At 44.1% G+C, this 71,253-nt stretch overlaps 4 protein-coding genes across 5 annotated transcripts; all 4 read left to right on the top strand.

Moving 5' to 3' along the window:
* Positions 1 to 5,415: 5,415 nt before the first annotated feature.
* LOC8053937 (gastrula zinc finger protein XlCGF49.1) lies at positions 5,416 to 16,633 on the top strand. Its single transcript, XM_042293618.1, has 2 exons — positions 5,416 to 5,515; positions 15,342 to 16,633. Exons 1-2 carry the CDS (start codon positions 5,416 to 5,418, stop codon positions 15,887 to 15,889), a joined length of 648 nt encoding a protein of 215 aa, XP_042149552.1. The 3' UTR covers positions 15,890 to 16,633.
* Positions 16,634 to 21,297: 4,664 nt separating this feature from the next.
* On the top strand, positions 21,298 to 22,646 carry LOC8053938 (zinc finger protein 391; the record flags this gene model as incomplete). Its single annotated transcript, XM_002433434.3, has 2 exons — positions 21,298 to 21,565; positions 22,086 to 22,646. Coding segments are annotated over 2 exons (663 nt in total), but the record flags the coding sequence as incomplete, so codon positions are not given.
* A 3,567-nt stretch (positions 22,647 to 26,213) lies between these two features.
* On the top strand, positions 26,214 to 35,499 carry LOC115323149 (zinc finger protein 184). The gene is made up of 3 exons (XM_040216299.3): positions 26,214 to 26,852; positions 32,648 to 32,745; positions 34,489 to 35,499. The coding sequence occupies exons 1-3, from the start codon at positions 26,797 to 26,799 to the stop codon at positions 34,944 to 34,946; spliced, it is 612 nt and encodes a 203-aa protein (XP_040072233.1). The 5' UTR covers positions 26,214 to 26,796; the 3' UTR covers positions 34,947 to 35,499.
* Positions 35,500 to 35,608: 109 nt separating this feature from the next.
* LOC115323148 (zinc finger protein 260) lies at positions 35,609 to 45,722 on the top strand. Of its 2 annotated transcripts, none has more exons than XM_042293754.1 (3): positions 35,609 to 37,670; positions 39,827 to 39,988; positions 44,769 to 45,722. In XM_042293754.1, exons 1-3 carry the CDS (start codon positions 37,634 to 37,636, stop codon positions 45,224 to 45,226), a joined length of 657 nt encoding a protein of 218 aa, XP_042149688.1. In that variant the 5' UTR covers positions 35,609 to 37,633; the 3' UTR covers positions 45,227 to 45,722. The 2 variants fall into 2 exon arrangements, with proteins under 2 accessions (XP_042149688.1, XP_042149689.1); XM_042293755.1 differs by having other exon boundaries at positions 39,830 to 39,988; positions 44,766 to 45,722.
* Positions 45,723 to 71,253: the final 25,531 nt, after the last annotated feature.

Genomic DNA, 71,253 nt, shown 5'->3' on the forward strand with positions numbered 1-71,253 from the left:
GAAGATACGCGAATTTAGACTTTTTATGTCTTTGGAGGAGCCCTCTCGCCCCGCAGGAAGCGAATCTCTCGATTTCGACTAGAAAGAGAAAGGGATGATGAGAAAGGGATGGGCTGGACAGGTTTGAGACTGAAGATTTGATATGTAGGGACTCACGGATTTCCCTGCCGAATCGAGATGTGTGCCCGCCGAGAATTTTGGTTTTCGAGAACTCGGAAGGGAGGGAGGCTGAGAGATATTCACAAACAGATTTGACTTGGGACCGGAGTGCTCCCGATGGGCGTTTCTTTAGGGGAACAAAGTTCTTTTTTAGTGCCTCATCTACTTTCTCTTTGAATTTTTCTCTGTTCATTATGACGAATCGGCCCACCTTGTCCGCCTCCAAGAGCACCAGATCCGATCGGCGGAGCTCCTCCACGACGCAATTCATTTCCGAGCGCACAGGTGCACTCGCGGCACCGTGATGGCAAACCACACCAGCCGCCGCCCCTCCCCTTCTCTAGCCATCATTCAAAAACCGTTATGTCCGGAATTGTCCAGTCTCTCTTTTCCTCCTCGTGCAAAAAGTCCTGCGATCATAAGATCAGAGGGAGCCTGTCGCTGCAGGCCACCAGGCTCAGGAGGGCGGGCTACCCGGTGGACCTTTTAGATAACGTCAGCAAGAAACTCATCCTGCAGTCGAGGAGCCGCCAAAGGAGGCTGCCTCCGGGACCCGGTCTGCCCGCCCTGCGTGCATCCCGTACTCTTACAATACGGCACACCGACTCCGCGCGCTTGCACGTCGATTCGGCACCAGAGTTCTTTTCACATGTAAACTTAAATTGGGAGGCATGTGCAGGCGAGTTACCAACCCAGAGCCCCCACCCACGTGCACAAAAAAACACGCGCAGTGCTTCCGGCCCTGCGCAAGGGAAAAGGTGTATAGTATTCCACTTGTGTGCGGGGCCGAGTACATCGGCCAGACGGGGCGGTGCGTGAATGACCGTCTCCGGGAGCACGCTAAGGAGATCTTGTCTCCTTCTCCGGACTCCTTCCATCCAGTCGTGGTTCACGCCAAAAAAGACTGCCCCTCGTGCTCCCTTCCGAGTTCTCGAAAACCAAAATTCTCGGCGGGCACACATCTCGATTCGGCAGGGAAATCCTTGAATCCCTACATATCAAATCTTCAGTCTCAAACCTGTCCATCCCTTTCTCTTTCTAATCGAAATCAAGAGATTCGTTTCCTGCGAGGCGAGAGGGCTCCTCCAAAGACATAAAAAGTCTAAATTCGCGTATCTTCTCCTTCTCCCCCCCCCCCCCCCCCTTCCCTTCCTTCCCCAAGAGAGCACCGCCGGCACATCTTCTCTTCTCCGTCGCCCTTCCCCCCCCTCCTCCCTTCTTTCCCCAAGAGGGCTCCGCCCGCACTCGATTGGCACTCAGCAGAACCCCCTTCTGCTATGCACGCTTAGCTGTTCTCTCACCCTCCACCCTCCCTCTCTATCTCCCCGACGCCCCCCGTCGAGCTTCAGGACGCGAAGTCGAGCCAGCAAACGTTTTGTTCAAAGTCGAAAGCCTGTCTTGTCTGTTTGTCTTAGATGTCCCTCTTTCCTTATCGTAAATTCCGGAATCATTCCGAATTTTCGCGACCCCGGAATGGGATGGGGATGGAATGGTGGTAACGTTCAGGGGAATGGAATGGGAATGGAATTAGATGCCTTTTGCCCGGAATGGAATGGGAATGGAATGGGCCCGGTTCTTCTATTTTTTTTTTTTCTTTAGTGTTTACAGTCAGCGAATTTGAGCCAGTCGGCGAGCCAGTTGCTAACCCGCGTGGAGCTATAACAGACTTATACGCAAAAAATGCAATACAAAAAAGAAGCGTCAAAGCAAAGAGTAGACGGGGGAGGGAGGGGGGGGGGGGGGGGGGGGTGGCGGTGGCGCCTTTCGCACAGGCGACGGGCTTTACTGGCGTTACGCGAGAGCGAGCGAAACAAGAAACCAAGCAAAAGAAACGAAGGCATGGAGAATACACGCGCGCACAGACTGAGATCTGAGAGCGGGGGACGACTCCGCAGAGCTCTGAGAACTCGTTGACTCGCGCGCCGCCGAAAGATGATCAGTCATTGTTTTCGTATAGTTCGAGGAGCGTTGTTTAGCAGGCGGGCCAAACCTGCTGCCTTTCGCGTTCATTCCCGCGCACTCCTTTGAAGTGCGAACTGTGGGTTTGCTTCGACAATAAAACAAAGCGAGATTCACTTCTCTCTTCTCCTCTTGCGCTTTGCTCCGACATTTGTTTTATTATTCTGCATTTTTACGTGTAAGTCCGCCCTTTTACTTGAACTTTCTTCCGATGCTTGTTTTTTTGGGTTATATGTTTTACATTCAAGCCGGTTAGGGTTACAAGCGAGCTAGCGGATTCCCGCTCATTTAGGAAGTTTTCGTAGACCGCGCTGCCCTCTCCGCTAAGCGTTCCGCAACGAAGAAGTTGCTACTGCGCCTGCGCGCCGGTAGCCTTGACTGTGAAGTTCCCGCTATCGTAGCGGGTTGCGGGGGGGCCTTGCGGGACGGCGAAAACGATCTACGAAAACTCCCTATTTCCTTCGACTTGCGTACTTTTTTTTCACCTTGTGATGGACCGCTGCGGACGCTGTGAGTCACGCCAGGCAATCCAGCACCGTGAGCGGGAGTACACGCGAGGCGCGTTGCTGCGCCCCCGGGTCACGCGACACTCAGAAGGCACTGGATAGGTTTCGATGGCTCTCGTGCTGTCTGGTGCGGTCCATCGTAAGGTGAAGTAGATTGTCGTCACCGCTCTTGTCGCGTAACCGAACTGACTAGAATGACGTTTTAGCGAACGCCCACGTTTCACGGAATGACACTTTAGCGAATAGTCGGACGCCGCCAAGCGGCGTTTTCGGGTGGGCCAAATGAGTTCACGTTTTTGTAATGAGCCGCCGCAGACTGTCGCCGCGAAGCGGCTTAAAGCGCAGCGCGACGGATGGGTTAACGCGCGACCCCGTTATTCGCTAAAACATCGATCCGCTCAAATGTCGCTGTTCGCTAAAATGTCATTCGCTCTCGTGATATGGACCTATCGGGAGGCACTCACTTGATCGAATGACGTTTTAGCGAACGCCCACGTTTCACCGAATGACAGCTTTATGGCGCTTATGCCGGCAACACAATGTAGCTGTCAAGAGCCAATTTTTACGTTTAGGAATTAGAGGAACGGAATGGAACGATCCAGCAATTCCACGGGAGTGGGAATGGGCCCAGTGTCCCCATTCCTAGGAGTTGAAAGGAATCGAATTATCGAAAACTCTAATTCCCCGGAATGGAATGGGGGTGCCCATTCCGCAACACTGGTAGGGAGCGACAGCCACCGTGACTTCCAGCAACTCTCTCCTCCAAGCCATCGTGGACATGTTGCGGTTTCGAGCAGTTGCGTTTTTCCACTTGATTAAAAATATACATGACTCTGTAGCCAAATATTAAGAGGGCAGTCTTCCGACACCATACAAAATCGCCTGGCAAAATATTTGAAAAAAAAAAAAAAAAAAGTGTGTGTGTATGTTGGGGGGGGGGGGGGGGGGGGGGGGGAGGGTCAGTGTCCCTTTAATGAAAGCCTTTCAGCAGGGAAGTATAAAAAACAACCGCTGGTTGCCCCCCCCCCCCCCCCCCCCCAAAAAAAAAAAAAAAAAAAAAAAAAAACCGCTGGTTATTTGTTTGTGCCAACTCTGCAACACTGTCGAAATTAACCCTCTTTCAGGTACACATTCTACGCGAGAGGTTTTTAAATATTTAATCCTCCATTTTCTACAGAACCGGTGCGGCCTGTCGGAATCTCGATTTGGGGATTTTTTGGCGGGAAAAGTTTTAAACAAAGGGTGTCCCTGGAAAGGAGAGGGAACATCATAGTTACTGTATACTTACCGTAAAACACCGCGCAAGCGCCCTGTTAAGTAACGAAGGATTTTGTTAGAAATAAGTAAGATTTGTTTTAGAAAAGTCTATCTTTCTACAGTTGCGTCGGCAATGGAATTTTTTTTTTTTTTTTTTTTTTGTTTATGTTTGGTGTCTGCATTTTTGGGGCCCCCACGCGCGGGCGGTTTCGAGCAGACGCGGGGAGAAGTCGGACCCCGGTCGTTAAGAAACGTCTCGGGTTTCGAGAGGCGGTGCGGGGAGAACACGTGTGCTCGCGGCTTTTAACCGAGTGTGCCTGTATATAGAGGGTTTTGCCGCTTGGTGTAAAATTGTCGCTTTTTGCGCGATGTAATAATTTAGCTGGTGGCGCCGGCTAGTCTGAGAAAATTGCAGAGACCGACTCTACACGGAATTTGGATTTGGGGGTTGGAGCGTCAGGCTGACAGCTCGCCGACCATTGGGCGACAGCGTACCACGTGGGAGCGGTGAAATTTGAAGTGATTGGTCCATCTCTGGAGGGAAAGGAGGCCTCTACGAGTCTAGAAAAGGGCTGCCGAGAGGATTCTCGGGGAATTCGGCTCTTGAGACTGGGGACTAAAGTATGGGGTTTTCATTTTGGGAGTTCTGTAAATTACCGTTGTCTTGTCGTTTTGTTTTGAAAATAAACGTGGCCACACTGGCCATCGTAAACCAACCACGTCGTAATGTGTCCAGCGGGATCGAACAACTTTTAGTTTTTTTTCCTTATGCGACTTTCCGGGGACTTGCATCTGCAAGTCCCCGGACTTACTTGCACATGCAAGTAAGTGCATGCAGCCAGCCCCTGCATGCACTCACTTGCATGCAGGGGCTGGCTGGCGTAGTTCGGTGGCGCAGTCGACAGGATCCTGCTGACTTCCTGCGACGGGCGGTGAGCGAAAACGACGGCATCAACGGGGGTAGGCGGAGCGTACCTGGGTTCTACGCGACAAGTGTTTCGTCTGCTGGATTCCGGACAAGGGTCGTCGTCTGCTGGACGGCGGACAAGGCTCGCTCCTGCTGGAGTGAGGACAGTGGCAATAATATCTACGCGAGAAGCCCGGGGGGGAGGGGAGGGGAGGGGAGGGGAGGGTACAGTTACCCAAAAGGAGTGGTGGCAGCTGACAGGTGGTCCTGGGCGTCATCTACGTCGGAGAACAGACGACCTGTGGCTTCACCTGCGGACCGGCGAAGCATCTTCAGCGAGCGGCGACAGAAGATCGGGGCAAGCCTCAAGAGGAGAGACGAGATCGTCGCTGCAGTGCTGCCTTCGTCGTGGTGCCGGGGAATTGTGCGGTTCTTTTTTTTTTTTTTTTTTCTTCTTCTTCTTTTCGGTGAACGGAGAAGCGACCGAGGCTTCCAGACGACAGGCACGATCGCTAGGCTGAGTGGGGACACTGCGGCAAGTGGGTGGCGGCGACTGGAGGAGCAGCTAATTGGATGTCGCCAGACAACAGTGGGTGAGTCCCTTTCCCGTTTTCTCCGAGGTTCACCATGACCAGAGAGAGCGTTGGCTCGGGGACCTGCGGCACGGTTTGCGAGCTCTTTCTTTGGAACGCGCAGGTCTGGAGAAACAGATTCAAGTATAAATTAGGTAAAGCATTTTTTTTTTTTTTTTTTTTGGTGGCTTTTTGGAGTTGCTTGTGTGCAGCCACAGTTTTTTTTTTTTTTTTTTTTTTCTGCTTTTGTATAATTACTGGTCATGGTGGAATCTGGAACGTGCAAGTTTGGGTCTCACCGGGCTTTTTTTTTTTTTGTTTTGCTTTCTTTGTCACCCAAAAGGTCTTTTTGCGAGGGGTATAGCTCCTTTGTTGTTGTTGTTGTTTTTGTATGCTACGCGTCTGTCTCGGAAAGGGGGAACAGATGTTGCGCGAACAGCAAGTGTACTGCAACATTCTTGGTGGGGAGGTGTTAAGTAACGAAGGATTTTGTTAGAAATAAGTAAGATTTGTTTTAGAAAAGTCTATCTTTCTACAGTTGCGTCGGCAATGTATTTTTTTTTTTTTATCTGCTTATGTTTGTGTTTGCATTTTTGGGTGTCTTCCGCCCCCACGCGCGGGCGGCTTCGAGCAGCCGCGGGGAGAACTTTAATTGACGCATGTCTTGCTGATGTAGTGGTCTTGACGGAAACTTGGCTATCCGCAAAAGTAGATAATAGTGAGATTTTAAATTGCCAAAAGAAGTATCGGTTCTACAGGTGTGACAGGGGAACTCGGTCTGGGGGTGGCGTTTTGATAGCGGTTTGCGACGAGTTGGTTTCTTTTGGTGTGTCGCTTGCCTCGCCCCTAGAGTTAACTTCTGTGCGCATTCGTCTGAACCACAAGGATGTAATTTTTTGCGCTTGTTATCGCCCCCCTAATTCACCTTCTGGATTTTCTTCTGATCTATATGATGCTTTGAATACATTACACGTAACATATCCGTCATTGCCCATTTTTGTTCTTGGTGATTTTAATTTCCCTGGTGTTTCCTGGGACGCACCTATTCCCGTAGCAAGCTTCGGCTCTCTTGAGTGCAATTCCTTTCTTACTGCATGCTCGGATTTTAACTTGACTCAGCTCGTGAAATGTCCAACCCGTACAACCCCGACAAGTGCCACTGTCCTTGACCTAGTATTCACTACCCATCCAGATCTTGTACAATCACTTTCAGTTTTTCCAGGTGTAAGCGATCATTCCGTCATTCAATTTAATATTCCAAACAGTTCGCCTCGCAAATGTGCAGCTTCAAAGGTATTTAGAGACTATAGTAGGGCTGACTACACCGGGATTAATAATGAACTTGAGATATTTTTATCAGATTTTCTTCAAAACTTTTCTGAGCAATCGTTGGAGGATAATTGGTGTATGTTTAAATCGAAAGTAACTGAGCTTACTAGCCGTTATATACTCCTTTGTAAAATTAGAAATACACAGTCCACCTTGGTATACACCAACATTAAAACGGTTATCAAACAAAAAAAAGCGCCTTTTTCGACGAGCCAAGATATCAATGATCCCAGAGAGATGGGCAGCTTATCATTGTGCAGAGGATGAGTACGCACGTGCACTGTCTCTCGCCAAACATACTCTTTTTAATCAAACCCTTTCATCGCTATTGGAAACTAATCTGCGTAAGTTTTGGCACGTTGTGAGCGGAAGTGAAAGGAAACCAATTGAACTTGCTACGGATAGCGAATCGGTCGTTCCTAGGGAAAACTGCTGCGTTGTTTTAAACTCTGCATTCTCATCGTCGTTTGTTAACAGCACGCCATGTATGTTTCCCGATGTTCCGGTTTATGATTTTATTCCGATGGATCCAATAGTTATTGACTGGGCAGGCGTAATGAAATTAATTCAAAATATGAAGCTTTCCTCTTCTCCAGGTGGTGATGGCATTAACCCCAAAGTTTTGAAGAGCACCGAAGTGTATTCATCTATAATATTGTCGAAGATTTTTGCACAATCATTAGAATCCTGTACACTCCCGAACGACTGGAAGGTGGGAAAGGTGGTTCCTCTGCACAAATCAGGTAACACTGATTGTCCCAATAATTATAGACCCATTTCATTAACCAGTATACCGTGCAAACTCATGGAACATGTCATATACTGTCATATGGTGCCCTTCCTCGAAACTAATTCTTTTTTTTAGTATGCATCAACACGGCTTCAGAAAAAATTACTCCTGTGAAACTCAACTACTCGCCTTTACTAGCGACTTATTCTCTGCTGCAGATCACTTAATCACTGTTGACTGCATTTTCATAGACTTTTCTAAAGCATTCGATAGTGTCTGTCATAGTCTGCTCCTCTATAAATTAAGTAAACTTAACATGGACCCTAATATTTTTAAATGGATAGAATGCTTCTTGTCTAATCGCACGCAATATGTAACCGCCAATGACCATAACTCCCCTCGCTGTCCTGTAACGTCCGGTGTCTCGCAGGGGTCAGTGCTAGGGCCCTTGCTTTTTCTTCTTTATATTAACGACTTACCTAGCTGCATTTCTTCATCTATAAAACTTTTTGCTGACGACTGTGTTGTTTATCGCAAAATTCTGGAACCTGCTGATCATCATGCTCTTCAGTCTGACCTCGATAACATTTCATTTTGGTGTGACACCTGGCTAATGAAACTTAACCCTGCTAAATGTAAGTCAATGAGAATTGCATGTCATTCAAATTACATCCTACCATGTGACTACTTACTTAACGGTGTTCGCCTAACGCAAGTTTCGTCCTACAAATATCTTGGCATTATCATTTTTGCTAACCTTTCATGGCAAGATCATGTCAACTACATCACTAGTAATGCTAATCGCACACTTGGTTATCTACGGCGTAATTTTTCTTTAGCCCCAACTAACTTGAAACTCATACTTTATAAAACTTTAGTGAGGTCAAAGCTTGAATATGCATCATCAATCTGGGACTCTCATATTGACTCCATTATTCTTCAAATAGAAGCCATTCAAAACCGTTCCGCGCGTTTCATCTTCTCAAATTACTTTCGAACTGCCAGTGTCACTTCCATGAAATCTAATCTTAACTTACCCGATCTTTCATTGCGTCGTAAACAATATCGTCTTTGTCTCTTTCATAAGGTTTATCATTTCAATTCTCTGCTCAGTGACTCTCTCTTTCTGCCACCATCGTACATTTCTTCCCGCAGCGACCATCAGTTCAAGGTTGGCGTCCCAAGCAGCCGCACCAATTTGCACTTCCACTCGTTCATTCCCAAAACCTGCACAGACTGGAACCACCTCCCCGCCTCCATCGCTTCAATCACTGACACCGACCGTTTCAAAAGTGCCATTTGCAACCATTTTTTGTAATCCCCCGGCTGTGTTTATGTTCATGTTGTATTTTTTTTTTGCTTCACCACTCCTCTCTGTAATGCTTCGGCCTTGAGAGTAAATAAATGAAATGAAATGAAATGAAATGAAAGAGTCGGACCCCGGTCGTTAAGAAACGTCTGGGGTTTCGAGAGGAGGTGCGGGGAGAACACGTGTGCTCGCGGCTTTTAACCGAGTGTGCCTGTATATAGAGGGTTTTGCCGCTTAGTGTAAAATTGTCGCTTTTTGCGCGATGTAATAATTTAGCTGTTGGGGCCAGCTAGTCTGAGAAAATTGCAGAAACCGACTCTACACAGAATTTGGATTTGGGGGTTGGAGCGTCAGGCTGACAGCTCGCCGACCATTGGGCAACAGTGTACCACATGGGAGTGGTGAAATTTGAAGTGATTGGTCCATCTCTGGAGGGAAAGGAGGCCTCTACGAGTCTAGAAAAGGGCTGCCGAGAGGATTCTCGGGGAATTCGGCTCTTGAGACTGGGGACTAAAGTATGGGGTTTTAATTTTGGAATTTTTGTATATTACCGTTGACTTGTCGTTTTGTTTTCAAATAAACGTGGTCACACTGGCCATTATGAACCTACCAACGTCGTAATGTGTCCAGTGGGATCGAACAACTTTTAGTTTTTTTTCCTTATTCGACTTTCCGGGGGACTTGCATCGGGCGAATATCATCATCGGTCGTCACCATCCTGACCGGTCCCCTTTACCCTCCCTGGTGAAGTTGACTCGCCCATTCAAAATTTAGAGATAATCGCGAAAAATCAGGGATGGGCGCTTGTCCGGTCATCAATTTTACATCACTGTACTGTGCATTTTTCTGAGATCTTACAAATTTGGGAATGGGCGCTTAGTGTGGAATGGGAGGATGCGAGGCATTCTGCGGTATGCCGTAAAATGCAGAGCATCCACCCATTGCACGGTAAGCGCCCACCCCTCAATTTTGTAACATTTGGCAAATACACGGAAGGACTTATCTTTACATATTGTCAACCTCAGAAGCTCCCCTCCTCCAGTTTTACATGACTATCTCCAAATTTCGAGTGGGCGCTCGCTCGGGATTTTACAGTACTTACGTCACTTAAAAGAAAACAATTTTGCACATTGCAGTTTATATGCTGCATAAGGTATTTTGTACAAGATTTGATTGTCAGGGGAAAAAGTAATGGGTTTTGCATTTGTAAAGTATATGTTTTGATTAAATAGATAAACAAACGGAAATTAGTAATGCTTTGTGTGGAGCCAAAATTTTCTTGTGATGGTTCGGAGATGAATATGAATATACCATGTAGTTTTAGCTTGTTGCCAGGGGTTTTGAGATTTTTTTTATTGAATCTCTTCTTTACTGCATTTAAAAAAGAGATATAAATGACTTTTTCTCTTTTTACGTTTGGGTGGCACAGCATGGTTTTGTTTTAGACGTTTACAGACACCTCTGTACAAATGATGTTTTCCAGTTACAAGAATGACTTGATGCAGCAGTTGACATTGTTTTTCTTACTGTTTAATTTTAATTTGTTACTGAAGACCAGTGTTTCCCAAACTGTGAGTCGCTACCACAAGGTGTGTCACATGAGATTCAGAGGGGGGGTGCTCTAGAAATTGAAAATATGTGAACTTGGCTCGTCTGCGGGTGCATCGATAAAAACATACTATATGGGTCGCAGCTGATCATTGAACTGAAACTGAGATATGCGGTATCCAAACTCTGCCCTCGTTTTGAGAAACTGAGCTCTAATAAATAAGCTCATTTCAGCCCTTAGGAACAGTCGTCATTCCTGCTGATAAGCATTGCATTTTTTTTTTTTTTTTCTTTTTGTGATGGTTGATTGTGATGGTTGCCCAGCTGATTTACACTGTCAAATATAATTTCAACATCAATTTTGTGTGTTACTGTTCATGCACTGAAATCGAAAAGCTTGTGGCATTGCAAAAAGCCAGGTAGTAAGGTAAGGGGGGGGGGGGGGGTAGCAGGGGAGGCCACAACGCAATATTTTATATTTTTGGTAAGTCGCAGGATGGCACAGTTTGGGAATCATTGCTGTAGACTATTTTTGTGATTTCCTTTACTTCCTGCACTATTGTATTCTACAGCAGCTGTCTTCTCTTTTTATTTCAGGTGCAGTGTTCATTAACCCTTCACTAATCTCCCTCGGCATATGATTGTATTTACATAGAAGTTATTACATGTATACACGAACTCAACTCTCCTACGTCACGCCGCGGTGGTGGCGCGTCAGGCGACTTCCGGTCTGGGGCGGTGGGCAGAAGTCGCCGTGCAAGACAAGCATTCCTGTGTTTTTTTGGAAGAAATCGGACAAAAAACCTGCCTTCTCGTCAAAATGCTGCGACGGGGGCTGTACTAAGAGAGTCTGGAAAGGTTTCAAGATCAGTTTTCATGTGTTTCTGCCCCCTGCTTTCGTCCGAGAACGTGGATAGTAGCAGTAAAAAGGGCAAACCAGACGCTGTCGAACTACGATTGCTTGCGCGGGCAACACTTTGTTTTCACCAGATGTATTTGTTTTGTTCCAACATGAACAAGACAAAACCGCCAAGTTGTCCGGACCACCCACGGATTCAGTGCGTCTTCAAATTCACACGGCCGCCTGATCGTTCGAACTTTCGTCTGCTCTTTCAAACTTTCCTGCTTTTTGTCGTCTGCTCGTTCAAACAAAAGCGGCCCGTAGACCAATCTTTGACCCGGTGATTGCAATAAGAAGTAATGGCAGGCCTCAAAAAACTTAAGTAGGCTCGGTGTAAACAGTAGATACAAGATGTTGGTCATTGGTACCAATAGCCATCACCGACTTGTTACGCTTGGTCTGTTCCCGCTTCCGATTTTCAGTATCGACGTCGATCATCGCCGCTACCTTCTACACTTTTGCAGCACGAGCGACGTCGCGACCGAAAATAGCTAGAAGAATCTCATCGTGGTTTTGGCGCCGATTCTGCGGCGTTCATGCGAATGAATCGCCGCACGTCAAATTATTTACGTAAAGTTTAACGGTGTAACGAGCCTTGATAATTTCGCTCAGGCGATTAAAGTGGTAAGACATTGCTATGAGGACGTAGAATCGACAATTCAAACGCGAAAAAGAGTATGCAGACTTACACAGACGCCGACAACGTGACATTCCAACGGTTTGTTGACGCGGGACCGCGGTGCTTCTTGCTCGCACTCCATTGCGCAAGCGTTCGAACTGTCATCTGCTCTTTCAAACTTGTCTGCTTTTTGTCGTCAGCTCGTTTAAACAACACCGGCCCGTAAACCAAACGTTGACCCGGATATTGCGATAAGAACTAAGTGCAGGCCTCAAAACACTTTTGAAGGTTGGTTGGGTTAAGTAGGCTAATTGTAAACAGTAGATACAAGAATATGTTGATCATTGTTACCAGTGGCCATCACCGACTTGTAATGCCCGATTCTACTTGCGGTTTTCAGTATCGACGTCCACCATCTCAGCTACGGTTCTCGCTTTTGCAGCCCGAGCGACGTCGCGACTGAAAATAGCGAGCAGAGTCTCATCGTGGGAGTCAGGCTTTAGCGCCCATTCAGCGGCGTCCACGTGAAATGAATCGCCGCACGTCATATTATTGACGCGAAGTTTTGCCTCGTTAATTTTGCTGAAGCCACTCAAGTAGCCAGACATTGCTAGGAGGACGTAGAATCAACATTTCCAACGCGAAAAAGAGCACGGGGACTCCCACTGACGCCGAGAACAACGCAATTCAATGGTTTGTTTATGGGCGACGGCGGGCTTCTTGCCCACCGTCCACCGCGCATGCGCGGCGCCGGTGGCGTCCGCTAGGGGCGCTCCGGTTTGTTTGTAAACATGAGTTGGTGTATAGATCTTGAAACATCAAGTATGTTCTGGGAATTTCTTTATCCTAATAATGATAATTTTTACTGTCCGAAAGTTATTTTCCAAGTGCCCTGGTTTTATTTAATTTGTTTTTCATTTCTATTCTTTTATAGCTACTGTAATATCTTGGTCACCTTAGTTCAGTTCTGTTTGAACCTTGTACAACGAGCTAAAGCTAAATAAGTAAATGCAAGTCTGTCAGAGAGTTGTAATTTTTTTATTTGGAAATACAACTTCGGCCACCAGACTCATTTGGTATCTAAATTTTTCATGGAGTGTTCCGTTGGCTGATTTAAAGCAACTGTCTGCTGAACCGTATCCTTGGTAAGACCTAAGGTGACATGGAGTCAGATCTCTGCATGTTTAAATCTGAATGAAGTGTATTTTCTGGTTATTTCAATATGCACTCTAATATATTGAATGAGCACTAGCATCAAAATGGTCATCTTTTTTGCAAAAATTCTCATTCCACAAAGATCATGTGTACAAACTTGTGCAACTAGAGTTATAGTCTAATCAGAGATAAAATTCAACTTCATGTACTCTCTGCACACATGGTCTTATGTGTATTTTTGTGCAGATAGTATTTTTTAACTCCAAAAAAAGATTAGCAACCTCCTGCACAATTGGTATGGCTACCCTGCAATACATTGTGGAAAGAGGGTGTTTCTGCCAAAAATACAAAATGATGCACAGAAAACAACGGTGATCTCATTTTTTTTAATGATTAGCGGTCTTAAGTTTGCATGTTGTGTACAGGGTGAATGTCAATAAAAGCTTTAAATTTAGTAGTGACAAACAAATTGTTTTGATGCGATGTAGGTAGAAGACAATTTGTTAAGAAATGCAATTTTTTATGCTTTTCTTGCCAGGTGGGAGGTGGCAGAAATGTGTGCCAAGCAAGCGGAAGCACATCGGGACGTAGCAGGGTACTTCAGCTCCACCGCAAGTCGAGAAAGCGCGTGCTCAAGAGAACCCAAATGTTTTCTCTAAACCTCATAGTTTTGCGAGCTTTTGCCCGCATTTGCAACTTGCTGCTAAGGGAAGCCAGTGTGTTCGATGTGAGCTAGAATAATTTCAGGCTCATGGTGAAAGAATGATGTGTAAAATATATGTAGAGCAGCAGGTTTCCAGGGCTACCCTATAGATGGTGCCAGTCTGTTACCTTGTAAAGAGGTGTGAGAAACAGTGTGACATTTGATTCATCGGTGTCAACATTACCGCTGTGTAATTCTATACAGATTGAGAGCCTGACAAGTTTGTAAAAGCAGTAGCTGTTGTCCCTATTAAACAGTGAAGTTTAGTTTCGGCTAAAACGTCAACATCTTTTTTTTTTAAATACTATGTTGCCGTAGGGGTTGGTATTTATAATTATGCAACCTGTGGGTCTTCTGTCATTGTTCCTTCCTGTCTGCTTTTGTAAGTTAAAGTTAGTTTACGGCCTTGTGTACTCGTTGATGTTGAGCACTGGTTTTGAGTTTGTTATTCTAGTCTTATAGCAGGAAACCATATCCTATATATTACTTCATGTAGCGGAAGTTCAAGCAAGATTAACGTGAGCTTTATAGTTTGTCTGGAGGAGGAAAACCCGGCATGAATAGATTTCAGCGATCTCAAGAGTGCAATCATTTCTGAAAGTTTGTCGAGTGGCCATGACAGACACATGAAACTCACCGATAATGCATAAAGACAAAGAAATGTTTGTTACTGACCTCCTCCAGCTATTGATGCCTTACAAAGGCAGGGAATAGCGGTATAAATATCAGTTGTAGGGCACACAGGGTTTGAGATGCGTTGTGTACCATTTGTGAAATCTCTAACTCTGATTCTAATCTTTGCACCACAAATGAAACTTTGGGTTTTATTTTTGTGACTTAAAAATCTGTCAGTTTGTGTTGTACTTCAGAGATGCTTGTCTTGACTGATGATTGCCTATGTCAAATTGGGGTGATATGTCATTGTTTACTCAGAACTCTGGTCTTTTTTCTCTTGGAATAATTCTCTTTCTTTCAATGTGATCCCATTTGCTTGAGTATCTAGTGTTTGCATGCATGTTCTTGTGAACTTAGAAAAGTATAGAAATTTTACAATGGTAATTAAAAAAAACAAAAAAACATCATAATTGCAATAGGCAATTTTCTTCTGAAATTTTATCTGCACTTTGTGAAAAATGTAGCAGTAGTAGTTCATATGTGTGTGTCAGGATGGTCGCACCTTATGTAAGTTCGACCATTCTGAATGAAGTGCCATGGTATGTGATATCGCAGAGCTTTCAATAATATATTCTTTAGCAGCTGACAACCACATCAAAGTGTAAAAAATGCTTCCCTATAACTTACGACGCACGAAAGCCAAACAAATCTGTACATACTATTGTTTTAAGAAAAGATGTACACTCGGGTAACTAGTTAACTCCCATTGAATGTGACAGCAGTGAACAACCTGGCGACATCATACATTAGAAAATTAGCTGAGAAGTTAGACGTGACACTGTAAAGGCTGGTTTACACACTTGCATTTGACTGTGACCAGCTCCACTACAGCTGTTTTTTAAGCCATTTCTTACTGCTTATCACCTGTTCTGCAGGAGCGCAGCCAGTTGAAAGCAGTCGCAAGTAGCTTAAAAACTGGTCACAGTCTAGCACAAGCATGTGAACCAGCCTTAAGGTTGGAGTAGCTCTCCTTGTTCGAGCGTACATCCTTCCTTTTCTGTTTTCCCAACAGATCCGGACGATCGACCTCTTAGGTCGATCAGTGGCGGCGTAGGCTTCATCGATCCCGACAACCCGCACTCCTCCTGGACCTTCGTGGACATGCACTTGAAGGGTGTGCCGCAGCACGAGGCCATCCACAAGTGCGGCTACTGCACCTACACCAGCGGCGACCGGACGCATGTGATCCGCCACGAGAGGAGGCACACGGGGGAGAAGCCCTTCGACTGCCTCATCTGCGGCAAGTCCTTCACGACCAAGTGCTACCTCACCGTCCATCAGCGTCTCCACACGGGGGAGCGGCCCTTTGTGTGCAAGCGGTGCGGGAGGGCGTTCTCGCAGACCGCCCACCTCAAAGCCCACGAAACGACCCACACGGACGAGAGGCTCTTCGGATGCGACATCTGTGGGAAGGACTTTACGCGCAAGTCAGCCCTGAGGATCCACCAGCGCACCCACACCGGGGAGAAGCCGTACGAGTGCAGCAGGTGCGGGCGGAGGTTTACGGACTCGTCGGGTCTCAACGTGCACAAGAAGAAGCACGCCGGGGACTGCCCTTAGGCGCATCTCCGCAGCCGCGCGAGAGGATTCGGAAGTTGGAGCGTGTTGGGCGCGGGTCGGGCTTCAGGGACGACTCTGCCTGGTAGTTTTCCAGTTTGTATGAATTAAGGGTGTGAGTGCTTTATGGAAACAAAGCATAACTATTATTACAAACTTTTGGTTATAGCTCTATTACATTGAGAATTCAGAAGTGCCATTGGCTGTATTGCTGGGACTTGCTAGTGGCCCATCCTGTCCTTTACCATACTGTGCTTCGTTGCACCTCGTCTGTCGTTGAATTCCTCTTTGCAAAGCAATTTTCATTTTTTTTTTTTTCATTTTTGGGATTTTGCTTATTTATGCTGACTTCTTCCAGCCCACAGCAAGCAATGACTTGCAGAATTGGGGTTGTGTACAACACTACTCTTTCATTTCATGCTTGTTTAAGTATAATAGCACAAAAATACTACTTGAACACACGTCATGCGCAGCCACTCTTAAAAAAATCAATAAAAAGAAGAAAAAAAATTTGAATGTACTAATTGGGACAAATTTTTGTTGTATTATTTGCATGTGAAAAAGAAATTTTCGTAAAATATTTATTTTGTTAGACGTGATTTAGGTGGAGGTCACGGCCCGAGACACGACCATGAAAGCAGCATTGTAGTGCTCCATCATGCATGAGCCACAGTCAATGCACATCGGCAGGCAACTGTCGATGTGCCTTGAAAAGTGACCAAAAAGATTGAAAAAATCAACAAAATATGCAGTTTCATTTTTTTTTTTTTTTACAAGGTTTTATATGTCATATTTTGAGTGTTCTGCTAGTTATAGAATACACGAGACTCTGCTGTTCTGCTAGTTATAGAATACAGTGGCAGTGTCTTTCACCAGTGTGCTGCGGGGCTCTTTGTTACCCACGGGGACGTCTTGAAGCGACAGTGTTGTGCATTAGTTTGTGCTTGCAAATATGATTCGGGCACCTCCATCGGTGTTGGATGTTCCCATCTCACGTTTTTCCCATGATATGTGTCCCAATGATTTGTTTAGTTTTGAGGTGTTCTGCATTCACATTTTGTGTGGGAAATCGGTTTTGCCCATCTATTTCTACTCAATGATGCGCAGGTTTGTTTTCATTGTACAAGCTGGTTTCAGCTTACATAGTCACCTATCCCTCCTGCATCCAGGTTCCTTTTTTGTACACAAGCAGGGTTTTGTCTCGAGCTTTTGTTGACCAAAAATAAAACTGCCTATAACAATAATGTCGTTATAACTTTATTTAGTTGACTGCCAGATACTCGCCGAGAAAACAAGGAATAACTTTTTCTGTTGAGCTTTGCTTTCTCAATGCCAGACGTGGGATCACGTTGTTCCACCTTTTTCCCGGCTCGTATAAAAAATCAAGATAGTTTTTAATATCCTTAGTTTCACTTTTCATCACCATGTTATTGCTGAATTCATTTTCACAATCTAATAACCTTATAAAACTACAGTGTTGAGTCTGTGAAGTGGACCAAAAAGAACTTTCGACTTTCTGGAAATAACATGACCCCAAATAGCTTAAAAAAAAAACTTGTTTTTAGCAAGTTTTTGTTTACATTCTTTTAATTCTTATATCACAGTTGCAAAAGGGCTCATACTATAATTCCCCTGTTGCATTTTCTTGCAGGACTGAAATGCCTCTGAGAAAAAACAAAAAAAACTGGGTACTTTTTAGCATGCAGTTTCTACATAATTTCGCTGCTAATAAAACACTCAAACTTTAATGTAGCTTTCCCTTCAAAGTACGATCTTAAATTTTATCCCATGCAATTTCACACATTTCTCCAATTTTCATGACTGTATATATATTTTTTTCCGTGCTTTTGTCTCTTTCATTCAAGACTTCATACTTGCTATATATAATATTCTAATTGGTTGTCTCTGTTCATGTTTGTATAATCCCGCAGTGTGCTGTTTCCGTCTGAGTAATAAAGAATCTCAGAACTTTACGCCATTGTAATCAGGCTTATGGCTTGAGTGTGATAGATCATGATTTAGCTGACAGGCTCTTTACGTTTTCTCAAGGGTTCTAGCCAAAGGACTATGTAAACTTTAATTAACAATAATAATGTCAAGAATTTGGTCGGTTCGTACACATTCCAACATGTTGAGAATCCAACAGCACTCAAGAACGAAGGCTAAGCAAAGACACAAGACAAAATACACCTGTGCCTTTACATTGTCTGCTGAGCAAATGTTGCTTGTGCAGTGTTACGGTAGGCTTTTGCTGGCATTGAGCAACTTGTGATCATGAAGTTTGTTATAGGTGGTTTTTTGCTGGCAATGAATGCATTGGATATACTGGGTGTTTTTGGTTTTTTTTTCCCAAGTTTAACAGGCTTGTGTAAAGGAAGCCGTGAAAGTTACACTAATGCGGTATGTAAAGGGTGAGTTATACGGCCAGGGGGACATAGTAAAGGGGGCTAATCGCAACAATCAGTCTGCTAATTAACTAAAACATGCTCATTAATGTTTTAATTCTTGAAAATAAAAATGTGGTTCTAATTAGAAACTTGCTGAGCGTCATCAAAAACCACTAAACTAGTCAATATTAGAAGTAGTTGGAGTACATGGGAAACACGGTGGAGTGCCAAAGTTGCCACTTTGGAGCAAGGCTACCGGTGCAATAACAAGAGCAAGGCTACCGGTGCAATAACGCGCCCGGGCGGGTGTTTCCGTCTCGTATCATAGCACCAGCCTTGTATGTGCTCTACTGCGCTTCCCCCACACTCAAATTCTTTCTAAAAATTGCTCGTTTAGTGGTTTTTGAAGATGCTCAGCTAGTTTCTAATTGAAACCATATGTCTATTTTCACTCATTAAAAGGATCATTAACAAATGTTTGGTAATTATTTGACTTAGCGTGACAATTAGACCCGTAAATTATGTCCCGCTGGTTGTATAACTAACCTGCACAAACCACGTGGGTGTAGCTTTCACGGCTTTTTTTAAACAAATCTGTTAAGCTTAAAAAAAAAACGCCCTGTATAAATCTGGATATACAGTCAAATCTCGTTAATTCATACTCGAGGGGGACCGAAAATTTGCTTGAATAAAGCAAAGTTTGAATTACCGAGAGTTTCCTCCCACAGAGACGCATAGGATGAGACCTGCATGTTAGTTTGAATTATCTGCAAGTTTGAATTGAGAGAGTTTGAATTAACAAGATTCGACTGTAAAAGGTAATATTTTGTAGGCCAGCAATAAGCTAAGAAAGTAATTTCAACTTGCAGAAAATGGTGCAAAATTTTTTTTTTTTTTTATCGTACACAAATTTTTAGAGGCAAGCAATATAATTGATGAATGAATGATAACTGTTTTCTTTGTTTAGAATCACCCTTCATAAATGTTGGTAAACTATTTTGCCCAAAATTTGAAAAAGAGAGCGAGAGAAAATGTTATTTGGTGTTTTTTCATGTATCGAGTGCCTTGGTGTTAGCACTAATTGGTTGAAAACTTGTGTTGTTAGTGCACCTTGGTATGGGCTTTCGTTTTATCCCCCTTTTTTGCATGATAGGGAAAATGTTTATTGCTTTTTGTTGATGTACTGAATGCCTTCCTGAAAGCACGAAAGAGTTGAAAACTGGTACTTGCTAATGCACCTCCGTGGTGTGCGCTTCTTGTCCTCATTCTTTGTGTGCCTTTTGAAGTTGTTGTTACTACTTGCACGATTTCTATAAATTCGCTTTTTCGTCAGTATGGGGCCGAGCAAGTATGGTCTTGGAGTTTGCCTTGCCACTTATCTGCAATGGCTCGACACATTTTGCACTGCAATTCCCAAACATATTAAGTGTGCACGCAGGAAGTGTACCCATATGCTAAACTATGTCTACACATAGCTTGAATAACTTCAGAACTAACTTTATATGGCTGGGCGACTGGGTTATACTTGGCCAAAGGATGCGGATGCCGTTTCAGGTTACACGGTTCAGGCTGTGTCGGGCTGCAGTGAATTAACCAGGCCGCACACGTGGCTTGCACGTGACGTCACCGCATCTTGCTGGTTGTTGTTTCTACCTGTTCTTGCAGAGAGAAACAATGTCGGTACTGCGAAATGTATGCCACAATTGGTGTGCACTCGACAACAAGGCCACCGCTCTTAAGGCCGGTTCGTGCATTCGTGTCTGTGTGCGACTGAGTGCGTTGTGCTTGCTTACGACTAGGATACCGTGTTTTCGGATAAATCTGAAAAAATCTGATAAACACTCCCCGATAAATTTCTTGTCAATTTGGATTTATCCAAAAAAACTCCAAACTTTGAGGTCACAGCGGAAAACAATAAAAAGCAAAAAAGCCGGTGTTTTAAAAATAAACTTTGCGAGTGCACAGGGTCAGTGGACCTGAGGAGATGCCACTTGAGTTTCCTTTGAAATCTCGAACTACTGACAAAAAGGGTTTGCCTTTTAGCTCGTCAGGGTTTCTTGAGAAAACTGGTCATGGCACCCAAATTTCGTTTATTTTTTATTTGATCTTCTTTAAATAGGAACCACAATAAAATAAATTCCCAATATCAGAAAAATGAGAATCGAATAAAAATAAACTCCGATGAACCCGAAATTTTCAACAGAAAATGAACTCCGAAGGACACCCTCCGAATTTCATGAAAATTAAACTCGGGGGAAAACACGAAATCCTACTTGTGACCACTTAGGACGATGGGACATGCTGGCACATTGGCGTCATTTATTGGATAGCCCCGTAACATATATTCCGACGCGCGTATGCATGTCTTCTCATTTTTGTATGCGTCATTCTTTACCGTGGGCTCGAAATAATTCTCACAATGTCCTAAACGGCCGTTTCCCGTAGAGCGTAGGTTTGATCTCGGCGTAAATACTGCAAAACGTTCGGCCTCTATAGTCGGTGACAGGTTGGGAACCCGACGGGCGCTTCGCCTACGGCACACTTCCCTCCTGTCCTTCCGCCGGGCCTCTGCTGCACACGCGGTGAAGTGATACGAAAGTCGGAAAGCTCCTGCTTGGGGCAGAGCGTAGGTTTCTGAACGAGGCAACCGACTATATTTATGCGCAGGTCAGAAGGACTGCCAGACAGATGGCATCGGCGCGTTTGATGTGCGCCTGTCGTAGGCAACCGCAAGCGAGCACAACGCACTTGGTGAAGGCAGTTCGCACAGTTGCGTCTGCTTACGACCATTTACAAGGTGGCCCTGGGACTGCATTTCACCAGAGCGAAGGTTTTGCAGTATTCGCGAGATCCAATGTATATGTATCGTCTACGAGAAATGGTCGTTTATGACGTTGTCGAAAGTTTGTCCGAGCCAACGGCGCAAGAACAATGAACGGTAAAAGAGGTATGAAAGGCACGGAAAATGCGAGTGTACCACAACTGCTTAACGAACGGCACGACTGTGTTCTCTCGTGAGATATCGCAAGAGGTCGCTGCGGTCCTAAGCAGTCGCGGGTGTGTGAAGGAGCCTTTACGCTGCGACGCAAATGTGCGAGTCGGCCTTTACGTGCATTGGCGAGTGTTAACGGCTGCAACTCTTGCGTTTTCCCCCCGCCAGACGCGCAAAGTCTGGAGCTAAACGTAACGACGGTGAGCTTCCTGTGCAGCGACTGCGGGAACCTCTTCTTCACGCTGGCCGACTTGGACGAACACCGGAGGCGGACGCACCAGGAGTCTGATTTGGGTCAAGGTGAGAGCGAGATCGTTCTCTGCAGCCGATAGGACATGGCGCCGCAGCTTGACTGTAATCAACCAATGAGGCGTCTTTCACTCATTTGCGAGTTCGCAGTCGGGCATTATTTTGGCGACAACATCTTGCCAACGTGCAAGTAGCAAGAGGTGTCTGATGTGCCCTTCCACAGTACTACTTTGTCCACTGTTCGACATTGGCTTGTGCGTGACGGCAGAACAACTTGAAATTTCCAAACAAAGTGCAAGTTGTCAATGGCTTCCATCGTGAAATTGCAGACAATCGCAATTTCAGCCCGCGTCCGATCTCACTCTGCCGCGGCGCTCGGTTTGCTGCAGATGATAAAATTTTGTCTCAGTCTGTTAGCAGACGACCTACAATGTTTTCTTGCTTTCTTTCCGTCTGCAAATGGCAGTTCGTATCAGACGAACCACATTTTTCGCTCGCATTAGCGGACGAATCGTCTGTGAATACGCTCGCTCTGCGAGAGGTAAATTAGTTCTCGCTCTTGTTCTCGCAGTGACCAAAATCGATCCCCAGAGGAAGGACGAGGAGTACCGGTGTCGCTTCTGCACCTATTGCAGCGATTTGCCGTCTGACGTGGCCAGGCACGAAACATTGCACGTCAGAAAGGTGTCTGCCCCGGGGCAGCAGATGCCCTACCGGTGCCAGATGTGCGGCAAGGGCTTCAAGCTCTCAAGCAGCCTCAAGACGCACCAGCGCACCCACACGGGAGAGAGGCCGTACAAATGTGAGACGTGCGGCTACCGCTTCACTGTGGTGTCCAACCTCATCCGGCACCGGAGGACTCACACAAACGACAAGCCGTTCACGTGCGACAAGTGCAGCAAGGCATACTCCCGCAACGAGGATCTCTTGGCGCACGGCAGAACTCACTGTAGGGCAGCGGTCTAGTTTTGGATTCCTGGCAGTTGTCGTCTGCAACCCGTGGCGTCTGGTTTTCGGGGCCATTAAAAGATTTGGATTACAGGGTTCTGCAGCGATTCTTCCTTATGTGGACATGGTTTACAGTGATCTACAGAGAACAATATTTTCTGCATAAAGGCCCATTCAGGCACTTTTATCTGCTTACGACTGAGTTCTCGTGATCTCCTACGATGAGAGTGCACGCTGGCACCATCTGTAATGTGACCCTGGAAATGGTTGTTTGTAACATTGTAAATAATTGTTTCACGCAAGGAAAAAATGGTGTGTCAGAAAAAAATTGGAAATATACAGAAATGCCAAGTGTTCCACGGTTACCCAGTAGGTGGCGCCAGCGTGTCATCTCGTCATAATAAATCCCAAGAGGTTTTAAAGGGATACTGCAACGAAATTTCGGCGCCCATTTTTTGGTCTATATGTGTTCAAAAAAGCAGCATCACATCGAACATACCAATATCTTGTTAAAAAAAGTCACGAAAAGGAATTTTAAAACGAATTAAATGATTAGCAAAGAGCACCTGGTGGATGTCGCTAACGCCTCACTTGTGATGCCCATCTAGGAACCTTGACAGCTAGTGACCGCTGACGGAGGTTGTCTCGTCTCCGGCCACGACGAGAGAAGAGGGGCAGGAGGAACTCCCTTCTTCCCGAGAATGCCTTTTGTGTGTCGCAGAAGTCGCTATTGTCCCCCTACAAGATTATAGAAAATTAACCTGTCACTCAAAATTCGTACAAAAGCAGCCGCTTCGGTGGCTGGAACGACTAGGCCATAGTGATGCAAAACTATCGATAAATTGACTTTTGATACTATCAATAGTTTTCCCAAAACTATCGATAGTGTCCCAGAACTATCGATAGTACTATCGATAGTACCATCGATAGTCGACTATCGATAGCTTTTCGATAGTCGACTATCGATGATACTATAAATAGTTTTTCGATAGTCGACTATCGATAGTTTTTCGATAGTCGACTATCGATAGTTTTTCGATAGTCGGCTATCGATAGCTTTTCGATAGTCGACTATCGATAGTTTTTCGATAGTCGACTATCGATGGTTTTTTACTATACTGGCGACTAACGATACTATCGCTAGTGCTATCGATAGTCTTGCACCATTATAGTCCGTTACAACTCAAGAAGGTAGGGCGAGGGTAAGATGGGCCGGGGAAGGGGGAAGCAGACGGAACGCTGAAGAAAGAAGAAGGTTCCCCCCTCTCTTCTCCAGCGTTCCGTCTGCTTCCTCCTCCCCGGCCCGTCTTACCCTTGCCCTACCGCTCGCCTCCCCCTTCTTTTTTCGCCCAAACTCCTATCTTTGTCATCACTGAAAGCTGAACCAAAGTTGGGATGGTAAGTGCCTGGGCTAGTTGGTGTCCCGTTTGAAAAAAAATGTAAAGCGATAAATAGACAAGAGGGAGCGACGCAAACTACTAGTGTCGCAAAACTATCCATAGTAAACTGTCGACAGTACTATTGATAGGTTTACGATAGTCGACTATCGATAGTTCTCCGATAGTCGATTAACGATAGTTTTCCGACAGTCGACTATCGATAGTCAGATTTCTGGCGACTATCGATAGTGCTATCGATAGTTTTGCACCACTATAGTCCGTTACAACTCAAGAAGGTAGGGCGAAGGTAAGGCCGGGCCGGGGAGGGGGAAGCAGACGGAACGCTAAAGAGAGAAGGAGGTTTCCCCATCTCTTCTCCCGCGTTCCGTCTGCTTCCCCCTCCCCGGCCCGGCCTTACCGCTCGCCTCCCCTTCTCTCCTCGCCCAAACTCCCGTCTTCGTCATCACTGAAAGCTGAACGAAAGTTAGGATGGTAAGTGCCTAACCTAGTTGGTGTCCCATTTGAAAAAAAAAAAATAATAATAATAAAGCGATAAAAAGAGAAGAGGGAGCGACGCAAACTACTAGTGTCGCAAAACTATCGATAGTAAATCGTCGACAGTACCATTGATAGGTTTACGATTATCGATAGTTTTCTGATAGTTGATTAACGATAATTTTCTGATAGTCGACTATCGATAAATGTTCGATAGTTTTTCGAGAGTCGACTATCAGTACTATTGATAGTTTTTCGATAGTCGACTATCGATAGTACTATCGATAGTTTTCCGATAGTCGACTATCGATAGTACTATCGATAGTTTTTTTCACTATCGATAGTCAGATTTCTGGCGACTATCGATACTATCGATAGTACTATCGATAGTTTTGCACCACTACTAGGCCATCCTCTCGACGTCAGCCTCGCCGTAGCTTTGCTCGTCTTGAGACGACCTACGTCACGATTGCGTTGGATGTCACGTGGTCTCCGCTGGGCCTTCTCCGAGCGCTTGCCAGAGTGGGCCGTTTATAGCGAAAAATACAGCCACCAGGCTCAAAATTCAAACGTGCGATTGTCATTTACGGATATGGTAGATCATATTCAACCTATTTTTGAACACGACGGGAATATTTCAAATTCTTAAGGCATCCGGTTACAATTAGCTTTCCAAATGACATTTGACAATTGCTACTCAGGTAACGTAAATTTTTTAAATTTTTTTTTGCAAGTTTTGGTTTGTTAATTTTAAGGTGGCATTGCAGTAAGCGTCAGTGGAATTTTTCTTGTGATCGTGTAACCTCGACGTTTTATTCGGGGATTTTGAAACTACATTTTGGCCCTTGTTAATATTGGTGTTGTATTTTTAAGGTGTTTGTATTCAGTTCTAACATTTTGTTTACACTTGTGGTTTGTGGAACCTGGAGTTGAAACAAGCACTTGTAGATAATAATTATTTTATTTGCACATACTGGAAGGGGAACATGTGGTGGTGTGGCGGGGCTAGGCAGATAGGTGAAAACCCTTACGCAGAGCGCGTTATAGCCCTCCACCACCTCACCTCCATCAAACATTCTTTGCATTCCAGAGGTTCTGGAGTGAAAACGCATGTTTGTGTTCCGTGAACTCTCGTGTTCACAGTGTGCAAGCACGATCTCTGCCTGCCCACACATTTCGAAGCGCGGATTTCAAATCGAAAATTCAGCACGAGAAAAGTCCAATGTCCCTTGGCAAAATATTTTCAAGCACAAGAAAGTTATGTTTATAAAGCATTCACAATCTTGGAAGTACAGATGCATACTGAGGTTTTGTGCCCAAAAAAGACACAGGGCACCTGTGTTGCCTCGGTAAGAAGTAACAATGTCCTTGTTTTTTTTGTTTTTTTTTAGTTGTAAAGTTTACGCCGCTGAACTGAAGTATAGTGAATCATTCAATCAGAAATAACATATCATTGCTGTATAATTATAGTTTCGACAAATTTGAGGGGAACTTAGATGTAATCGCGGCGGTACGAACGCTCGTGCAGCGAGAACACCACTCATAACTTCTTGCTCGCGCTTGTAGCCTTTGCGGACGACATTCTCTATCATTTCGGGACTGAAAATCGCGTGTGCACAGCTTTGAGTTCGAGGGGAAGCGTGAGCCGACTCCGAGCAACCCGTTGACGAGAACGAAAGTGGAAGTGCGGCGTTGGCCTGCAAAACATTTCTTCAGTTAAGTTAATGTTTATTTCTAGGGTGGTGGCTTTTTCCTTCTTTCTTAAAAAAATATTCTAGGAGGGGGTTTGTAATTGTTTTTACAAATAACGTATTTTCAGCACGTTTTTGAAGTTGTTTGTTCGTCTCGGTCGGAGGCGTCGATAATCCGCCCAGAACAAGGCAATCCAATCCAGCGTGTGTCGTGGCTGTCGAAGCTATTGTTTGGTCTTTACTACATTTTGGCGTTTCGTACGTTGATTGCTGGATGCAAATGTTGGAGCACTATCGGCATTGTGCGTGTTTTGAGAGCATGAATAACGGTGCGTGTGGTGGGTGTGCTTAAACGAACGGGAGAGAAGACATTTGTCATCCTTCAGTGCACTGCTGCCACGGATCCACACCACTTGTGCCGCAACAGCTGCACATCGGAGAACAGCGAAGAAGCACAAATAATATTATTAATAATAATAAAAGTTAATGATTCAGGAAAATCACGGCACCTCAAAAAAACGACAGCCCGTACCATGGAGGCATATCTTCCCATACTTCGGACGCACGTTTTGGGCGTTTGTGAACTCTGTCGAGTCCGACCTGAGAGTAGTTTGTGCCCCGTGCGTCTCTCCGGTGTCTTCGAGAGTCGTACCTCTCTCCGAGGGGTGGTGCTTTCGGGAGGCAGTGACCGCTTGCCGCGTCCTCAACTCGGAGTGACAGCAGACGCTGGCGATCAGCAGTGCTCGCTTCGATCCTTCTCTATGAAAGTATGAAGCCCAAGTCGCGCGCTTTTGGAATCTTGAAGCAGACGACGCAGGCAAGCAGGTGAGGGCAGGCGAGCAACCGCGCTACCCCTATCTTTCTCTCTCTCTTCAGGGCGAGGAGGAGCGTACAGGACTTTGCGTACAGCCTTTTAGAATTTTTTTATTCTTTTTTTTTTTTTCAAAAGGTCTATTGTTTAAAGGAATTGCTGAAAGGTCAAAGAACTGTAAAGGGTAGCAGAAGGCCTCAATGAAAACGGACCTTTTTTGAGTAACAAGCGCCGTCTGGGGAGTTGTCCACAAATTACAAATGGAGGGTAGCTCAGCATGCCCCCGCCTGTTGGAACAGATTGGCGTTGTGCCCTTATATCAGTTTTCGTTGCTTTTTTATGCCCCATACTACCGATACTCAAAAACGGATCGACAAGAAGGGCGAGTTATGCACAAAGATAGGCGCTGACAGTGGACGGTCCCCTAAAAAATGTATAAATCAGAAAGCAAGGCCAGGGGGAGAAGACATCTGCATGCACAGAAGCTTACTGGAAAGAAGTCCATTGTGCTTGTGAGTAGCTCTCGACACTCTCACCTTTGGAACATTTATGGATGCTCCTGTGGCGACACCGTACAGCTACGCTTTTAAAGCGGACACAGAGTAGCTCTCATACTCCATTACAGCACTCCTTATCAAGTTACCAACTTTCCTTTCAAAGCATTTTGTTTTATTTTTTTAGTTTTCACTAGAAAAACTTTATAAGAAAAAAAAAAAGAGGAAAAAAAATATTTACACAGAATTAATACGATGATGGGGCGTGACAAATGGAGTGTTTCGTTTTCACAATCCAAGGTTACTAGAGTCTTGCAAGGTGGGAACAGCGTAAATCTGACAAAGGATGAGAAGCAAGAAGTGCACAGACACAGTGCTGTGGGCAAGTTGGTTGATCGACTAACTCGCCCAAATTTCTGCCTCATTACTATGCGGAACTCAGGCTTGTCCGCTCCTTGCAGAATGGTTGCTGTGACATCAGAACGCCGAGCTCAGATTGGCTTTGATTGAAAGACGAGTGGGTAGACATCACGGCAGATAGCACGGAGGTCTGCCCTCTGTCCTTCGAACTAGAGCCAATCAGAGCTTGGCATTATGACGCCACCACAACCCCTGCGCAAGAAGTGGACGAACTTGCGCTCCGCATAGTCACCTACAGAATGAGAACGGCGAGGAGGTGTTTCATTGCTGCACCTCCAGTGCTAGCTTCCTACCTTCGATAATGCATAGACGTGTCGTATAAGCCTCGAGCATGCATGCACTGCAAAAGGCGACGAGCGCATGCTGGAGTTTGGGCGTTGGAAAGAGATGCCCTGCCAATCTCAGCTTGTCGGTGACTGTAGATCGATTCATTTCTGAAACTCCGGTGGAGAAGCGAGGCTGTCATCTTCCTCTTAAAGGTTGCCACCCGTCGTTTGAAGCGCCATCTAGACTCTATACTTCCGAAAAACCCGAGTATGCCACGGCTGCCGTGGTCACTGTCCGTCCCCATGATGGCCACAGCACGGCTTTTGTTTTTTTCGCATTCTTTGAATGCGAGTACTTTCTGCGGATAGGCTTGGTACTGAAGCAATCTTAGGGCCCTATTCTACACGGCGGGACCGGGACATCACCGCCGGCTGCGATTGGACAGCAGGGCAGAGCTGTCCAATCGTAGCAGGCGGTGATGTCGCACTCTCACGGTACCCTTTGGTAATGTCGTGTAGATTAGGGCCTTTGGTCAGTCGAACATTGTTTTCAGGTGGTTCCAAATGGTGCCAACAAAGGCCCTCACAAATGCTTCCTATATGTCGAAGTGACAGGGGTGGAAAAGAGCTGCCCCATTTCTGTAGAGTTCACATGGCCAGTGACGTTTCTACGAGTAAGTTAATTTTTTGGTGTTTGTACAAATGGGAAAAAAAGTGCCTAAAACAGGGTGGGCCACCTTTCGAGGTTTGGACATTGCTCAGGATATTATGGGTAAATGCAAATATTTTACTAGGGGGAATACAGGACACTCGCCTGATTTGCATTATACAGCGATGGCCGTGTTGAATCCTCCCCTAGCGGAGCGGTGTATTTGGCACACCTCTTTCCCCCCCACTGTCCGTCTCGTCACCAGAGCACGTGACCAGGCGACGCCTCGGAACGCTGTGCCGCTGCCGCCGCTGTCACGCGTGTTTCCGTGGTTTTTTGTTCTCATCTTTTTCTACGTATTCTCGGGGAGCGCCCGTGAATTCCCCCTAGTAAAGTATTTGGTTAATGTGAGCCACATGCCCTTGCCTTATTGCCGAAATGTTACTATTAGAAAAGCAGTACAGCTGACGATTGTACGTCTTTGTGTCTGTTTACGCACCCCTCACAGTGTCATTTTACTATTGTTATTGCTGGTTTATGCACTTGCGTTCGATCGTGATCGACCACGTTGCAATCGCTTGTGGCAACTTACGGTGAGAGCACGTACTGCCACCGTCTATTAGGTAGCTCCAGAATGCTTTCAAACTGTATATTTGGCACATCATTCTTTTACCACGAATTTGAAATAATTCTGACAATGTTCTAAGTAGAATTCCGTGTTTTTGGAGTTTATTTTTTGTGAAATTTATAGGGTGCTTTTTGAAGTTTATTTTTTGCAAAAAATCAATAGTTTGTCAGAGTTCTTTTTTTTTACATTCCCAATGCTCTGGTTTGGAGTTTAATTTTAATGTTTCCAGTTTTTCAAGATTAAAAATAAAAATAAATATTATCCATGCACTAGTTCATAAGAGCTTATCTGTATAAAATTGTATTTCTCCAGCTGTGTTTGGCATTGGTTCCCTTGCCATTGGCAATGAAAGTCGTGACGAAGTGTTGCTTCAGTTAACGTCAATACCTTGAATTAACTAAACACCTGGACGTAGTCGGTGGGAAGCATAGAAGCTCCAGCTGCCCATGCCCCCCAGGTTCACAGCGTTCACTGTTATAAACCCCTCCTCCCCCTCTAAGAAGCACAATTAGAATGCTCTAAACTGGAAACTGGAACAGGGGCTCTTGTCATGACCCTGAAGTACAATGACCCGTCGCTCTGAACGAACCTCGACGAGATAATTGGCCCAGCATTTTAGAAAACTGAAGTGACCTTTCTTTAGGACCGCCAAACCTGTGCTACCGCTAAATTTACGCACAAAACACCATAGTTTTTGCTTTTTCCTGCTTTTTATTTTGGCACCGGGTACTCGTAATTCAGAGTTTTTCAGATAAACCTAAATTGTGGAATAATGTACCGGCAAGTGTCTTTTGGACATTCTTTTTTATTTAGGGGTATCCGTAAACACGGAACCCTAGTTATAAGCGACCATTTCTCATAGTGCAAAGATACTGCAAAATCCTCAGTTTAATTATGCACAGATCAAAATTGTCCCAGAGCTGCCTGATAGATGGCACTAGTATGCCAGTGTGTGCTCTCGTCCAAGCGGTCGCAATGCAGCAAATCGCACTCAAATGCAGATACGGGAACTCGCCTTTGGTGTTTGTGCCTACCGTAATGTCCCGACAGGTTGCCCACCCAAAGGCGAGCGCAAATCGGGTGAAGCTGAGGAGCGGGCTAACTTTCAGCGTGCGATTGAGAAGGATACAATAAAAAGGCTATTTTTGTGTTCTGTGACCTGCCAAACTTGTTTTCACATTGAGGGGCAGTGGAGCGCATAAACAGCTGACCTTCTCAGTCAGCAATCTTTGTTCACCTTCCGCCGTATCTAACTAACGTTATTTTGGCTGATGAAACCATTGGCCAGAACACTGCAATTACTAAAAATAAACTATCTTTCAATGTTAAAAAAGAAAAAAAAAAAAGCAAATTTTGTAAAAATAAGGGTGGATTATCTTTTGGGGGATGTTAGGGTACTCACATTCCTGAACAGGACCGGTGCTGTTCTGGCTCCAGTGTTTGTCTTTAAATGGGAATTACATTGCATGCCATAATGCTGCATTAAAAACCATTGTGTGCTTTTCTTACAGGAGCAGCAGCTCTCTCTAATGTGTTCACCCTCCTCTAAACCTTGAAGGTTGAAATCTGCCAGTATTGTCTCAAAGAATGTCTACCGAATGCCTCGTCACTTGCCTTGGTGTGGGCGTGGCCACTAGCACAGCCAATCGTGGCACGGCCAGTCCTTGAAAGCCTCTCTGTTTCTATTTGTGTAATAGCATTGGAAAGAACACCGTGGTGATTTGAGCAGTGCTTATTTTTCTCAGTAGAGTATTATTCAGCATAGGGCAGCTTCCCTTACATAAAAGGGGTCTTTTGTAGGGGGTTGAGGGAAGGGTTAGTGACAGGGCAACACAGAAAGAAAAACTGATGCTACGCCTCAGAGATTGGCGCTGTGCAAGAGAGGTGTGCAATATAAGCAGCGTGCTGATTGCCACCTATTGGGGAGTGATCAAGTTTAAGGAGGTATGTGCCATGGGAAATCATTCTTTTTTTTTTACAACAGCTGAACAGAAATTTTAGTTTATAGTGCCTAATCTACCTTTTGTCCTAGGTGTAGTATACAAGCCAAAACAAAACATGTTCTTGTTCACACATGGGGCATGGTCAGAAACCTAAAAGAGCATAGTAAAATAAGCTATTCCACTCCTTTGAACCATTGAGTGCAATGAACAACAAAAATAGTAAGTGCTAGAACTTTTTTATTGTAAATAATGATTGAAAAAACATTAAAAAAAATTGACAAACTTTTTTTTTTTTTGTAACTTTAAAGGTATACACTATAACAAGGGTTTTGTGTTTTCGGATTAATCCGAAAACATTTACCGGTACTTTTTTTGTCAATTCAGATTTATCGGAAAAGCTCTGAATTTTATGATTGTGACAAAAAAGTGATCCTCTTTTTAATATTAACTTTTTAAGAGCACAGGGTCAGTGGTCTAGAGGAGATGCCACTTCAGTTTTCTTTGAAGTCTCAAACTACAGACAAAAATGGTTTGCATTTTAGCTCATCAAGATTCCTTCAGGACAACAAGTTATGGTGCCCGCATGCTTTTTTTTTTTTAATGAATATCAGGAACTTAAGAAAATAAACTCAGAATTTCAGAGAATTGAGAATCGAACAAAAATAAACACTGATAAACTCGGAAGTTTTAGCGAAAAACAAACTCCGAAAACACCCTCCGCATTTTTTCGATACCCAGGGGTACTTCAAATGCATATTTGACTAATTGCACCATAACATCATGTCTGGGTATCTTCATACATAAAAGGGAATGGTTAAAAATTGCTGCTCTGAATGAGAGCTTTCTACTACACTATAGTGATTTTTGTGGCAGCAATTTAAATTTAAGAGTAAAACAGGAAAAATTGGCAATCGCTTGCTCGTGCCAACAGTGTTGTACATGTTCATTTGAAATGGATGTGTTATTGCTCTACTCTTTTTCCAAGGTGTGAAGCATGCACAGTATAGCAAAATAGCTGTGAGCAGGCACATACTACTTCATGCCAATGCACGTGTGTACCCCTGCCCTTTGGGGAAACAACATTTGAAATGATGTTGCATCCCACATAGCTCGCATTCCTACACGTTGCCCCCCTAGACAAGTCAAGCTAGAAAGATTTTGTTTAGCCAAAGGGAGCCGAGAGGCTCCCGGTAACGGTGAACTCAATCATTCTGATCCATAAACCAAGCAGATCAAGTGGTCATATAAGTGAGATACGACTCTACTGCCCTCGTTGCTAGCTGTTCATCTTTTTTCTGTATATTTTAGCATTTGTTTTAGTTTGTAGCTTGTGGGATCACAAGCAGATATATGCTTCATTCTGTGTACACCCATTTCCTGTCTATTCACAACTCTTCTAAACCTTGCAGGTCGACCATCTGGCCATGGTCCCAAAGAAAATATAGTGAATGGCACATTTCTGCCTTGGAGAAGGGGTCTTGTCTACCAGACGAGTCAACAGTTTGGGGTGCACATTGGGTGCACAGTGCCCTTGTTTGCACCAGTGTTTCAGCATTGGATGAAAGTGCTTGTCACCTTGTCTTGGACTATTGCCTAGGACCGACCATCTTTCACCCTTGCTTAAGTAGTGCAACCCATGCACCACCACCCCATTTGTGTCAACAAAACCAGTGTGGTGCAGTTTTCTTGCCACTGTTGCTTTTGCCTCATGTTTGCAGCTACGAAATATGATGTCTCTCTGTTCCGACTATGTTCTTGCGTGGGAACTTCCCTCTGGTACTATCGTGAACAGTATGAGCGGGAATGCCGGAGTGCGTAAGCTTCGATACATGCTGCACCACCTTGGGGGTGATAAAACCGGGGAGTGAAGCAGAGGGCCTGTGAGGGTGTGCATGTTTACACACCCCTCTTGCAGTCTTCTCGTCACTCTGCAGTTTTATCTGTTTTGAGGTAGTGCAGCATGTATCAAAAGGTACATGCTCCAGCTTTCCTGCTCATACTGTTCCCAGAAGTAGAGTGTTTTTTTTAGAAACATCCTTAGATTATAAGTTCATTTTTTGCAGACTGCAGAGTTAGTCCCCATTACCGTAATATCCCGAGATATGCCCCACCCCAAAAGACAACCCGCCCCTATTTTTGGCACGATTTGCTAATGTTTTTTTAAAAATGCCGAGAGATTGCCTACTTTTAGTGATTGCAGGGCCCTGGCCAATGGTGACCTTGGCAGAAATGGTGTTACTTAGCCACATGAGATAAGCGGGCATTGCTGACTGCAAAGGACAGTCGTCCTTGGTTCATTGCCCCTCCCTGCGATGGAAAGTTTCGCAGGTCACAGAATCTAAAACTAGCATTTTTTTAACTTTTTTTTATCGCAAACCAAAAGTTAGCTTATTTCTTATTTTCACCCGATTTGCTTTCAATTTTAGATGGGCTATCTCTCCATATATTATGGTAGTTGCTGCAGTGCTATGGTACATTGTGCTTTTGTGTTTACAAAATAAGTCTCCTTCATTATCAGTTGAGGCAATGACAATGCAATTAGTGCTGAATCAATCAAGGACAGATAAGGGCACACAGCGACTCCTGTGTTGATGGAGTATACCTGTCTTTGTGGTACCTCAAACATTCTCGCTACTATGTTGCATGCAATATCTTTGCTTCTGGAGTTCTTAGGTTTTAACTCATTGGTTTTAAAGTTCTGGAATGGATAGATAATAAGATGCTTTATTGAGTGCTCAGCTACATACTAAAGAGCAGTGTACATTGATTTTTTTTTTTTGGCGGGGGGGGGGGGGGAGGGGGGAACACAAGACTGAGGATCATGGGCACAGAATGCGAGCTTTCTTATTATAAGCTAAAATGTAAAATACCTTTCAGAGTGTTTAGCCCTTCTGTACGTTCTCCAGATAGCTTGTGGTACTAAAATATTAAGGTTGACTAGTTGGCTCAACATACTCATCGTCTGTCCTTCGCTTATCATACATTTAGAATTTCGATAGCTCATGGTACTTCAAACATGGTTATTCCTTGTCCTTCCAGCAGATGGCGTCTCTTAGCAATGATGCAATGATGCTCTGTTTATCTGATAAGAGTAGGACTACAGGGATGGCAAATAGCACCCCATGGATTCATTAAGTGCTTGTTGAGTCTGGAACGTACATGTCATTTAATTAAGTTATTGACCACCTTCCACAATAAGTTTGGCAAAATAAGGACCCACCTGATGTCGTTTGCTGTCTCTTCTTGTCAGTACCGTCCGAGACATCGTGGTGGGACAAGCGTGTGGAGTTTGAAGACATCGAGAGCCAGACCACAACCCTGGAAGGCGAGGCAGAAGGATGGCATCCCAAAACACCGCCACGACAGGAGAACAGGCACCAGTGTCGCCTGTGCCCTTACTACAGCCGCAGTGTGGATCGCGTCATCAATCACGAAAGGGCACACACTGAACGAAAGCCCTTCAGCTGTCACATCTGCCAGAAGACATTTTCCTCTAAACATCTATTAGGCCCTCACATAAGGATTCACACGGGCGAAAAGCCATTCCGGTGCGGGGTGTGCCCAAAGGCGTTTACGCAAAAGTCTAGCTTGGTGCGTCACACCAGGGTCCACACCGGGGAGAAACCCTACAGGTGCAACATATGTGGGGGCTCATTTGCAGACGTATCCTACTTTTTGCGTCACAAACGAACTCATTACAGAAGGTGACCACGCCGGTGTGAGACCCGTGAAACCGTATTTAAGCAAAGAGCTGATGTGTATCAAAAGAGGCGCCGATCGTGATGGACACCAGTCGCACGATAACTCTGGAGAAGGTTTGTGTGCAAGATATGTTTAAGGTTTTACTGTTGGCTTCACTGCCTGTCAAATATATTTTTGGCAGAGAAATGCAGGGTGCAGCTTTTTTAGAGTTTCATCTGTGAACATGTTTCGTTAATACGGATCTCCTTAATGCAAACAACTCACTATATAGACAAAATGTTAAAGGAAGTCTCCGTATTAACAAGGTATGACTATTGTGATTGCCACTCCAGGAATAGTAACAATACCGCTTTCCTGGCCCATTTTCGTATTGTTGTTTCTTTGTTAGTGATTTGCACCCAACGCCTTAACGGGTTGTAACTGTTCTTTTCTTCTTTGGGTATATGCCAAGTTAGATTGAACTTCATCATGAACTGAGATAACACATGTTTACTGAAGATATCTCAAATCTCTTCTATGGATTTCAACATGTAGACCTTGCATAAATATATAATCTTTCAGAATGACCTGTGGTTTTCTTGTACTTGATCCTTGTTTTTTCACTCCTGCAGCAGCTGTATATGCTTTATGGTGAACTTGTATTCCTAAATTTGTCAAACTTTTTTTTTTTGCACCACTTGTGTTTTTCTTGGTTTGTGGTCAGTTTAGTGGGATTAGCATATATTAACTTTACAAAGCACATTAAATATTGCAGTTCATGAGTACTCAACAAACACATGCCAGGTACACCTTGTTCCCAACCTTTCATTCACTTGAGCAACACCGACCGACAATGGAAGACGACTGCAAATGGCTCGTTTTTTGCGGTGACAGGATTTTGGCAAATATTGGGAATAGATATATAAATTACATTATACAAACACGTAAAGCTCGAGGAGAAGCTTATATCTGGCGACAAAAGATTCTGTAAAGCTGCAATGTGAAAAGTTTGCAAGCAATGAACCTTTTAATGGCACAGTATTTACATTCACAGAGCGGTTGGGTCGTCGGGACGCTGCTTTTGTTACTCTGGCGAGCAGTGTCGGTTCCTTGTTTGCTTGCCAGGACCGATCCATTAAACAGACAAGAGTACTGTTTAGAAAATGTTGCTCATGCTTAGATAGACGCAACACTGTCGTACGGAGAGACATTTCAGCCTACGTCAAGTGCTTCCTCCAAACAATGTTACGCGATTGAACTATTCTAGACTCCCTTACAGAAGACTTTGCCGAGTTTAGTGAAGCCGCATACTGCAGGATGTTGTGTTTAAGATCTGCAAATATGAATGCTCATTTGATTTTGTTTAAATGAGCCAGTTATTACTAAGTGCCATCAAGAGAGACATTTCTTCGCTTTTCAACTACGGTTTTCTTCATTCCCCAAAGGCATGTGGTCGCACCCCTTATCATAATGTGTCGTCCGAAGTGCCGTTCCACGGCTCTCCAGCTGTACGTTAGACTCAAGTGCCGTCCCTTTAGCAAAGAACAGCCCGTACAACAGACAAAAGCGTTTGTCTGTTGCACATCTTACCTCTTGTCCCTGAACTATTTTTTATAGCAAATCAGCACCAACTATAGTTGCTGACAGAGTGAGAGTGTCAGGGCACGTCTTGCGAACGGCCGGCCTCCAGCATGCCCTCCGTGCCTCCCGCTACGGTTGGGCTGCGCCTATGTGCTCGAAGTGCTGAAGCATTCTTAAAGCTTGGAAGCAAGTGCAGGAGGCGGAGCAGCTGAAGCTCCCGCCTGCCGTTCTCACCTTGCGAGTGACTATAGCCCAGTTTTCGACACTTCTGCTCTTAACATATTGCTGCAAAATTTAGTATGCCTACTTTCTCGGAACTTTCGTGCGTTAGGTTATGGCGTAACTGTCGTACTAACATCGTCGTCATAGTGTAAATAGATTCATAGAAGTGTGGCCGCCCCATAGATTCTTCTCATTCACGCTCAACAATTTAGATTTGTGCGGTTATATATCGTAACACAGTATAGCTGGAAAAAAAAAAAAAAACATTTAAGTGCAAATTGGTGTGGTACAGTCTGGTGCAATAGAACCAATCGAAGCATGTTGAAAATGAAAAAAAATCACTGATAACTTTTGAATTTATCGTAACATCCTGAGAGAATGCCCACCTGAAAGCGAGAGCTAATCGGGTGGAAATGAGGAGTGGGTTAACTTTCGGTGTGTGATCAAAAAAGGTTTTGAAAATGCTATTTTTGTATTCTGTAACCTGCCTAATTTGTCTTCACATTGAAGGGCATTAGAGCATAGACAACTGTCGTTCCCTGTCAGCATTGTATGCTTACCTCCCACCGTAGCTACCTAACCTGATTTCGGCAGAGGTCACCGTTGGCCAGGGCACTGCAATTACTAGCAATGGGCTATCTTTTGGTGTTTTTGAAGAACCAGCAAGTTGTATCAAAGACAGAGGTGGGTTATCTTATGAAGGTGGGGCATCTTTCGGGATATTACAGTAATCCTTTTGAATCAATGAAACTGGTGTGCTGCAGTTGAGGTGTTTGTAACGGAAAAGTGTGAAAGATTGTGCTCATGCTAAATTCCTGTACTGGAAGTACACTAGTGCTTGTTTCATTGAGTACTGTATGATTTTGTAGACTTTCCCCTGATGCAGAGACCCCTCGAAGAACGTCGCTACAATGGAAAGAAGTTTCGAACTGCCGGGGCACCCCTGTGGTAATGCACCAGCAGCTGCTGCACTACCAGATTCCATAGCACCTCCAAAATATTAAGATAGAGTTTGGCTGTTGTTGCTTGCTACCAGAAAGTATGAGCTATGCAGAAGCAGTTCACGATGGAAGCTTTGTGAGGATTGGGTACACAAATCTGTTTTGAATTACATGATCATGTTTTTCATGCAACTGATTTGTGTTTACTGTCCCTGCCTTTTTACATCATTGACTGGTTTCTCGTATTTTGAGTGGGCGGATGCAGAGATGCTTGTATTCATATTGGTGTCTTCATTTTGGCTCGGGCACGGTTTTCAAGTTTATCACTTCTAGTGTGACACATACATTTTGGGGGGAATCTCTAAAAGGAAGCGGGTGTAAATGCACATTCATTAAATTTTGATTTTAAACTTTCTTTAAAAAATTTTAAACTGCTGCTTTTTGACAATATGTGGGACATTTTGACACGTTTTTCCACGTGACCTATTCAGAATTCTTTAATAACCTAAATGTCTCCAGGAATCTTAGGATTTTATTTTTCTCTACTATTTTTCTCTACTATTATGTGTGTAAAAAATGAAGGGAATTACAGGCATTTCAGTCAGCAAATATTTTAAATACTGTAAACGACTCAATTTTCGCGAGGACCTCATTTTCGCGAGCGCACTATGGTCCGATTTGCTGCTGCACCAAAAGCTCCAAATTCATTCATTCATTTTCGCGAATCGCGTACAATTTGCGAAAAATACGTTCCGCGAGCAGTTCGGGCAATATGTGAACGCTACGGAAACTACACTCGATTCGCGAAAATTTGAGCCCACGAAAATTAAGTCGTTTACAGTATATGCAGCAAATTGCAATCTGTTTTTTAAAAATATATTTTATTTCGTTATGCCTAGGTAAGTTTTGTAGTGGGACATCACTCCATGATGGTCGACGTCTGTACTGACTAACATTTTTGAGCATAACCAGTGCAGTTTTATTTTATAAAATAAGCCTAAATGAGCACGCTTTGTGGGAGCAACTCTCGTACATTCATTCTCTTATAAATCATGCAGGTCGAATAGTGTGGGCATTGTCTCAAAGAAAGTCGAGAAAATGCCTCATCACTGCCACTATTGAGGCTTCACCACCAACGGCGTTTTTCCGACACAGAACTTTGGATGTGTCGCCGTTTGCAACATTTTGATCACATTTGGATTTGGCGTGTTGAAGACATAGCAAAATTCCATCTGTAGACAGACATACCCGATCCAGCCCATTGCGACTTTTTTTCATGTGAACGCCGTCGTTGCGGTACATCTGTTACCTGTGATATTTCGCTCAGTTGCTGCATAGAATATGTAAAGATCGCTGTACCCTTACCTTGTCCTTTCACGGCAAATAGTGAATTTTGTTTTCTAAGTGGCGTTTGATTTGGCATAGGTTTTATTCCCATTGGTAGGGTGATACGTTACTCTTAGTAGACGACCAGATATTGCCATGCATATTGCTGCAAACCGTGTATATGCCCATAAGCTGGCTACATCTATTATATTCACTGTAATGCTCGTTCATTGGTTAAGCCATTGAAAACCGCCAGTAGAAACTCTGCACTTCAAGTAGTCAATCGCTCGTACGGCTGTAGTGCTTAAAAGTGCAATTGATTCATATACACCAATCCGGGTTGCACATTACACAAAGTTGGCATATCCAGATGTAATTTTACCTCTTTTTACATTTTTTTTGTCCCCATAACCTTTCATGATTGGAACCGCCTTCCCACTTCTACAGTGACAATCGGAGACTTCGATAGGTTTAAGGCTGGACTAGCTATATGTTATTCATGGTTTGAGCCTATGTACCAACTTTTAATTTTGTTTGTATTCCCAAATCTCTACACCCTCTGTAATGCTCCGGCCTTGGGGGTATCACGAGTAAATAAATCAGTCTGGGCAATGAATGCCTCGGTGGTAATGTTTTCAGCTATAGAAGGTCCACAAGTGACCACAAGTTTTAAGTGACGTATGCTAAAGATTGCCTCGAATTAATTCTAAAGTTAATGTCTATCTTCCACTACTGCACCTTGTAGGTCTCGGATAACCTTTGGCAGTGCCACGGTCTGCAAGCTACTTCTTGTAGTAAATCAGAGCCGGCTCAGTCCAATCTGACATGTCTCTTCAGCAGGTCTCGCCGTGGGGGCGACCAGGGACAAAGCCGAGAGCTTTGGCTGCGGAGATGCCGGGAGCGAGCTATTTTCTCTCAAGTATGGGTTGAGTGGCTGGCAGCAGGAGACACGCCAGCAATCGGAGGTCGAGGACCAGTACAGTTTCTGCCCTTACACCGGTAATCAAGAGCTCGTTATGAAAGCTATAGAAGTTGGCGTATGATGCGCGGAGTTACCGCTCGTGACTGCATGCTCAAAGATTCTTTAAATCGTGGCATTCCTGGGGGTCATCAATATTACGTTTCGGGGACTCTGTTGTAAAACCGGATGTGTGCCCTATAGGTGACCTACAATTTGGGAAATATTCTGTGCACTGTGTCATCACTGCACATGACCATAGTTAAACAAAAAAATTTTTTCTTCTAGGTAGTTGGACTGCTGTATATGGTGTTTTAGTAAAAACGGGGCATTTTCGTCATCTTACACGGTCTCTAAAGAGGAAATATTCTAAAATATGTTGATGAATGATCGAATGGAGCAAAGGTTATGAAGCCAACAAAAGAAAATGTTTGATGGTGCTGAGACTCAAACTTTGGGTCTCACAATATCCGGTTGGGCGTGCTAACCACTACACCACACCACCCGGTTTTCTTCACCTTTTTTTATCTCTCTTAATAAAAGGTTACAGCAGCGAAATTCTAGCGCCTATTTTCTTGTCTAATTGTGAACCACATTCTGGCCACACCACAGAGATGCCAATTTTTTTGTTCGGAAAGATACCAAACCATTATTTCAAATGAATAACTTGATTACCATATTGCACCTGGTAGATGTTCCCGAACGTTGTTCTGTTCAACTTGTCTTTCTTTCTTTTGTCCTCGTCCAAAAAAGCGCTACCATGCCTTTGGCAACCCAAGTTCAACTTCGTATGCAGCGCCGTTCTGCAAAAGTACAGCGCTGAGCTCCGAGCACGCGTAGGCTGTTAACTTTGGTCCAACTGGATTTCTCTTCTCTCCCGTGCCTATTCAACTCCTGCGGTGAGAGGGGGAGTCTTAAGTGCAAATGAGCCACTTTTTTTTTACCTCGGCAGCAGTGCAGATCCAGTCATCGGCCAGATTGTAACGCATTGACACCATCAAGTGGCGAAGCTCACAACCACACCAGCCTCCCAGTAGCCTTGCCTGTTGAAGTCAAACGTGACATCACGAAACAAGCTAGAGGCGCCAGATCTCCCGAGATGCATCGCACTCTCCAATGACTGCTTGTCGAGTGCTCACTGAAATCGGCCGTTTGGAACTAAAATAATATAGCCATCTGTTCAAAATACAAATGTGTGATCATCAGTAGCAGATTTCGTTGATCATGTTTAACTTATTTTTTAACGTGAGTTATATTTCAATGTTCCTTTCGGTGTTCCTTTAATGCATTGAAACAAAATCTATCTAATCGGAGGTGTTCCGGACGCACATGCAAACTCATCACTAGCATGTGGTTGCATAGAATGTGGTGCTGCCAAAGATTTAGTCTTTTGGTGGCTTTTGTAACCTTTGTTTCATTCAATGAAGCATGGTTCATTCGTATGCATATTTTCTTTTTGGAGATTGTATAAGGTGATGAAAGTGCTCCGTGATATATTAAAAATGGTTCGATTTTCGCAGATGATGATACCGTGTTTCTTAAAGGGACGCAGACCGGGTATTTATGTTTGCCAAGGTTTTTATTTGTACATGACATATGAGAGCCCAACTACCCAGAACACAATTTGCAGCTCGAAATTTCTTTTTCTTTCCACCCAAAAACCGCCGATCGAAAACTGGCCGGTTTGAGTCACACTCACTCTCTTCTCCGCGGTCACATGCCGTTTTCTATGGTTTAGACACAACCATCATAGGTAATCAAAGTTGTGGGTCATCGAAGGCACACACTCAATACTAGAAATGGACAAAAAATATGATACCCATATTTTGTGGCTTCTAAAAAGCTGGAAATATGTTGAATGAAAAGAAGTTGCACAGCCACGTGACTTCCAGTATCTTTCTCCTCCTCTATAATTCGTCGTCTTCCTCAGTTTGGTTTCGGTTTCAAGCAGTTGCGTTTTCGACTTTATTAAACATTTATGCGACATTGTAGCAAAATATTGATTGGGTAGTCTTCTGACACCATAATCGATCGCATGGCAAAAAAATAAATAAAATATTGGGGGGGGGTGTCAGTGTCCCTTTAAAGGGGCCCTCCGGAGCGTTCTGCGATGATCTATTTATAGCGGTAACTCAATCTACAGGCCCCAAGAATCCTAAAAATCATAAAATTACGGTCATGCGCGGTGGATTTCCCTATTAAAATTGCTTTCAAAGTCCCCGGCACGCCCCCCTTTCTGAGATGACCCCGGAAAACGGGAGGGGCATCTCTTTACGTGTCAGCTAATAGCAAACGAAGGATTCCGGCGTCACTGCGCGTCACCAACGCGGCCGACCGCCGGCCTGCGGAGGAATCTCTCGAACACGCGCGGACTGTCGTCAAGGGGCCCGGACTTTGTTCTCGGCAGTCGTCGTTCGTCGCACCGCACCGTCGCGCTGCTACTGGAATACGCAGTCGCATTCCACAGATGACAAGGAAAAGTATGACTCGTTGACGTGAAAGGATCGCAAAGCTGGCTTCGGAGTCGGGATCCACGGGAAGAAGGAACACGTGTGTCGCAAACGCACGCCTGCACACCATACCTCGGCAAACCTCACTCATGAGGGCCCTCACTCACCCTCACTCACCCTCATCTTCACAGGTGAGGTGAGGGTGAGTGAGTTTCTGAACCAGGAAAATTCATGAGTGTGAGGGTGAGTGAGGGCCGTGAGGGCCGTGAGGGCGGTGAGGGCCGTGAGGGCTGTGAGGGCGGTGAGGGCCGTGAGGGCGGTGAGGGCCGTGAGGGCCGTGAGGGCCGTGAGGGTGGTGAGGGCCGTGAGGGCCGTGAGGGCCGTGAGGGCGGTGAGGGCCGTGAGGGCCGTGAGGGCCGTGAGGGCCGTGAGGACCGTGAGGGCCGTGAGGGCCGTGAGGGCCATGCAACTCGGAGCAATTCGAATGCGTTTGAAGCGGCTGCATCCAATCAGGGACGCAAAATTTTCACGTGATACCTCGTGCAGGTGATGATGACACCGAAAGACTTGGTTCTGGTTTGAAATCGATCGTTTTTTTGGAAATAAACTGTTTCAGAAAGGTGCATTAGTATTCTTAACGAGATTTAAATGCATAAAAACACGTTTATAACGCGTAATTGTGTCTAAATAGTGCAAGAAAAATAAAATTTTATGATGACGATATCAAATTGCAGCAATTCGTTGCTGCGTGTGATCGCGGGCGGCCCGTGTTGCTGGTTTTGCGACGTAAAGTTTCTGGGCGAAATTGCCCCATCTGAAGCTGGCCTGAGTGGCGTGAGGGCCATCAGTGCGTGAGGGGCGTGAGGGGTGTGAGGGCCGCAAGGGCGGCGAGGCACGTGAGGGCGGTGAGTGGCGTGAGGGCGGTGAGTGGCGTGAGGGCCGTGAGGGCGGTGAGGGCCGTGAGGGCGGTGAGGGCGGTGAGTGGCGTGAGCGCTTGAGTGCGTGAGGGCCGTGAGGGCGGTGAGGGCCGTGAGGGCCGTGAGGGCGGTGAGGGCCGTGAGGGCGGTGAGTGGCGTGAGCGCTATGAGTGCGTGAGGGCTGTGAGGGCAATGAGGGCCGTGAGGGCCGTGAGGGCGGTGAGGGCCGTGAGGGCGGTGAGGGCCGTGAGGGCGGTGAGTGGCGTGAGGGCCATGAGTGAGTGAGGGGCGTGAGGGCCGTGAGGGCGGTGAGGGCCGTGAGGGCGGTGAGTGCGTGAGGGCCATGAGGTTCAGTGAGGGTGAGTGAAGGGCTGAAGGTGAGTGTGACTGAGGGTGAGGGTGAGTGAGGGGCTGAAGGTGAGTGTAGCTGTGAGGGTGAGGGTGAGTGAGGGGCTTAGGTAAGTGTGGCTGTGAGGGTGAGGGTGAGTGAGGGCGACCTAAAATGCCGACCTCTGCTGCACACGCCCTGGGAAGCAGACGAGCTGACGCGCCGACGCATCACCCCCTAGCAACAAGCTTGCGGGGAGAAAACATAGTTCGCTGGTTTTGGAGCGATAATTGCGGACTATGTTTCCCGCACCACAATCAGTTTATGTTTTTCTTAAACACTAATTTACAACAAGCTTAAAAAGTGTTGCAAAATTATGTTCGCATTCACCGCGAGATGCAGCATTTCCATTGGTCAAGTTTTAGCGATGGGTAGGGAATGGAGAATTGTCTTCCAAGAGAAAATAGTCCCGATATATTTCTACTGCCATCTGCTTAATAAACGGTTTTGTAATCTAAAAATTTGTATACATATTAACTTGAACCTAGTACGCAATATAACAACATAAACAGACAATCTCAGAAACCTCCGGAGGGCCCCTTTAAGCTCTTAACAGGAAACAATGCATGTGCATATGACAGGAAAAACGTGAGAGGGCTTCTGCAGCACAAGGACGTGCCACATGCCAGCAAGTGTTTTACCACGCTCCACGTGCCAGCGTGCGCATCCAGAATACCTATCATTGGAAACATTTTGTTTTGGCGCATCAATAAGACAGATAGAAGGCACCGAAAAGTCACGGCAATATGGTGTAGTGGTTATCATGCCCAACCAAATATTGGGAGACCTGGAGTTAGAATTCCGGCACCGTAAAAGATTTTCTCTTTTGGCGGCTTCGTAGCCTCTGTTCCATTTGATCAAGTATGATTCATTCACTGCATATTTTGGGGCAGTTTAGAAAAAATGTATACGAAGTAAATACCTTGTCAAACGTCTCTAAGTTTGTCTCCCACTACTACAGTGTCAATGACTTGGGTAAACTTTGGCATTTTTGAATTCTGCATTGTACCTCGAATTGATGAAAATGTAAGGCGGCTCAATCACATATGACACGTCTACCCAGCAGGTCTTGCCATGGGAGCCGTCAATGCCCGGGTTGAAGGCTTTGGCTGCAAAGACACTGGGACCAAACGTAATTCTCAAGACTGGTCCAGCGGACAGCTGCAGGAGACATGCCAACAATGGGAAGACCAGCACAAGTGTCGTTTCTGCCCTTACTTCAGTTTGAGGAGTGATGCGTTGACCATTCACGAAAGAACACACACCCGAGAAAGGCCCTTCCGCTGCAGCTTCTGCCCTAAAGCATTCATCCGGAAGGACCACCGACGGCTTCACGAAAGGATTCACACGGGTGAAAAGCCGTTTAAGTGTCAGACATGCCACAAGGCCTTTGGAGACGGGAGCTCTTTTATACGACACAAGAGGACCCACACGCGGGAAAAACCGTTGAAGTGCTGCCTGTGTGGGGGAGTGTTCACACGGGCAAGCGAGCTAGCGTCGCATCAGAAGATGTGCCACTCATGAGGGACACTTATCACATAACAGTCGTGGAGGCGGTTTGCACATGAGACACTTTTGAAGCATCAACTTGTGTTTTACACCCTCTGATGAAACTGAAGGCATTATTTTTGAGAGCCTCGAGTAGGGTAGATATTTGCAGTGTTTTTCGCATTCCATATTCTGTGTGGCACATGAAATTTTTATGGTTTTGTTGCAGAAATATTTATGTTCTGCATATAAATATTTGCACTGTAAAAAGATCATTGCCAATACAAAAACAGCAGTAGAAGATATTAGATTATATTTTTAAAGATATCCATTGTTCCATTTGCAGGCCTAAGGCTAAGGGAAATTCAACTGTCATAGCTGCTACTCAACAGAACAGTGCAACCTGTCTACTGAAAAAATTGTAAGGGTGCAGGCGAGCTGGTAAATAATAACCATGTTGAATTAACCTGAAGCTGGGGTAGAGAAGAAATATTAAAGCGTATAAGGGACAAAAAATAGACACGACGACGTCTCAAAAAAAAAAAAAAAAAGGAAGAGAGTTTGAAAATGGATGGATGTTCCTTTATCGCGTCGACCTGTAAAGGTTGTCAATGTTCTTGCATTGTGTGACCTGTAAAGTTTGTTAACGTTCTTGCATTGTGATGGAGACTGGCGCTTGAACTGTATAGACTTTGTCCTTTTGTGTTGGTGGAGATGAACCTCGAGATTGAGACTATATAAGGAGGTGGACTAAATAAACGAGCTAGCTGAGTTTGAGACGTTCTTCTGTCTATTTTCTGTCCCTTCTACGCTTTGTTGTTTCTTCTCCACCCCAGTCTCAGGTTGATTCAACATGGTCAATATTCACCAGCTCGCCTGCACCCTTACGATTTTTTCTATGATCATCCCAGAAGTAGGATTAGTCCCTTTTCTTATGGTCCAACGTTGTCACCACCGGCAAGCACACTAAACTAATTTTCCAAGCCTTCGCGGTTTTGGATAAACTGGGACGTCGACGGGCAGAGTTAGAAGCGGATGTGGCTTTCTTCGGCATCTGTCTTCGCAAGAACTTCGTGGATCCAGAACAATCTGTCCTCATCGAGTATTCCGTGATACGCAAACAAAAAGATCATCAAGGCCTACTGGAACGGAGCCAGCAGGAGGATCGAGGACATCCGAGGTGCGTGTGACAGACTTTGGACACTTCTCCTGGGAGATAATTTCAAGCACTACCATGAATACCACCATTGGAGCAGCACCAGAAGAACTCTGTTTGACCGACTATGGGATGTGAAGCGAAGGCATGTCCTAGACAGCATCAAAGACTTGAGGTCTCATGTTAATGGTAGCTCGAAATTGTGGTTTCGATCTGTTGAATGGTGTAAGCCCCGGCTGAGTGTTGTCAATCATTGTAACGAAGCATTATCACCGAGGGCAGAGGAAGTTTTAGCAAAGGGACCGAAGTGTTGTTTGAATTTGAAGCCTTTGAGGATTGATGTGTTGTCTTCCATTCATACTGTAGCCAGAATGGTCAACCCAGAAGAAAAGGTCGCTTTCATAGATCATGCAATCAGTAGGATGGAAAAAGTAACGGATGTAACATACCCAAAGGACAAAAGAAATTTCAGAGAAGTCAATGCAGTTAAGAGGGAGTTGCAAACAAAGTTCTTAAAGTTGTTAGAAACAGATAAGTCCGGACGGATTGCAGTCTTACCTATGTCAGCATAAAAAAAAAAAAAAAAAAACTGCAATGGATATCTTGTTTTTGGAATGGGTAGGAAACATTGGAAAGTTGAACAGAAACATATGTGCTGTACTGAATGAGGACGAATTGAAGGATGTAGCAAAATGTATCATAAGTGCAATGAATTCAGCATTAGGCATCAAGTTTTTTCTAAAAGATTATAAGTAGGGGTGTGCGAATATTCAAATTTTCGATAATGAATCGAATACGATTGTGTTGTCTAGTCTCCCTCTTGTCCTCGTCTTAAGCGCCATCATGACGTCAAATTCCCAGTATACCAACTAGCCCAACAATCTGCATTGATTCGAATATGAATAAGACAAAAAAAAAAACGGGCTTCGAATATCGAATCGAATATGTGTTTAGTAATAAAAAATTGCAAAGCAGGAGGTAACAGCAGGTTCTATTGCCTTTTTAAAATAAATCAATGCAACTGCATTTTACTGGGCTGCAGCAGGCCAAAGATACTTCTAGTAATGCACTCATTACAAATTGTCGTGTAGGAAAGTTTAACTGCTCGTGTTCAGAAAGTGAGCGCTCCCCATGCGCTGTGACAGCATTTCCGCCAGTAGAAAGGCCTTTTCACTCGGGAAACCTGCGAAATTTCAGCTTTACCTTGCCCTGGGAGGCTTGCGAACTTTTGTCGATACTCAATTTTGACTTTGAAATTTCAATAAAGTTAGAAGTTTGACTTGTGGACAGTGTTGCACTTTGAAAAACACGGCTTTATCTACGGTTTTGTTTGTGCGAGAACGCAAGCAAATAATCTGAGAGATCAAACCCCATGGATGCTTGCCCGCAGCTTTGACAACATTGCATGTAAGTACAAAACATAGTACAGGTAAACATAAACAAGCAATGGCAGCAAAGGCATCCATTTTACCGAAGCTAGCGCACGCACGTTTACGGAATCCTTTTATAAAAAAATCCAGTTTAGAGAAAATTGCGATGAGCCTCCTTTTAGTGAATTCATTCTTATAAACACAATTCAGGAGGGGGCAACACAAAACTTTTTGGGTCTTGCCTGGTTTACGGGGGGAGGGGGCAACGCTTGGGAACAAGCCTCAGTGAATTGTGCACTAGCCTTCCCCCTTTTCCAATAAATGGCGTTTCTCTAAACTTAGGCTCTGCTTTCTCTAAAGCGAGCTTCCATAAAACATGCCCATTCTCTAAAACGTGTTTCGATGAAACGGTGTTCAATCGTAGATAACCCATCAGCTTTGGCCAATGCAAATGATCAGCTGGATAAGAAGGAATTTTCTTTCTTTTCTTTAGCTACGTGTGAAAAATGTAGTGGAAAAGGCGAGATCATTTCGGGAGGATTTCAATCCCCAAAACCCTCCTATTGGCTACGTCACTGCAAATGATTGTGGCTTAGCACAGTGCAATTGGTTCATTTGTCTTTATATGCCCCAGGGGTAGCCAGAGTGGCATGAGGTAAGAGCCGCAGACAAAACTACAAAAGTTCAGAGAGCCGCAGATGAAAAAAAAAGGGGGGGGAGCGGGGGGTGAGGGGGAAAATTTTAACAAGAAACAATATGGAGGGATGTCCTTTTCAAAGGGGACAAGTATAATTGTCGCCTACAAAAAACACCGGCCAGCAAAATTTTAACCGCAAACAAAAATAAATGCATGGTTCGCTAGCCAGCCACGTTACGCATATACGGTTCGAAATTCTTTCTAGAACTGCAAAGAAAACAGTCACTGAACACATCTATGTGTCAAAATGAAGTTCAGCTGTATGTATGCAGCTGAAGAGCCACAGTTTGGGCCAACCCTCATATACCCCATACATAAGTATGCTAAGTAAATATGTTCTACTAATTTTCATTCCAGCATTTCGACTCCTGCTACTATCCTTTTGGGCTGCTCATCTACCACGACATGAAGGCACCAGTGGATGAAAAAAAACTTCGAAAAGGAATCTGGAAAGCTTCAGAGTGGCAGTTAACTGCTCTACAGCTCACAGGAAACTCATCTTTGAGCCAATCAGTGCCCGACATACTTTAGCAAGGCCATAAAAACCAGCTTAGTGAAACGTTTAACCCGTGCACGTGTCTCCTACACTTAAAATGCAAAGGTAATTAATTAAGGTACAAAGAAAAAAAAAAAAAAAGAACAGACTGGACATGTGTGCTTCTTTTAGAGGTAGTGAGAGCTGCATATGTCGCCCCTTCTTACATTTATTCTTTGTTCACACACTTACCTGGGGTGTGGCCAAGTGGCGTGGAGGGGGCATATAGGGCTGAGGATTCCCACTCCCCAAAATACAGTGTATCTGGACTTCAAATTAGGAAGGTGTACACATTGGAGATGTTCATTGTGGGATATGTTCTACATACCACACCCTTGCATTACCTTCTGTCACTGCTCACAGCTGATATATTACTTTTTTTATGCATACTTCACTTCTCAAGTGAATAGGAAATGAGCATATAGGAACATAATCTACTTTGAAGAAATGGGTGTGAGCACATAAATTCAGCAGCAGGGATCGACTAACAATCTTGAGCGAGCGGGCTTGAACTGCGGGCGCCTGCTAAAGCGAGCGGGCTATCAGAGAGAGTCAATTCACGAGGCCAAATATCAATTCACTTTTTTTTGTCTTAGTCACCGACCAGACTCCACACAAAAACTCGATGCGATTCAAAGGCTTGAATATACAAAACTTTTTTTAGCCGCACCAAATTTTTTAAATAAATGGGGGAAGGTAATATGAATGCAGTTTTCAGCATATTTAAATGGCTCGGCAGACATTAGATGGGAATATAACTATCACTATTAGACTAATAAACTAAACTTTGTTAATTAACTTTCTAATTACTCTAATTAGGACACATGTTTACATAACCCACTTTGAGGCAGTCGTATGCCAAAACTTATATTTTGTAGATTTTGTGTAACCAGCCCGTAACCCATAATATTCGTCCCCAAACTTTGCACTTTTATCCGGCTAATGTACCGAAGTTCAGCTAGAAAGCCCCTTTCCCAGAGTTTCCCGGATTGAGTGAAAAAGTCAGATTAAGTAGAAAATTTGAGGGCAGATATCTCGGAACACGGGCTGGTTACGCCAATTCTACAAAATGAAACAGTCTTGGCATACAACTGTCTCAAACTTTGTAATATAAACATATATGCTAATTGCAGTAATTAAAAATTTAATTAACAAATTTTAGTTAATTAGTCTGATAATAGCGATGGTTATACTCCCGTCTAATGTCCACTAAACCGTATAAACACGTAGTGCAAACCACATTCATATAACTTTCCCCCTTTATTTAAAAACAATTGGTGCTGTTAAAAAAATGCCCCGTAGAGTGGTACATGGAACAACTCGGTGAGAGGCCAAGTACCTGAATAAAACATGGTTTATTAGTGGCCACAGGATAATGGTTGAACATGTTAACATGCACTCAATACATTTCCACAAAAAGAGCAGAAAAATCTCTCAATATTTCCTCGCAACAAACACAATGCGCAAAAACTACCAATACTTGCAGTGCCCTGAGGGTCTGAGACAGATGTAAGAATGTCGTAGCATATGATGTTGCAGCTGCTCTCAGTGCATTTAGGCAAATATACAATGCAAGCACATTTCACTTCTCTAATTGCCATCACAGATGGTACAACCTGTACAAGCCCTGAGGACCCTTGACAGACCTGTGCAGGAATGACACATCAGTGTGATGTAAAACATATGGCTATCTACTTTCAATAATAAATGTAAAAAGTCACTTCTTTTTTTCAATGTTTCTGTCGGTGCGTTTTGTTTCATTAGCAGTGCCATTTTGAGTATCGCAGCACCTCCCGAGGTGCATCAAATTTTGGGGTCGCACTGGGTTGAGGCAGAAGCCTCAACCCTGTTCATCTGCCATTGACGCACGGAAGTGACGAGGTCCGACGAAATGGTTTCACAACCGCCATCCGGGTTTTTCTACTGTTTGCCCCAGCCCAGCAAAGAGGAAAGCTAGTGGCAGCCCTTTCCCACTTCTTTCCTGCCCTTTTTCAGTGAAACGGTCTATACAACGGTGCAACTTGTATGCATTTTGTTTCGAACAGTATAAACCTTAACTGTGGAAATTTACCATAGGGGTCATGTTGCTCGTTCGATTAGCTGATGAGATTATTAAACTTCGCTCTCGCTTCACATATATTGCGATCATAATACACATATCCAAGCTTTTCCGTACAGTTTTGCTGTGCCAGCCGTATGAATAAATAAGTGCAACTTATACGGAGGTGCTTTTACACTTGTATTTATTTATTATGCAAACCCCAAGTGCTGAAGCATTGTAGAGAGTGGAAAAGAAAACACAAAAACAAGAAAAGACAAAAAAAAAAAAAAAAGATGCGACAAAGTATACAGACACTTATTATGCACAGTAATTAAAGCAACAAAAAAAAAGATGTCTTCCTCAAAGTAATACATATAAAGCAAGAGGGTCGTGCAGAACCCTCACACAAAGACGTGAACAAAGATTGCCAGAATAGCATATCATTAGATATAGATGCAATATCTGTGAGAAGGTGATTCCATTCGTTTGACTCGGGCGGGATGAACAAAGAAAGTAACGTGTTAGTTTGACGTGTTAGTCCAAATTTATGCTGATGGTGGACATGAAAAGTGATTATTAGACCTTGTAGTTGAATGGTCTTGTTAAGATGGATGACGGTAAAATTTATGAAATAGAGAAAGACGAAAAAAACTTTCTACATATTGACGAGCAGGATAAGGACAGGCTAGATTTCATCGCTATAACGCTGGCTGCTTGATTATACTTAAAAAGAATGAAGCAAACAGAATTATTTTGAATTAGTTCAAGAGCTCTATGCAGGATGCCGTGGTTAGGATACCAAATTGAGGCTGCGTATTCTAGTTTGGGGCATACGAGAGTATTAGAGAGGAAATTTTAGTTTAATTGGGGCTTTTCTGAAGTTTCACCGCAGGTATCCCAGCCTACGGTTAGTGTTGGCGATTATTATGTCGATATAAGGGTTCCAATTTGATGATATAGTTACATTTAGATATAAGTTGAATGTCTGTTAGTGTATATGCTATATATAGTGTACAAGTTTGCATTTGTAGGGTTTCATAAGCTAATTTTTCCACCAAAGAGTAATATTATCCAAATATGATTGTAAAATGCGTCTGTCGTCGTAATTATGAACTTCGCGATAAAGAACACGGTCATCTGCATATGAATGCATAGATGAAGAAACACAACTGGCTAAATCATTATTATTAAAAGAAGTGGACCCAAAACTGATCCCTGCGATACACCCAATGCCACATGTTAGTGGAGAATCAATGCCATTAAGCGAGACATATTGAGAGCAGTTGGTAAGAAAAAATTCAAGCCAGCTTAACTATTTGGAGTCTTATGTTTAGCAGAGGAAGTTGAACTATTAATAATTTATGGTTAACTTTGTCCAAAGCCTTGGAGAAACCAAGGAAAATACAGTCAGCCTGTAAGTTCTTGTCAAGTATAGCATGCAGAGAATGGGTGAAAAGCAGCAGCTGCATCTCACATGAAAACGACCAACAAAAACCATGTTGAGCAGGAGGAAAAAAGAAATTGAAATCTAGGAAATTAAAAATGTGAGTATGAGTTCCATGACTTTACAGAGAATACTTGTTACGGAAATGGGTCGATAATTTAAAGGTGACTGTTTGTTACCAGTTTCATGCAATGGAACCACCTTTCCAGTTCTCCATTCTGAAGGTAAAGTGCTGGAATCGAGAGATTGCTGGAAAAGTTTGCCAAGAAAACGAATGAATACATTTTAGTCTGTGTTATAAATTTTTTAGTTAATGTTATCACTTAAATAAATCAATTAACTTCGCAATTTCTGCAGACTCAAAACAGTAAGAGAGGAATAAATTCGCAAGGTGAAACATCGCGAAAAACATTACCATCACACACAAAAATATTGCCAGAAAAAACATTATTCAACACTGCTGAACATTCTGCCATTTCTTAGATGAACAAAAAATTATACCGGCAATAGTTTAACCAGATACAAATTTGCCTCATCACAAACACAAAAATCTGTAAGCAAACCCAGTGCTGCAGCCCTTCTTGCTTCATAGAACAAAACATCCAACATAATAAACACTAGAAACTTCTGTCCCTATTCCAAAATGTGAAAAATGATCTTTTCAGTACTTGCTTTAAAGTGGAAAAAAAAGAGAACATACAAATATTGTCAAATAGCGAGTCAGCCACGAGACCGCCAGTGGCAATGACGGCGACATCATGTGAAAATATTGTATCTGCACGAATATAACGAGCTTCTTTTCTAAAAATTAGACTTGCCCAGAAACACACCTCGCATTACGTAAAGGAGGGAACAAAGAATGTTGAAAGCATTCTCCGTCGTTTTCATGTTTGTACAACACACGCGGATGCAAATACGACAAAACTAGACGTGCTGCAGGTGTGGCGCCCGCCAGTTCCAGCCAAGCCAAGACCGCTAGTCATGTTTATGAAATCATGAAACACAAGGTGTGTGTTTATGCAGAGGGCCCATAGCAAGGGCAAGAACGATCATGTATTGCCTCCAGCAGTCTTCGTTCTGCCTGTGCATTGTTTAGTTTCTATTCAAAAGTGATCTGGCACTTGTGCTTCTGCTGTTTTGTAAACCAAGCCACTTGACACAGTGCGCCATGTAGTTCAAGAGGGTTGTATACAAAGAGCTCACTCTGAAGAAAAAAGAACTATGAGACAAGCACATCTTCGAAATCGCGACAGCGATAAGGAGCTAAGCAGTGACGATGAGTGCAGTCAAAATGTATGTGTCCCGATTCTTGTCGCTTTTTCACTTGTGCAATGCCCTCGAGTGTGGTAATTTACATTCACATTATATATTTTTTGTCATTTTAGGGACTTTAAAACTGGCCCTCATGTTATATTCGTGGACGTGTCATATCGTGCAAATACAGTATATGTGCTTTCTCTAATTCTGTTCACCCTGCCTTTAACGCTCTTTATTGATTTTTACGGATTTGACCAAACAAGCACCTACATCTGGATTAACCCAGCTTTTCATGAAAGTGGGGTGCACACTTCCCTGGTATTTTATGGTAGGTGTCACATTTTCTGAAGACGGTTTATGATCAACGCAATAGCGAAATTGGGAAGGCGGGCAGGTCTCTGCATTTCACGCCATAACCACAAGCATGTTGGAAGAGAGGTTAACGCAGCTGCATATAAAGCATACATTAGGTTGATTCTAAAATTTGGTTGCCCTGCATGGGACCTGGTTTACAGTGTTCACATCAATGCACTTGAGTGCGTTCAATCTGATGCTGCTCGGTTTGTCCCAGGTAGGTATGATAGCTTCTTAAACACAACAGAAATTAAGCAAGAGTTGGGCTGGGCTCTTTTTTTTTTTTTTTGAAAGAGCGCCGTTGACATCTCTGACTCAAACTTTTTAATCTCTACTTATCATAAACAAACAATAACTAATGCTTTTTTTTTTTTGTAATTCCGTGTTTCTGGTTACTGTAAGTTCTTCAGCTCGCCTGTTTTTACACTTTCTTCAATCATACTTACAATTGCCATATTATATCTCACTGAGAACAAATCATGCTTGCAAAGTTTGTATGCTACCAGGATAAATTTTTTTATACTCTTTTTAACCTCAAGAACCGTAGTAAAAAAAGTATGGCTTCTCGTAAAGCATTACTAATTTCTCTTTTATGCTGAGAATTGAGGTATATGTAGGTGCACTTAAATTAGATATATGTTATCATAACAAGACATACATGTTTCAAACACCAAAAGCATTGCTTCTGCCTCCGACAACCAAATCTTGTAAAAACTACTTCGCGGAGTACGCACACTGAGCAAAACTTCCACTTATCTTGAGGCAAAAACAGTTTTTCCTTAAATAATGAAGGAATACCTCATCTAAATGTAGCATCATCAGGATCTTGAATGATGTAAAAACACATGGCGAAGTTTACATAAATCTCAAGTGTCTCGACGGGAAAACCTTGACTGGTGTTCGTCACAGGAGCCAATCTTTCTAAGGTGTGCAGTTAAATGTTCTCTCCGCACAAATGCCTTTCCACAGTTCTCGCACTGGTGTGGGCGGTCTCCTTCGTGAATCCTTTCATGACGTGTTAAGTTCTTATGATGTCGAAACGTTGTCCCACACACGCCGCACGCGAATGGCTTTTCCTCCGTGTGAACCTTTTCGTGGCATGCCAAGTGAGAACTCCGCGCAAATGTTTTCGGGCAAGTCCGGCACTTATATGGCTTTTCACCCGTGTGAATCCTCTCGTGAGAAAGCAGGTGACTGTTGTGGGTGAATGCTTTGGGGCAGAAGCGACAGTGGAAACGCCTGTTGGTGTGTGTCCTTTCGTGACTGATGATGTCGTGTATACTGAAGCTGGAGTAAGGGCACAAGCGGCATCGTTGCTCTTGGCCTGTCTCCTGCCAACACCTGCTCGACCTGTCCTCTGGAGAAGAGTCCTTGTTCTCGGTGTCTCCACAGATGAAGCTTGCACCGGCAGCAAGACCTGGGAAAACGTGTGAAATAAGATTGAGTTGGCTGATTTACTCCCGCAAAGAGTGGCTTGAAGACGACACTGCCAAAGTCTGCCAGACATTAACAGCAGAGTAGTGAAAAACACTAAATTAACAACCAAATGAAGGCTTAACATTGTGCTTATCATTCAACATCTATAGTATACATCAATAAAAGCCTTTCATACTTCCGGGGGGATCAGTGGCCGAGTGCATTAGCACACGACAGCTTGGAGCACATGGAGAAAGTTTGCGCTGCAAAACCTGGAATCCTGGGTTCGGTATCCACCCCTGCCCATTTTGATCTGGATGAGTGTCGTACTGGCATGTGGTTGTGTTAAATACCGCATGATGCACATTAAACACCCCAGACTGGTGGCCACATTGCATGGCCAAAAATTTCTCATCCACAACGTGAACCAGTGTTTCCACACTCAAAGGCAGACCAACCTTACGCTATCCAAACATGAACATGTAATTTGCTACTTTTTCATTTTTCAAGTTGAAAAAAAAAATCAACGCTGAGGCATGGACTACCCAGAGTGATGCTTTATTATATAACACAAATTTCTGTGAGTAAAGCAATTGCACTTATAAAGGAGCTGTTAAAAAATTTTAATGTTGAAAGAATTGGCATTTTCTGCTTTTGATATTGTTCACTGTGTCACAAATGGCAGAAAACACACCTCCTTTCATCGAAATGTTGCGATTCCGCCGCATAATAGCAAGGCAAAACTTTGAATATTTCCGGACCTGCAGCCACGAGCGGCGGCCATGAGAAACAAGCGGCGTGACGTCAGTGGGAATCTTGTAGAAAAATACCAAGTTGTGCGAATACCTGCTCGATAAAAGGTAACTTCTATAAACCTTGTTGTTCCAACATATATATAAATGCGTCAAAACTCTGGTATCATCGACAAAACCTTTATTATACGGAGTTTTAGTGGCGCCATCTATCCACAGTCCACAAAACCGCGAATAGCCGCCAGAAGCCAAAGGGGGAGGGGGACAGCGCCGGACGGGCAGGACGGGTATGGCCGGACCCGGATGAGACTTTCCTCCTTTCACCGTATATTTCGCAGGGCGCCCGCCAGCACGTGGTCACGCGGTCGCGAGCGGATGAGTTCTCGCTGCTCGCTGATGGCTCTAAAGAGAGAACTTTTCCGGAACCCCGCGCCTACTCAAGTGACGTCACTGCGCACGTGACCCGGAAGACGATGTACGAGTTGGGAGGTGGAAAAAAACCTGGATCTTTTTCATTTTTTAAATAAAAACTAGGGTATCCAGGTAAAATCTGTTTTCTGTAGTTCACTAAAAAGTGTCAGGCATCAACTTCCACAATTATTTAAGCAAAGCCCTGAAATTGTTGCACTTATACAACTTTGCATCATATTTTTTACTATAGCCCTATAAGTTAATGACTGGGGACACTACCAACATCTACAGAGTATTCCCAGAAAGTTTAATTTGTTTGCACTGCATAGTTATCTTTTTATAAATTATTTTCAGTCCATCGCTGCTAAAGAAAAGGTAGAAGTTCAAGCATTTTGAACACATTTTTCTCCATTACACATGTTGGCATAAATTTCACCTTAGGAAAATTATTGTTAGGTAATGGGAAAAAAGGAAAGGCTTACTGATTGTTTTTGTAACTGAAATTTAATGGGCGATGCAACAGTGGAATTCTGTTTTTACTTTGTGTATGTCTTTTATAAAAGATTTTGTCGAAAATATAAAAGGCAAAAAATGTATTCAATTTTTCAGTGCAATGTTAGCATAAAATAAAGTACTTTTTGAAAATTTTGTTTTCACAGGCATTCTGTGGAAACTCTCCAGGCATTCTGCTGTGTATCCAGTGAACAGGGATGTTGGGTATCACATTAGTTTTCTAACGATAGTTCTCCTCAACAGTGTCAGTGTGTTCCTGATAAAAACAACTATAATTTACTACACAATTCATGTACACAGATGAAACTTTGCACTGGATTCTGCTTCAGAAGTGCCAATATACAGTAAAACTTCGCTTGAAGGAACGTTGCTTGAACGAACGTCGCTTGAACAAACTATTCAAATAAGCGAATTTTAGGAAAATCCCGCGCCGAAACATCATTGTATTCAATGCAAGCTAGTTTCAGCTTAATGTATTTCAGTAAGATGCACATTTCAGTTTAAAAGAAAAACATTTTCCACGGAATCTGGGGCAACCTTGCCTCACTTAAAAAAGTACTTTTTCCCTCTTGTTCCCCTTCTCCAGGGATTATCATCGTCAATTGCTGTTTTAAGAAACATTTGTAAGAAGAAGCAATGCAATAATTGCAATAATTGCATTATCAACAGCAGTTGGAGGGCATTTTTCCAATCTGTCGTTTGTGCATAATGACATCAATTTTTTTTTTAAGTGAACAAAAGGCAGAAGAACACAGGTGCTTACCATCATGCAACTGGTGTTGCTCCTGCTGCCACCAGCCTTCTTTAGAAGAGTGCTCGTTCAAGGTGTCCCTGCAGCTGAAGTCCTGTCCTTCGACCTTGATCACTCCCATGGCGAGACCTGCTGAAGAGACACGTCAAACCAGATTGGACCGGCTGATTTTTACCCCAAAAGAAACAGCTTGAAGACGACGACACTGCTAACAGTTACCCAAAACATTAAGGTTGCAGAAATAGAAGTGGACAAAGATGAGTCACTCAAAAACAGCATGGAACAAATCATTTGATAAAGGCTGAACAGTTGGCGACCGATTTTTTCGTTGCCGATAATTCGGATTTGTTTAATATTTCGGATCTAAAGAAGGAACCGTGACCTACCCAATAATGATAAGTGCATATTCACGGCCAATGTTTCGGACAGCTTGATGTCTGAAATTTAGTTTTTTTCGGACAAAATCATTGCGAGCGATCAGCGGGAAACATCGCAGAGAAGTGGCCATTTTGGATTCAATGTTGGCTGCATATGGATTGGCTGGGTTTGACGGCGCTACTTGAGTACAGCTAAGTCCTACTGCTAGGTGACGCTGTAAGGCTTTTTTTCATCTAGCCGTGAGTCATTATCATCATCATTGTTGTCACCATTTTGCTTTGTTAATTCACCATTGCAGTAGTGAACTTGCGCCTCTTAGCTCAATCTTGTCTCGGTGAATCGTATTTTGTGACTAGACTAGCTTGGACGTCATTGCCCCATCTGTTCTTCTGCCGCCGCAATGTGTTGCTAAAAAGCGCAGAAAGTACCTACTCGACCACAACGCTAAAAAGGGAGGCAGCGACTCTCAAGCAAATAGAAAGTTGCTGAACGCAAATGGAGCGTAACCTGAAACAAGGCGTGCAGGCGTAAGCTGAAGCAAGTCACTATGTACAACTTTTTTAAGCCCGGTTAGACTTAATAAAGGCAAGTTTTTTAATCTGCTGATTTTTCGGACTGCTATATTATTCGGATGGTTTTTTAGGCCCCGCGAAGTCTGAAAAAATGGTCGGTGACTGTAGTTTGCACAAATAAAAAATAGTCTTCCAGCCTCCAACGCATGAGACTTTCCAAACACTGAAAATACACATCGAAGTACTCACTGTCCACAGACTGATGTGGTGTGCTTTGTGGACTATTTCGTTGAAATAAGACAATTTCATTTCTAAGCATGCACACAGCGCTCATTTTATCTTATCCCATACTCTCAATCTCAAGGGCAAGATGTTCTTATACCGATAAAAACGAGGCCTATGCAAAATTGTTTGCTATCTACTAAAAAGAATTTAACTTGAGTGAAAAAATTAGGTCAAACTATGGGGATTTTGACACCCGTACAACTACAAGTGAGCTAAAGGAACCATGGCATCACAACTGCATTGTGCTGGCTTCGTTCACTAGCATGAATCGGATGTTTCTGTAATCAGTTTGAGAGAGCACCGCTGCATAATTTGTCGTGCCCAAGCCTTGCTCTGTTGCGACCCTGTTCCACTGATGCAAACGAGGACACTTTCAGAAGACTGGTAGTTCCTACAGTTGATGCTGCCAATGTGACACTTCCGTTGAACCAGTAAAGAGGCATTTACCATAGTCAGTGACAGGTTAAGGGTAAGGTGGAAGCTCCTCCCACTTTAGCAGAACGAACACGGGAGAGGAAGTCGCCTCCTCTCTAACGTTAGCTCTGCAAAAGTGGAAAGGGGTGGGAAGAGCTTCCAATTCTGATGTGCAAGATTTAGGAGGGGGTAAACAAGTGAGAAAGAGTTGCTCCTGCAAAACAAAAACATGAGTTTTCAATGCAGCGCTCAGACTCACAATACATTTCACTCAAAAATATTTTCAGAAAAAAAAATCAAATAAAAAAAAACATCAGCATCCAGGAATGTGCATAAAGACAAAGATTATCAATAATACACTAATGTCCCACTCATTATAAAAAGTTGCTGGTGGTTGCAGCTTAGAAAAGAAAAAACAAAAGTACATACAAAATCGATTTCTTAAAATTTGCTTGAAATCCAACAAATTTGGCGTCATCAAGCATCATCTTAGAGCAGTTCACAAAGTATGCAGAACTTCCAAATGTGGCCACACTTGTTTCTTGCTCGAGTTTGACCGACTGGCTAGCTACTGCCACCGGAGCACTTGACCTCGTCGGTTTGCCAGCTCCGAGTGCAAATGTTCAGAGGGCGTCTTCAAAACTGAAAGCCGAAATAAGAAACAAAAGGGAATATGTTACTGAGGAAACCCTGGGAAAATACATTTGTCCGTAGTTACAGTCAGAAAAAGTACTGATTGCAAACTAGACTGCTGCACCGAAATTCAAGGTTCTTTAGGCTAAGGGGAGACCTTGGTCTTGAACATTTTTTTTATTTCTCGTCCAATCTACACTAAAGTTTCAAACGGGCTACGATTGTTAGTGTTAAGTGTAACAGACCCTTTTCCAAAGTCTATCGAGCAACATTGACGGTCGCCACTGTTTGGAAACGAAGCACGTGACTGGACCCCAGTCCTCACCGTACTGAATATGAAGTTTCAAATTGATGTAACTATATTAAATTTGCTATTCTTGAGTGTAGTAACTAGGAAACATGTTGCTCGTAATCTATAAATAAAATTTCCTTCTGCCCAAAGGCAAAAAATTTACTACAACTGCAGTCTTAGGAACCCGCCGCTTTTGTTGCAAAGATAGCAGGTCACGACGTACAAGACCCACCAGCAGACATGGACTCCTGCATCTATTCAGAAACCAGCTGGTACACCGTGCTTGACAACAGAAGTGGCCCAACTGCGGCTCCTCGCAGGTCCGAGTGCAACTCACGACTCCTTCGTAGACGAACCCCTCCCCTACCCTCCAAAATCCTCCCCCCACCCCCCATCACCACTTCCCACAGTATCAGAAAAAAAGAGACCGAGAATGAATGACACCTTGCACAAACAGCCTTGTACCGCCACACCTTGCAGATCAGAAACTCCCGTCGACAGTCAAATCAACGCACCGCAGAGAGGCGCTTCTCTCAACAATGTAGATGGTGAAATCAAAACTGTGCGATCTTGACCAACAAACGCCTAACTGATCTACTCGGGACTGCAACAACGTACTTCGAGCTGAACTACAACATGCTTGTTTCAGAAATAAGGACGCGCAACAAAGAGCCATAACGAGCAATCGCTTTACGAGTAGACTTCACTGCGACCACCAACCCAGAAGGAAGGAACAAAAAAAAGAAAAAGAAAAACTGCAATTCTACGTCCCCTCGAATAAGTCCGTTCGGACACCCCCGCTCCGGGACGTAGAAGAGGAGACAGCCGTGAAAACAGACGTGCTCGAGAGCGCCCGCGAGAAGCGGCGGCACCTCGTCTTGATGCGGGCCCTTCTGCAGTAGGGACGCCCAAAGTTTCCGAAGCCCGGGATAACCGGTAGCCCGCGCAAAGACCTTGCAGGAGCACCGCAGAACGTTGCGGACTTCGTCGACACATGCTGCCCGAAAAAAGTTTGCGCAGCCAAAAACTGCCCATAAGATGAGAGCAGCAGGGCACATCTTCCGGATGCCCAGCCTTCAGAACAAGCACCTCGCCTTCCGCTATGCATCGACTATGCGCGTACGCTCGAAGCTTGAGAGAGATAACACTAGAAAAAAAAGTAGGTGGAATATGGTAAAAGTAAAAATGAAAAATGCCAAAACTTACTACTACAGGTTTTCCCGCTCATTTTAATCCAAGCGACGACCAATTTAATCCCGGGGTCACTCAATTTAATCCAAGCGCCGTACAATTTAATCCAAGCGCCACACAATTCAATCCCGGGATCAGTCAATTTAATCCACAATATATATATATATATATATATATCTGCACTTATTGGGTGTTCAGTGGTCGTGTTTTGCTTACACAGTCACTAAGAACAATTGTTTATACAATTAGAATTTTTCGGGGGCAATTGATAATTTGATCACTAATGTGATTACTTTGAGTTACTAGTCCCACTATGGACGAGGCTTAATTGATATGTTGGTTACTCTTTTTAGAGCGCACCTTGCGGCTTGAGCGGCGTCGGCATCGCCGTCGGCGTAACCACACGGTGCATGATGGGTGAATTCCCCCACTAATTTTAGCGGGAAAATTTCCATGCTAAATCTAGCAGAAAATTTTCCCCGCTAAATATAGCGGAAAATTTTCTCAGCTAGATTCAGCGGAAAATTTGCGCCGCTAAGTCTAGCGGAAAATTTTTCCCGCCAAAACTAGCGAAAAATGTTCCCCGCTAATTTAAGGGGAAAATTTCTCCGCTAAATTTAGCGGAAAATATTCCCAGCAAAATCTAGCGGAAAATTTTTCCAGCTAGATTTAGCGAAAAATCTATCCCGCGAAGTCTAGCGGAAAATTTTGCCCGCCAAATCTAGCGGAAAAGTTTCCCCGCTAACTTTAGCGGAAAATGTTCCCCGCTAGATCTAGCGGAAAATTTTTCCCGCTAGATTTAGCGGAAAAATTTTCACGCTAAATTTAGCGAGGAAAATTTTCCACGAAATTTAGCGGGGAAATTTTTCCGCTAGATTTCCGCATTGTGAGTTTGTCTAGAGGCAAAAGGCCTCTAGACAAACTCACAATGCACTGTGCTGCGCGGGGAATTGTGGGACGGTATCGCGTACACTTGGGCCGACTCACGCGCTCCGTAGATCCTGGAAGAAGCACAATCTGTTTTCTCTTACCATTGTGAGCTTAACCCCACCCCTGCCCGCTTCGATCCGGATGAGCATCGTCCCGGCGTGTGATTGCGTGTCGCTACTGCATGGTGCACATTAAAGACCCCAGACTAGCAGTCGTACTGCGCTCGCCGAATTTCCAGCTATATAAATGTATGCACATCACTATTACCATGGTGAGTTCGGAACACAAAGAAAACGGAAGGAACAAATAACAAAGCCGATAGACACCCTGTTTCGTAATTATCCTGCCTTGTTAGCATTCTAAAATAGCTAAACGCTAAAGTGGCAGAGAAAACGACGTTGATGCGGGTTACTTCCACAAACCAAACAACGAGGGTGGTGGTTCACTCACCCAGTTTGCGCTGACACGTGTGGAGCTCGCTGCTGAGAGGACTTGAAACTGGGCCATGGGGCGTGCTAGCATCGTGTACGAGGACAAAATTTCCCAGTTCAAACGAGAGAATGTGCATTAATCCCATATCGAAAAGAAGATGTAAGTATGCTCACTGATATGCCAAGACGAAGAGCACCTGCAACACTTTCCGAACATTAGGTACCACAAATCGAAGAACTCGGGAATATCCTAGTTCAACAAATACTCAACTCTGATATACAATTGCAGTTTAGGTAATCCAGGGATGTAATAGTTTAGGTAATCCCAGAAATCATGCAAACACTGGAAGCCAGCTAGCTTTATATTTGTGTCCAGTATGCTCGGACGATTAAACTTTAAGGTGAGAGTACTTATTCACTCTAAGCTGTCCTCATACATAACATACAAATCTAAGGATAGCATGCGTCAGACAAAGCAAAATCTACTTACGTGTACGGTACATGCTATTATCCCCTCTGAGCCCCGCCCTACCCCCCAAAAGAAAAGAGGCAGGTGGTCCACTCACCATATAGCGACATGACTGGTGCTCGCCGTGGAACAGTGGTGTGGTGGCCATCGCAAGCCTGACTGAAAAAGAACTGCATTATTTTTTATTTAGTTTTCACTTTAGCTCGGAGTGCAAGCATCACACCGACTGCTCAGGCTCTGGCGAGCGCGTGATTGAGGAGATTGATTCCCGATGCCGTAGTGGTCCGACGTTCCTACAGGTAGAAAGCAGCGTGTAAAATCTATGCGGTGCATACTCGACTGAAGCTCCTGTGTAATTACTGGGGTATGCAGAACGGTTAGGTTACTTTCATGGGCAGAATATGCAGGCACTTAAACCGAAAGACTGTTAAGCCTCAGACGTGGGTGTACAGGGTCTCCCAAAAAATATTTACAGGGTTTTTCTTCGCAAAAATGAACTATGTATCGTTGAACGCACATTCTCCGCCGAAACATAGCCCTAAAGTTCAGAACCAGACGCCAAAGTTTCAGCACGAACTGATATGTTATTCGAAAATTAAAACAGATTTTCTGAAAATTTCAACGGGGAAATGGAGCCCATTTTCCGTTCCGTCGGCTACCCAGCTCCATCGGCCACCATTTTTCAATGACATTTTTACAAAATCACTTATAACTTTAGAATCAAACATGGGTTTGCGCTGAAAGTTTGGCCTCTGGTTTGCGCCTCTAACGCTACCTTCAGGTGGAGAATAAACAATCGGCCACACATAGTATAATTTTGCGGCAAAAAAAACCTTGTAAATACTTTTCAGGGACACCCTGTACTTAAGACAGCAGGCACAGTATGTTGCGCCTGCTAACGTTGGACGCCCGTATGAGATCCAGTAGGCAGTCTTATGTCTGCCCCTTTCTTCCTTTTTAAGGCCCGTTCACACTCTTGCGACTGCTTGCGACCTCTTAATCCTGGGTTCCTTAAAACTTCTTAAACCAGAGAACACACTGGCGCCATCTATTGGGAAGCAGTGTAAACTCGGCGGTCCGGCATATTTTATTTTATTTTTCGCGCAATATCCTTTCTTTTTTGGCTCGAAAAACTTTTGTCAATGTTATAAACGAGCCTTTCTATGGGTATTACGCACATTTGACCTCGGAAATCCCGCAAGACCTTCGCTTTTGTGAAATGCAGTTCTAGGGTCACCGCATAGATGGCGCCACAATGTCAGTGTGTTCCCTCATTCTAGAAACATTTAAGAAGTTGTAAGAGATCTCGTCTCTCTCAGTCGTACTCGGTCGCAAGAGTGTGAACGGGCCTTTATGGCCATACTGTTGTATACACCATTCTAATGATTACAAATCCACAGCTCAGCACATGCATGTTTGTCACTTTGGAAAGCATGTGCCACATGCTCATACTGTAAAAGTGGTACTGCCTAAAAAACCTTTGCTGGAATGGTCCATACAAGGGGTCTCATTAACGTCTTGGCTAAGGGGCCGGATTAGGGGTCTGTCGCAGTCTCGAGGGTGGGAATAAAAGTGATTATAAATATTATGCTAGATAAGCATTTCAACACAAAAATTATCTTTATAATAAGTATTAAAAATAGCACCCTATGGTGGATAAATGTGTAGACTTCAATACTTTAATTTGAAGTTTAATAGATAGCTAATTGTGACCTTGCAGAAATTTGTGACCAAGAAAATTCACCAGGCCTAAATCAAAGTGCATGAGAAATTTGGAACATTTACCCGGTGCAAAAGACTAATGATAATGATAAAACGAATACTAACATTATGCAAAATTGCGACAAAAGACCCCAAGAACAATGTACATGAGAATGCAAAGAAATTTTAACATGGTTCCAAAGACACGAAGCTGGGGACCAAGAACTGGTGGTGTTGATGTTCAATTAATATTCCTGGATCGTTGTTACGTAAATTGTCCTACCAAAGCAGTGACACCCCACAAAAATATGGCGCCAAGCTAGACACGCGCACTGCCCGTCAAACTTCATAAAATCGGACTACCCTTCTCTCCCGTGCCTAAGGAATCAACTCCTGCGGTTGGGGAATAAAAACAAAGACAGGAAAAACAAGGTGAGGCAGAGAGGAGGTCTCACCTCATTTTGGGTCAGTGTGGGTCGGTGGGATTTTGGGGTGCAGGTGAGTCACTTCTTTGCCTCCGCTCACGTTGCCCAATGCAGACATACGGTATCTTGAACAGTCAGGTAAGTGTGCCTAGATTTCAGGATGTTTCCAACTGCTGGATCAAAGTCACGTGTGAGCCGCATTTACGAAACAAGCTGTAAGCCGCAACGTTTGCACGTTTTTTCAGCCTTTGCCAATTCGTGTTCGTACGACAAGCCATGTCTTCAGCCAGGAGAAGGGACGAAGACTCAGGCGACGTCTTCGTGCATTATCAGCTTGGCAGTCGGGCGTGCCGTACGAAAGAAATTCTATTTGCTTTGATCGGTAAATGATTTCTCTTTCGAAGCTAGACAGATTCGCCAGTACTGCGAACAACAGTTACAAAGCAGAGGTCCCACGCCCGTCGTCCGCCGCCATCACATAGTACGCTTCGTCCAGCCACCTAGCCTGCGACTCCCACGATACGACGCCATGTTGAGAATTATGTACAGAATGCACAGTGTGCTTCACACTCTCTGTGTAACGTTTTTTTTTTTTTTTACTCAACATATTTGCAGTTATTTAGAAGCCATATAAATAAGTATAATATTTTTTCTATTTTTAATATTGAGTGCGTGCCTTAAATAACCCACAATAGAATACGGCACATGACCACAGAGAAGTGGAGTGATGCATGACATACATAACAAACATGCCATGTGCATACGATTTTTCCTACTACATATCTATTAAGATAGAGTAGCCTAATTGGCCAGGTTGGTGCCCTATGAACCTGGGAATGTGAATACCTATTAAAATCAGTAACACCTAAAAAAACTATATAGTGTAAACGACTTATTTTTCGCGGGCTCAATATTTCGTGAAGTTTTGGAATAATTCACAGGTTCTAATTTTTGCGACGTGGTAGGATCTCAATATAGATTCAAATCTCTTTACATTTTACCGGAATTGTTTGCAGGACCTATTTTTTGTGAATTGTAGAAATTCGCAAAATTCGTGAAACTTAGGTTTTTGCGAAAATTAAGTCATTTACAGTATATAAAAAATGTCAGTATGTTAAAACTTTTACAATTTTCCATTTCTTTTTTAAAATAGGAAATGCTTATCTTCTAAATAACAAGATTAGCACACGCTGTGCATCCTCAGAAACCAAAGGATAGAATTTCATTGTGAGTTGACAGCTGCAAAAGGAAAACGAATTGTGTACAGAAGCTCTGGAAACAGGCAAAAACACCAATTTAAGAAAAACCCATTTCAAAGTATATTTTTTTATGCGAGATAGCAAACTCCTCACTCAAACCACAAGGAACTTGGGGATGATAATCCACAATGTCTATCTCTGGATCCCCAGACTAAACTCTCCCGCAGCATGGGTTGCGCGCACCTCACGGTCTTGGCGGTTCGAGTCCTCCCCACAGGATGCTTCACCGGACGGCGTCCATGGGACCTGCTCCCGAAGGTCAGCTTCGCAAACATGCTGGTTATCCTCGTCTGGTCCGCCGCACTTCTCAGTCTGACCAGCTGCTAAGAAGGGAGGACTCCCAGACCTTGGAGTACTTGCTCAAAGAAGTGGCCCCGGTCAGACCAGAGCAACCTAACCAGCTAGCCATGGCCGACGCCAATCGCGCGCGCTGTGAGCACTGCCTTTACGTTGACCCCAAAGCTGACCACAAAGACGTTGACCACTGCATCGTTCCAAGTCACACATTTTACAGCCGGTGGCAGCAGCGCGATGTGATGTGTACACAACTGAAAGAACTTTGCACGTGATGTTTGTGCACTTGAGGTAGGTCCATGGGTTGTTCCGTCGCACTCGCCGCCCTTTTGCACTTTTGCTTGCGTTTTCCCTTGTATGGGCACAGTGACAAGCTCTTCCGGAGTAGAAAGTTGCGTTTCTCAAGGCCATTTATGGTGGAAAACTCTCAATAGCCAGACAGAAAACTTAGTTCTCGTTTGGGAACTAAGTTCCAGTGACGTTTGTCACCACTGGCGTTCTGTCCAGACGGAAAGTTAGCAGACCCTGCAGAGTTCTGTCCCAGACTGAACTATAACCGCCGCTAAAGTTTGGTCCGGACGGAAGAGAAACCCGCCACTGAAGCTCCGTTCAGCATACACGAGGGTTGATCCCTACGCTCCACCCCGGAACCATTTCCTAAACGAAAACTGGCAATGTTCCCATGTTATTTTTAACATAGTCTTCTTGAAGTCGAGTGCACTTATCCCAGCAATCCTGTAATCTGTACCGCTTCTTGGAAAAAAGGTTTGTCCAACCTCTGCATTAAAAATCTCCTCACGTGCAGGCGTTTCTTCCGTTTTTTTATTAAGAGTGAGTCACTGGGAGCCAGATCTAGAGAATATGGTGGATGTTTCAGCATTTCTACAGCTTTCCTTAGGAATAGCATCTATTGCAATGCAAAGTCCAAGGCTGGGATGCATTGTCGCAATGAAGGCGCACTCCCCGTCTCAACTTTCCGCTAAAGTTGCTCGTCGACTGCAGCTCAAAATTTTGAAATTAGGCCTGCATGGTAAGAAACTGGTAATGCTGTGCCACCTTGTAATTAATGCACAGGAAAAGACACCTTCAGCATCCAAAAAAACCGACCGAGACCTCGGTATTGTTACTCTACCTGTGACGAAAAGAATTAAAACTCTCTACTGGGTCCTCGGGACGGAATCAAAGGGGCTCTACAGGGCTTGCTGTCGTTCCGTCTGGACGAAACTCTGCTGAGCCTGCTACCGTTCCGTCTAGACGGAACTCTACTCCATCTGATATCGTGCCGTCTGGACTGAACTCTAAACATTCCGATCCTACCAGCAGTCTGCGTGCACTGCCCTTTTCCGAGTCTCGTCGGTGTCAAGATTTAGGTACATCTAGGGGGACCACCTTCCTGCTAGCGAAATGCGGGACACGGCGGGGGGGGGGGGGGGGGGGGGGGGGGTGAAGGGGAAGGAGGGTAGGGTAGTGGATTTATGAACAAGCACACCATGAACTTAGGCTCTGTTAACATATTTAATATCCTGTGCTATTTATACACCTGCAAATTGTTCTACAGCAATTAAACTAAAATAATTTTCATTCCCAGTAATATCTTTTTATTACAAATTGGTTATTATATCTTACTGGATGTGCCGACGTTGAAAGCATAAAAATCAACTGCTGCAGAACTCAATGCATCAAATGAAATTAAGAAACAACAAATTGTTTTCGGTCTAATATTGTTTACTGTCAACGCTTACTTTTATCAGCATGGTCCTACTCAAATTTTTAACATCATGTTCTTTTTCAACAGTTGTGAGTTGCAGGCTTCTTGCCTCGCGTAATTGTCTCCTCCTCCTCCCCCCCCCCCCCCCCCCCCCCTTGCCCCCCTAAAAAAAAATCTACAACTACGTTTTAGCATTGACATAACGATTGGAAAATAATTACAATATTTTATATTTAAACTTTTGGCGAGCCGTTTTTCTTACACAATATTTTTCCGCCAAGGGGAGAGGCACAACGGCGCATGCGCGTCGGTTACCGCTCCTGCAAGAACGACGGTCACTTCCCGCAATTCTTAGAGAAAATGCCGTACCATTGCGGTTCTTATGATTACCAGCGACATCCGCGCTTCCCCGTGCCGCGTTGTTCGGCAGCAACATGAGTTGCAGAATGAATTTTACGACAGTATGAAATGCGGGACATTTTGAAGATTTGGGACTTTCTTGCGGGACGCGGGACACGAGCCCTCAATGCGGGACAGTTCCGCGAGTCGCGGGACGCGGCACAAAAACGAGCGTCACTGCTGTTAACTAGACGATTGTTGCTACGAGACCACGGCTTTACGCATGCACCAACGAAAGAGGGCCACTCAAACACGTCCCGTAGATTCAGTACCAGTTAAATATTCTCTTCCCGCGCCGACTATCATCGAATCGCCCCACCACAACCGTCCTCACAGCAAGAAGGCGCAAAGTTTTAACTCCGAACAGCTCGACACCGCGTCACAGCGCGCTCGATCTCCACCAAGTTTACAACTGCCTACTCACCGTAGCTTCCGTCAAGAGCTGTTGACGCTTTTCTTTGGATCTCGAATGAGAATCAAACACCCAAACAGCACCCGAGTCCAGGACGAAGGTCACACAAACGAACAAACACGACCAACACAAAGACACAAAAGTCAGACGCGACCCACATCGGGTGGCTGGGGTGGCCCGCGGGTGGCGGGCCCGCCGCCCGCGTCGCGTCACCCGCGTAGCCAGGCGGTTGGATTGGATCGGATAGCGTTAACTATTTCGTTAAATATTATTGTAATAAACCAGTTCAGTACTAAATAAAAGTGAGATGCACTATTAAACCACGCAATTATTGTTAAAAAAGAAACACGTTTACCACTTTTTTTTTCTCTCTTTTTTTTTTTTTTTTGTAGCGAACACGAGTGGCAGAGTTTAGGTTTCAGTTTCGATATGGGCCGTTCTGCACAAACGGTCCGAGATGAGAGCTAGATTAATTGACATCTCTTTCGAATACCCGGCCTCCAGCACGCGCTCGTTGATTGCTCGTTGATCTTCAAAGTGCTCGATGCTTACGGGACGCCTCACTGTAATCGGAGGTAGGAATCTCGCGCTGGGGGCGTAACTTAGCCTGCATTCCTAACCAAACCGGCTTGCAATTACAAATCAAACACAAATTACAAAAAAAAAAAAAAAAAAAAAAAAAGGAAAAATTAGGCAGATTGATTTTTGCCAGTCAGCCTGCGCAAGTTCGTCTGCTTCTTTTGGAGGGGTTGTGGCAGTTCTGGTGACGTCTGAACGCCAAACTGCGATTGGCTCTGATCAACGTTATTAGATTGGCTCTGATTGAAGGGTAGTGGGTAGACTTGAAGGCAAAATCGCCACCCATCCTGTAAAAGAAGCAGACGAACTTACGCTCAGCATTAACCTAATTTGTCCCCATACCGGCCGCTGTCTCCTCAAAATCGTTAAGCGAATCAGATTTTTTTAATGATTAAATTTTGTTTTATGTTTTGACAACGAGCAGCTACAAATAATGTTGAAAAGGCCTAATAGTTTCTAAATTTTGGGTATTTCATTCGTTTAATCGCCGTTTACGTAAAATAATATTATAGACGAGGTAAAATGCGTTGCCTGAATGCAACATCAAATACGTCTTTTCCGCAGTGCACGCGTGCCGCAGGAGAAGCTAACTCCTAACTCGAATGGTCCAATAAGAACTTTGAAAAATAAAATACAACAAATATGTATGCGAATCCTAGGGCCCTATGATACATGGCGTGACCAAGGGACTGGGACAACGCCGTCTGCTGCGATTGGTCAGCAAAGAGGCACTGACCAATCATCCGACTCCACTTATTATAGTCTGTGGTTCCTGGGAAAATGGAATGGCGACACAACCGTCGGCTTTTAGAGGTACAACCACTGATCACAACCGACGACGACTCCGGCGGAACACAATGATCAATAGCGGCAACAAGCTCCAAATATAAAACATTCTATACAAACGGTCTACGCAAAGTGTAGGAGAGCGATAGGCATCTTCAAGAACATTGCGGGCACAAAGCGAACAAATCTAACCAGTGATGTTCCCTACCACTTCCATACCACGTCCAAGAATTCCCTTTCTTGGGTACAAACATTCTCTACTTGAGGT

This window comes from Ixodes scapularis, unplaced genomic scaffold, assembly GCF_016920785.2.
Source record: "Ixodes scapularis isolate PalLabHiFi unplaced genomic scaffold, ASM1692078v2 PGA_scaffold4__175_contigs__length_147842914, whole genome shotgun sequence".
Lineage (NCBI taxonomy): Eukaryota > Metazoa > Arthropoda > Arachnida > Ixodida > Ixodidae > Ixodes > Ixodes scapularis.

Coding starts and splice junctions, on each gene's coding strand:
- LOC115323148 (XM_042293754.1), top strand. CDS start 37,634: ATGGAAAGAAGTTTCGAACTGCCGGGGCACCCCTGTG. Junction 37,671..39,826: donor ACTGCCGGGGCACCCCTGTG/GTAATGCACCAG, acceptor ATGTCTCTTCAG/CAGGTCTCGCCGTGGGGGCG. Junction 39,989..44,768: donor CAGTTTCTGCCCTTACACCG/GTAATCAAGAGC, acceptor TCTACCCAGCAG/GTCTTGCCATGGGAGCCGTC.
- LOC8053937 (XM_042293618.1), top strand. CDS start 5,416: ATGACCAGAGAGAGCGTTGGCTCGGGGACCTGCGGCACGGTTTGCGAG. Junction 5,516..15,341: donor CAGATTCAAGTATAAATTAG/GTAAAGCATTTT, acceptor TTTTCCCAACAG/ATCCGGACGATCGACCTCTT.
- LOC115323149 (XM_040216299.3), top strand. CDS start 26,797: ATGAAGCCCAAGTCGCGCGCTTTTGGAATCTTGAAGCAGACGACGCAG. Junction 26,853..32,647: donor CAGACGACGCAGGCAAGCAG/GTGAGGGCAGGC, acceptor TAAACCTTGCAG/GTCGACCATCTGGCCATGGT. Junction 32,746..34,488: donor AGACGAGTCAACAGTTTGGG/GTGCACATTGGG, acceptor TCTTCTTGTCAG/TACCGTCCGAGACATCGTGG.